The sequence below is a fragment of the Pteronotus mesoamericanus genome, unplaced genomic scaffold, assembly GCF_021234165.1.
Source record: "Pteronotus mesoamericanus isolate MK-2021 breed Mesoamerican mustached bat unplaced genomic scaffold, CSHL_Meso_final contig_203, whole genome shotgun sequence".
Lineage (NCBI taxonomy): Eukaryota > Metazoa > Chordata > Mammalia > Chiroptera > Mormoopidae > Pteronotus > Pteronotus mesoamericanus.
This window is the reverse complement of record NW_026555087.1, coordinates 910,315-977,867: the sequence shown is the minus strand read 5'-3', so window position 1 is coordinate 977,867 and position 67,553 is coordinate 910,315. Positions and strand designations below refer to the sequence as shown.

The 67,553-nt window shown below is 65.0% G+C and overlaps 3 protein-coding genes across 4 annotated transcripts; all 3 read right to left on the bottom strand.

Annotated features, from left to right (window-relative positions):
• Positions 1-16,190: 16,190 nt before the first annotated feature.
• Positions 16,191-33,762, bottom strand: NDUFA10 (NADH:ubiquinone oxidoreductase subunit A10). Of its 2 annotated transcripts, XM_054570386.1 has the most exons (10): positions 33,619-33,762; positions 29,646-29,814; positions 28,835-29,050; positions 27,948-28,034; positions 27,273-27,394; positions 26,463-26,542; positions 24,823-24,877; positions 23,207-23,292; positions 18,464-18,572; positions 16,233-16,628 (listed from the first exon to the last, which is right to left on the bottom strand). In XM_054570386.1, exons 1-10 carry the CDS (start codon positions 33,685-33,687, stop codon positions 16,560-16,562), a joined length of 1,062 nt encoding a protein of 353 aa, XP_054426361.1. In that variant the 5' UTR covers positions 33,688-33,762; the 3' UTR covers positions 16,233-16,559. The 2 variants fall into 2 exon arrangements, with proteins under 2 accessions (XP_054426362.1, XP_054426361.1); XM_054570387.1 differs by lacking the exon at positions 18,464-18,572 and having other exon boundaries at positions 16,191-16,628.
• A 10,694-nt stretch (positions 33,763-44,456) lies between these two features.
• COPS9 (COP9 signalosome subunit 9) lies at positions 44,457-48,278 on the bottom strand. Its single transcript, XM_054570385.1, has 3 exons — positions 48,162-48,278; positions 46,514-46,586; positions 44,457-44,698 (listed from the first exon to the last, which is right to left on the bottom strand). Exons 1-3 carry the CDS (start codon positions 48,222-48,224, stop codon positions 44,661-44,663), a joined length of 174 nt encoding a protein of 57 aa, XP_054426360.1. The 5' UTR covers positions 48,225-48,278; the 3' UTR covers positions 44,457-44,660.
• Positions 48,279-51,260: 2,982 nt separating this feature from the next.
• On the bottom strand, positions 51,261-52,249 carry OTOS (otospiralin). The gene is made up of 3 exons (XM_054570431.1): positions 52,177-52,249; positions 52,072-52,098; positions 51,261-51,502 (listed from the first exon to the last, which is right to left on the bottom strand). The coding sequence occupies exons 1-3, from the start codon at positions 52,247-52,249 to the stop codon at positions 51,318-51,320; spliced, it is 285 nt and encodes a 94-aa protein (XP_054426406.1). The 3' UTR covers positions 51,261-51,317.
• Between the last annotated feature and the right edge of the window lie 15,304 nt (positions 52,250-67,553).

Below are 67,553 nucleotides of genomic sequence, written 5' to 3'. Positions count from 1 at the left end.
GCGCCTTCACCTCCCCGCTCTTCAATTTCAGGCCTTGGCCGCGAGGGCGGGAACACACACAGCCGCACCTCGCGCTTAGGCAGGAACACGTGTGGGTGCTTTTATGAGCCCAGGTCTGACGGAGGCCCGGAAACGCGCACGATCGCAGCGGATGTGCCGGGAGGTGGGGCGACCTCCGCGAGGTGCGTTTCGCCGGCAGGAGCTCACTTCAGGCCCAGCCCCCGGCCCCAGCGCGGGGCGCGGTGAAGGCTGCCCTCCGGGGCCAGCGGCTGGAAGGCGCGGCAGGGGTTGGCCCTTGGCCCTTGACACGGAGCCCCAGCTCAGACCTCGAAGAGGCAGCGCCGACCTTGCGGGGGCGTCCCGGTCGATGCTGTGGCCTGACCTCGGCAGGGCCCGGGGTCCTGTTGAAGCAGCAGGTGGCCCGCCAGCTGGAGCAGGTGGGCCAGCCGCCTTCTGCGTCTCTGCCCGAGGCCGAGGCCCAGGCCCAGCCCAGGCTGCCTCGGTGCCCGCACCCTCCTCTGCGTGGTGGAGGGCGAGGTGGCGCTGGGGCAGCAAGCCCAGTGCCCTCCCCCCCGCCTTCCAGCAGGACACCAGCCGCCTGCTGCCAGTCGGGCCAGGAGGCGGTTGGGCTCCCCTTCTGGACTCCGCCAGCTGGGGGGAGGGCGGCGGTGGAGGCAGGAAGCCCTGGTGGCCCAGGCCGCTGTCTGGGCGAGAAGCAGCCTCCACAGGAGAGGGGGGCCCGGGGCCTGCAGGCTGGGCCGCCTTCCTGGGTGGGGGCTGGGGGTGTGGGGCAAACAGGAGAATCAAAACAGAAACTTGCCCTCTCCCCCAAGCCCTGGCCCTACCTGGGGTGAAATCTGGGGGCCCAGAGCAGACGGCGGGGAGGGGCGGGCAGACGGCAGAAGGTTTGGAGCAGAGACACAGGCGGCAGCCCCTGAAGAGGGCCCGCGTTAGAGGGGGGCTGGTGGCGGGGGCAGACGTGCACTGGGAGGGGTCTGGGAGCCTGGGCCCCATGGGAGGGGAACCTGGGCCCCGTGGGAGGGAGCCTCGGGAGGGACCGGCCTCCGTGGGCCGGAGGGAGGTCCCGGGGCCCAGGGAGGGGACTGAGCCCCGACCCCCACAGGGCAGGAGGAGGGCCGGCCGGGCAGTGGGCACAGGTTAGGCCCGGGGCTGACAGGGAAGCGAGCGGGGGGTCTTGCCTGGCGGCCCATCTGCTCAGGCAGGGGAGGATCCAGGGCACCTGCCCGGAGTGAGGGGCCTGCCGAGGAACGGATGGATGGACGGACGGGGACTCCACTGGGGCCGCTGCCGTGACCGTGACCGTGGCCCCAGCAGGAGGGCCCGAGGGTGCGCGCGCAGGTCCCTCCCGCATGGGGCCGGCGCAAGGAGAGGTCGGGAGGGGTGGGCGGGCGAGCCCACGGAAGTGCCGCTTCATCCCCAGCCTCTGTGCCGCCGCTGTTCTTGTGGGGGAGCAGCACCCCCGCGTCTCCGGGGCCGCTGCCCGGGGTGGCTACGAAGGGACCCAGGGTGGCTTTGACCTTGGGGCTTATCCACTGGGACTTCTCCGAGGCGTTCTGAGCACGGCGAACAGTTTGTGCCGTCCAAGGGCAGACGCTCCGCACAGTTCACAGAGTGATGACGAACTCAAAGGGCCGGAAGGAGCCGCAAAGCAGACCAGGCCGAGAGCGCGTGCCGTTCTCTCGGGACCAGATAAGAAAAAACAAAGTGCTGGATTTTTGTCCCATTCAAAACTCGTATGAGTAGAAATGAGGGACACCCAATAAAACCGCCGAAAATGGAAGCTGCGTAAAGTTGTTCCAGGTGAAAAACTGAATGAAAAGTCGCTGTTAGCGTGGAAGAGTAGCAAACTGAACTAGGAAAGGGGGGTTGGTGGTAATAACCAACAGAAAATGAAACTGGCGGTAGGTAAAAGTACACGTTACATTTGTTAAAATGTGGACTGACATAAGAAGTTAAAATGCGTAAGAAAATTCAGATCCGCGCAAACGTGCCGAGGAAGGCGGCCGCGCAGGGTAGCAGCCCCAGGAGAAAGCTTGTTCGAGTAGAAGGTGCAGTGGCTGACGTTAGACATGGATCAGAAGCAAAAGCCAGAAATCCTACAAAAATGGATGCGTCAAATCATCGTGGAAAGTAAAAGTGGAAACAGTTTGGGTGACTGCGCCGCGTAGAAAATGGATCCAAGAACCAAACTGGCCTGAAGGGATGGGCAACGGAAAACGCTTCCTTGACAAACGCCGACAGCTGCTGGCATGAACCGGGTTCCTGCGGCGGGTCATGACCTGGAGTCCAAGCCCCGCAGCGGACACGTCTCCTGGGCCAACGCAGTGACGCCGGGGCCGCCTGGCTCCAGAGGGACCTGAGGGATGGGCCGGCTGCCCCGCACCCGTGGCCACCGCCGAGTCAGCGCCGCCTCTCGCAGCCGGTCTGTGAGACGGTCGGTCTGGTCCCTGCGACAAAGAAGCCCCTTTCTTCCCTCTTGATCGCGAGCCACAGGAACCCAGACTTGCGGCCGCCGTGGCAGCCGGGAGCCGACCGGAGCTGGGAGCAGACGAGTGGGAGGCGCCGGGGGTGCCCGCTGCCCGAGCCCGTGGCCCCGCCGCGCCGGCAGCCAGCAGCTCGGGGGCTGCCTGCCGGGTGGGCGGTCGCTCACGCCAGGTTTTGCCGCCTGCCACCCAAGGAGTCTGAGTCGTTCACGAGCCCACCTCGGGCCCATGTCCTAGAGCAGGTGTCAGGGAGTCAAGGGCCAGTGGGAGGATCGATGGGAGGCCTTGGTTCTGGACGGGCCCCAGGCAGGGTCCCGGCCGCGAGTGTGTGCGTCGGGCCGAGGAACCACGAAGGTCAGCGTCGCCTAGAAGCTGAAGGGATCTGATGCTAAAGTGGCGGACGTGTGGCCCCTTGGCATGGAACGTCATCTGGGATGGGCCTGGGTGGGAGGACAGGGAGCCAGCGCCCCGCGTTCCCGGGGCGCGTGGGGGAGGGGCGGGCCGGGAGGTCCATAGGTGGCAACCGGGAAGGGTGGAGGGTGGCACTCGGACGGCACGAGCCTCAGAGCCCAGGACGGCCGCTTCCTGAGGAACGGCAGCCAGGGTTTCACAAAGGCCAGGTTCACCTGCTCAGCTGCCACGGCTCAGATGGCGCCCCTGCCTCCCCAGATGCATCCTGTGAAGCCCCGACCCCCGCGGCTCCAGCGCGGGGGCTGGATTGGAAACAGGGTCATGGCAGGTGCGATGAGTTAAGATGGCGTCCTTATTACACAAGGGGACGTTGGGACACAGGCAGACGGAGCGGGGCCCTGCCGCCCAGGAACCGCAGCGCCTGGCAGCAAACCCACAGCCCCGCCGACACCTTAGTTTGGGACCTGCGGCCTCCAGACGGCCAGAGGACACATGGCTGGGGCTGGGGCGGGGGGCCACCCCGGCTGAGGCGCTTCGCGATGGCAGTTGGGAGGCTAAGCACCTAGAACCCACGAGTCCAACCCAAAGTGTTTTCCCGGGAGAGGCGAGCGTGAGTGTCCGTATTAACCCAAATCAGAAACATGCCCGGCGGCCTCCTGCGCACGCGCGGGCGGACAAGTGCTGCCCGTTCCACAGCCCATTCCACTCTGCAATGAAAAGGGCCGATCCGGACGCGGAGGAGGGGCCTGCGCAACCCTCAGGCGGGGCGCGAGGCCAACGCCAGCCAGGAGACGCCGGAGCTTCGGCTGCGATTCCGCGGAGCTCTCCGCTGCCGAGCTGCCCGCGGGGACGGAGGCCCGGCCCGCGGGCTCGTGTGCGCGGGGCCCGGAGAGGCAGGAGCGCCGCTGGCCGACCGGACGCTCCCAGTCACGACTGGATGGCCACACACACATGTTCACGTGTCAAAACTCATCGGACCTACTGTGTGTCACAAATGCCTCACTAAAGGGGGTTTCAGGGTTTAAAAATATTAACCACGGGACAAACGTGGTGGAGGCAGAGGCGGAGCCGGGCCTGGGGCGCGGCTGGCCCCATTCCCTGCCCCGTTTCCTGCCCTGTTTCCAGCCCAGGGCCGGGCCGGGCCGGGCCGGGGACGGGTCGGTTCTGAGGACGTCAGAGGCCGTCAGAGGCCGTTCATCCTCAGCCAGCGGCTGATTGGGCACCAGGCAATTTTCTAGGCGTCAAATTGCAGGGCTCCACAAAACTGCACCTCATATTCCAGGTGGGGGCGGGGGCAGGGAGACAAGAACAAAGAACCAGGTGTCCTGCGTGCCAAGTGGTGACACAGGTTAAGAAGGAAAACACACCAGGTCTGGGAGGGGCCGTGGGGGAGGGGCTGCCGCGGTCGCTGCCCCGGGAGGCCCTGGTGAGGTGGCGCTGGAGGCCAACCCTGAAGGGTGGGGCCCCAAGGGCTGGGCTGCCCGGACGGTGACGGGGAGGGGCCGAGGCGGCGGACGGAGGGCGCTGGCCCGGGGCTCCGGGGGGGACTCCCGGTCAGACAGGAAGGCTTCGGGGGCCGACCGGGCGAGGGGCACGGCGGGGCGCCCAGGCTTCCGGGGCCCTCTGTCCGGGGGGCGGCCTGTCACACTCAGTGGAGCGGGGCCTGAGCACAGGCCACTGCTCTGTGGTCATCACCTGGAGAGTCTCCACAACTTGGTCTCGGGGTCTGTGTCTGCCAAGTGACGTCCGAGGGGACAGGGGGGCGTTGTGGGGAGCAGCCGGCCTCTCCGACCTGGGTCTCAGCCTCGGGCCTCCTCCTGCCCCACAGCCACCACCCAGCACCCGCCCCTGCCAGGGCTCCCTGGGTGGCGGGGGGCAGGGGAGGGGGGAGCGCTGGGGGCCCAGAAGCCCCGGCCTCGCGGGGCAGGACGCGGATGGGTGAGTCCCACGTCCACTTGCCACATCCCCTCTCTCACGTGCCTCCTCAGGAGACCCCACCACTGACCCGTCCTGCTGAATCCTCAACACCACGTGGCCGTGTTTCCCAGGATCCTTCCTCGCGGGGCACACCCCCGTTCACAGCACCAACCCAAACTCCGCCGCCCCTCGGGCCGCACAGACCCAGCCTGTCTCAGGCCCTCCCTTGGGCCTCTGCACCCTCAAGCCCGAGGGCCGCCCCTCGGCCCGGGTCCGGAGGCCCTGTGGCTTCGGCTCTGACGCGGTGTCTTCACAGGTGAACCAGAGCTGGGGGCTCAGCAAGGCCACCTGGGGGAGGTGTCACACAGCCCTGCCTTGAGGAGGTCACGGCGCGCCCCCACCGCCCTGCCCCCAGCCGGCTTTGGTCCTGTCTCACCCTTGGCCAGGGGAGCGGCCGTGGCCAAGATGCAGGGCCTGGGACCTGGAAATGCGTCGGGCCGCTCTTTCCACGCATCCCGGCCGGACACAGCCCCGGGCCCTCGGCCCCGCCCCGCGTGGCCGCCGCAGACGGCAGCGCTCCAGGACTCCTGTGCGCGCCGCCCACGTTGAGCCTGAGCGCACCGCGCTCCGGGCGGGGCCGCCGCATCACTCATCACGCGGGCCGTTCTCATTTTCACTGAATGGGAAACGAAAGCGTCGCAGGGTCACCCGCCCTAACGCGGCTGTGCCGTGCGAGGGAATGTGCGGGGGCGCAGGGCCGGCTCCGGACGGGGTGGGGTGGGCTCAGCCGCAGTCCGTGGGGCGGTCGGCCCGGAGGGGCTGTTGATAGCGTGGCAGGAGGGTGACAACGGACCAGATGTGGCGGCCTCGGGGGGTCGGGGACGACGCCGCTGGCTTCCGGCCACCTGCGGGTCACGGGGCCGCGCTCACCGGGGAGCCGCGCTGCGATGGCGGCCGCAGGCCCGGACTGGACTCGGTCACAGGCCAGACGGGTCCGCCGTCTGGGGCACTCTGCCTCGGAGCGCAGCTGGGGCTCCATGCCAGGGCGGGAGAAGGGCGGGAGATGGGTGTGGGGGCGGAGCCCAGGTGGGGGTCTTCCAGGTCAGGGATGCAGGACACCCAACGTGCTCCCCACTTTGCATTGGCCAGGACTCCTCGCACAGCAATGCCCGAGGGCACTAGACACTGAGCAGCACAGGTCCAAAAACCGCACGGCATGCTGGGAAGTGTAGTCCCTAACAGCACAGGATGCTGGGCAGTGTAGTCCCTAAGAGCGCAGCATGCTGGGGAGTGCAGTCCCTAACAGCACGGGATGATGGGAAATGTAGTCCAGCTCTGCGTTGGGCCCGCAGGCGGCCGCCGGGGACCCCGCAGGGCGCCCCTGGGCCAGGCAGGAAGGAGGCCCAGAAGCTCTGCCACAGGAGGACCGATGGGAGAACGGAGGACACTCATCCTGAGAAAGGAAACTCGGGTGCGTGGGCACCTTCAAGTACTTGGAACTCTTGAGATAATATGCTGGTGACGTCGGGTGCGTGGCGGGGCCTGCACCCGGTAGGGGCTGCGGGGCCCTCAGGGAGGTGGGCAGACCTGCCCGGCGGGCACAGGGCCGAGGACTGGCGAGACCGCTCGGTCCGGTGCGGTGGCTGATCCTGCCGCACAGGACCAGCCTCGCTGGGCGCGGCTGGGACGCAGGAGCGTGCTGAGCAGCACCCCCAGGCCCCGGGATCGGAGCCGGAGGCCCGGACAAGGGCACAGAAGGTCGACAGGGCTGTTCCAAGGAATCGCCGCCATTTCCTGGAATAGCCTGCGTGCCCCACGAGCGGAAGCACAGGAACGTGGAGAAAAGGGCCACGTGCAGACAGGGGCTGGGGGTCTGCACAAGCAGCAGCAGCCGCAGCCAGGGCCTCGCAGAGCGAAGGTGCCGCCCGCATGGCCGGAGCCCCGAGGCTGGGACCTGACCCACACAGCAGGAGCCCAGCCACTCCCCCTGCACAAGGCCGGGGGGGGGGCGGCGCAGGCCGAGAGCCCCGCTGCGCCCGCCGGCCCGCCCTTGGCCTGCTTCCCTTCTTGCTCCCCAGCTCCAGGAATGAGACTGGGCGGCAGGGTTTACAAAAGCTGCCTGCCTACCTGCAGCGTGGACACGAAACATCACAAAGCAGGACCCGCATGCCACCGTGAGCTTGAAAAAAGTACCACATGTTATCACTGCCAAATAGTTCCCCACGATGTTCACGGACGCAAACCAGGTGGGGGGGCTGGGCATGCGGCGCCCCAGCGGGACGGGCACCCGCAGCTGCGGGCACAGGCGTCTGTGCCGGCCGTCCCCTGGGAGGCCCTGGAACTGGGCTCTAAGTGGACAGGGAGGGCGGGCTGAGACCGCAGCCCCAGACTAATCCCCCGCCCTGGAGCCCCCCGGCCTGGAGCTCGGCACGTGGCAGAGGCACCGAGGAGGAAGGGAGCCCCGGGAGCAAGGCGCCCCGTTCCCGCGGGAGCGCAGCCGGAGGCGCGGCTGGGCAGGGAGAGGCCTTCCACGGGAGCAGCCTCCCCAGGGCCGCGCGTGGGCGGATGGGGTGGGCTGGGGAGGGTCCTGGGGGCACAGAGAAAAGGCTGCCCCTCCCCCGCCCGGTCCCCCGGGCTCGTCCCTGCCCGTCCTGTCCCCCGGTGGAGGGAATCCAGCCTGGTCTGCCCCGCCCGGCGGCAGGGCCGGGCCGGGGGCGGGAGCTCCGAGCACGGTTCCGACCCGTCGGCCCCTGTCCCTGGCTGCCCCCCAGTGGGCGCGCGTTGCTGAGCCCGGGCCGCGCCTGGGGCCTGCGGGCCTGCGGGGCTGCGGGGCTTGGTGCAGCTGCTGCGCCGCCCACGTGGCTGCCACAGAGGGGCCTTTGTTAACCTTGAGTGTCTCAGGCTTTCCAACTAACCAATCTCCCCACCGATCTCCCCCCTCGTCCGCAGCAGGCCTGTGCTGGTTCCTCCCCTAACCAACCCGGTCCCCTCCCGGCAGACACTTCCGCTCTATGGGACCACCTGGGCCCCCACTGCACGCGTGCCCCCAGAGGGCTCCACCCCCACCCCCTCCCCGCGTGCTCCCCGGCCAATGCCTGTCTGGAGGGCAGGCTCTCCCCCGGGGAGGTCCCTCATCCCAGCAGGGCGTCCAAGCCTTTGGTGTCTCTGGGCCGCACTGGAAAAAGACTTGTCTAGAGCCACACGATAAATACACAAACACGAACGAAAACACAGGAGCAGAAAAAAGGTTTTAAGTGAATTTACGATTTTGCGCTGGGCGGCCCTCACAGCCGTCCTGGGCCACGGGCGGCCCGCGGGCCGGACGCCCCCGCTTTACGGGGGTGCGGAAGGGTGTCAGCTCCCGTGCGGGGGACGGGGCGACGCTGTGGCCCCCTGGGGTGGGTGAGGCTGGAGCTGCCGGCCTAATGAAGCTCGGCTGGTTCTGCTTCCTCCCCGGATCAATCCCTACCGCCGGCACTGACGCGCCCAAGCAGCCGCCCCTCCTGGGCCGCCACCCTGTCTTGGTCTCAGAGGGGAGGCAGCTGCGAGCCTGGTCCCATCCTGAGGTGCTCACCGAAGGGTCAACATCAACGGCAGGAGCAACGCTTGCATTAAATATATTGCTAATCTGGGGTCACCATCAGCCCCAGCTGAGCAGGCCCCCCTAATTCTCACTGCATGAGAGCCAGCGGACCGATTCCAGGCGCGTGTACTGCTTGGGTAAGCGTATCTTTAACAGCAACTCAAAAATCCCCTAATCCTACAGAAAATCACAGAACCTCCGTCCAAAGGCCCCCCTTCCCCCAGAAAATCCTAGAGCCTGTCAGCAAATAGGCTGCAGAAGCAGACGGGCCACTGTGCGCAGGCCCTCGGCAGCGGGGCACCGCGGGCCCTGCGGGCACCAGACCACGGCCCACCCACCGGAGGGCAGTGGTGCTGCTGAGGCCGCAGGGCGAGACCGCGTTCGAGTGTTTGTTCCAGGGCAGCTGGGGCTCCCCCGCTGCGCAGCCGGCCCCCCGCCCCGCCCCTGCATCCGCCAGCCAGGCCAGCCGGGTGGAAGTGCTGGCCTAGTTGTTTGGAGACTGTTTGCCTCTCAGCTCAGGGCGCGTTCCTGAGTGTGTTTGAATCCGAGACTCCAAAGAGTGGCCAGGCTGTCCGCGCGAAGCCTTCGGCCGCTGTCCCACGTTTCCCAGGCCGCTTCCTGTCTTCCTGCTGATGCCGTGAAAATGGAAATGTCTCCCGAAGCCTGCGAGCACCGGAGGGGCAGACAGCTGGCCCGGGGCTGCGGAGGCCGTCGGAGGAGCGATGGCCCACAGGGCAGCCCTACTGGGCGCCGCGCTGCTGAGCGTGGGCCCGTCCCTGCACACACGTGACACAGAGGGCCGCGCGGCCTTGCGTGGGGCACAGGCTGCATCTCGGCTCTGTAACATCCAGGCGAGGACATTCACAGGCATGACACATCCACGTACAAACTCACCCCCATCCCATGCGGGAGGCTCCACGTCCCAGACCCGGACTCAAACAGCAGATGCCCACCCCGGGCCGGGGCAAGAGGCGGAGTCGGACGCTCCAGGGCTCAGGGCTGGGGACAGGGGGCTCACCCACACGCAGGCTGACCACAGGGAGCGGCGCGGGCCAGGAAGACGGGGAACGCACCTGTGGGCGCAGAGGGCGCCCCTGGGTGTGGGGACAGCATGTCCTGGGCTCCCCCTGAGCACACGGGCCCTGGCTGCCCACTGAGCTTCACCCCAAGTCCCCATTCGGTGGTGCAGACGGGGCCCAGGAATCTGTGTTTGCAGGAGAACGCCAGAGAATTCCCCTGGGCAGGCGACTGGGGAGCTGTGGGCGCTGTCGTGCCCGACGCCGGGAGATCAGCCTCACCCCCAGACCCACTGAAGGGTGCTCCTGGCCCGGGGGTTTCTGAGCTCCCGGGGGCTCCCGAGCGCGCCCAGCCGAGCGTTCGAGCCGTGTGGGGGCAGAGGCGGTGATCCCAGGGAGGGCCGGCTGTGGCCCGCAGCGAAGACGCCTGGCCCTCCGTCCTCGGAGGCTGCGCACAGCCCCCACACCCCCCAGACGCGGCCCCGGGGGCTGCGGCCGGCCTGCGGCAGTGAGCGCCCAGCAGCCCGGCACCCACGGCAGCAACAGACACCGGCGCTTTTCTGCGTTAAGGTGGTCGCCGTGGACACTTCCACTTGGACGTGAGAACCACCGTCGAGTCGCGGGTCCCCCTCCCGCCGCACGTTCGGGCTCTGGGAGACACGCGTGCGCCGGCGGGGTGGGCGGGGAAAGCACACGCCCGCCACAGGGAGCCTCCCTGCCGGCCCCGGCGCCGACTGGTTTCTGCCGGCCAAGGCGCGGGCTCCCTTGCAGGCCCTCCCCAGGCCCGACTCCGCGAGCGTGTTTCGGGGGGATCCTGGACACGGCCTGCTTTCTGTCACCACCTCAGCGGGTCTCCGTGGGGCAGAGACCGTGGGTTTCGTGTGGACGTTTCCTGTCGGCTAAGCTGCTGAGCCGACGGATCCCACACCTGCTGACCCACGTGCTCAAACACCGCTGGAAATAAAGGTAAAATGGAACCCTCAGAACACCGCTTAGAGCGTGAAGCGGGTGTCCGGGCCACCTGGCCGAAGGGCAACAGCTCCCGGCGCGCGGGGCTCCTGCCCGCCGACTGTGGCCGGCGGGCTGGGCTAGCGCACCCCAGGCCCCAGGCCCCAGGCCCCAGGCGGCGGCGCCACGCGGAGGCCCGGGGCAGTCTGGTCAGCGGGCCTGTCCTTCTTTCGCTCTTGTTCTCACCACCGATGTGGTCTCATCGGATTCCACCCAGGCCCCCGGCCCGCCTCCTACGCCACAGTTGCGAGTCCAGGCTGCTCGGACGCCCCCTCGCGGGCAAGAGGTCCCTGTGCACGTGCCTCCCTTCCGGCTCCGGTCACTTTGCCCTCGTCCACGGCTGCCCCTGTTCCGACAACCTCGGGGAAGCCAAGGGGTCCTTCGAGGTCTCTGCGGAGCCAGTCGGACTGGGTGGCGTGGGGCAGGCGGAGCGGCACCTCCCGCTGTGGGAGGCGCACAAACAGCTCCTCTCGCCTCAGGAAGGAGAATCGGCAGCGGGGCCCCGGCCTGGCCGCTCGTCTCCCTCCACTGCCGCAGGGTCCGGTCACCGTCACGTGAGGCCATTTCTGCACCCCCCGCCCCCGCTGACCCACGTGTGCCAGCCAGGGCGTGGGGGCCCCGGGGAGAGTGCGCCAGGCGTGCGGTGCCGGCAACGTGCTGGGAGGTGGCCCTTCCCGCGCACTCAGCTCCGGGCTCAGATCCCACAGCCTCCAGAGACCCGGGTCCCCACCCGAGGGACCCGCTGGGGTCGGGACTCCGTGGCCTGGGCGCGTGGGCTCCGGCCGTGGGGGGCGGGCGGACACGGTGCCGACCACCGGAGGCCTGCGCTGGGGGGTGGGCAGCTCCTAAGTGACCCTCCGGAGGCCCGGCGCCGGGGCTCTGAAGAGGCCAGGAGCCCGAGGCCGGGGCCGGGCTGCAGGGCACTGAGAAGCAGTGCTTCCAGGCGGCGGGACGGACGCGCTGCGCGCGGGAGTCTGAGCGGCTGTCCCAACGGGAAGGCAGTGAGCGCCCGGGCCGCCGCTGTCATTAACGAAGCTGCCAGGACGGCCGATCCCGGGGGCCGCTGCCCGCCTCACAGTGAACGTCCCGGCGCTTCAGGCCCAGGCCAGGCCGCTGGGCTCTCACTCGCAGGCGTGGGACCCTGGCAGCTGCCGGGCGCGGGGGCACCGCCGCCCCCCAAGGGTCTGAGGCTGCTGGGGGGGGGGCGCCAAAGGACACGGGGGGGGGGTGAATGCAGACCCTTCCCGACAGCAGAAGGGACAGAGGGACCCCGGAGGGACCGTGACCAGCCCCTGGGCAGACACCGGGCGGAGGATGGACCAGCCGCCCGAGGGGTCCAAGGGCCGCAGACGTCCCAGACGAGGGCCATTCCTGCTCAGCGCTCCCGACGGAGGGGGACCAGCGAGCCCCAGAGTGAACGAGGCGGGTGGAGGAGCCGATGCGCCTGCCAGCCTGAGGGAAGCCCCCCTTCCCCGCTGGGGCCAGCGGAGAACCTGTCAGAGGGCCAGGCCCTTCTGCCCGACCGACCGAGCCGCTGGCTGGGGCACAGCGCCTCCCGGGAGCCCGGGCTCTGCCCGCCCCGCCCGCCCCGCCTGCCCCAGGGCCCGGCAGCCCCTGGGGAGGACCACCCGCGCCCCAGACACACACGGGGGCAACCCTGTGTGGGAGTCCCGCCCTACCCTGCCCCGAAGGCACCCAGCGGGTGTCTGTACTGCCCACACAGCCCGAGGGCAGACGTGAGTGGCCTCCAAGCTGCCCCACGCCGGGGCGGCTGCTTCCGAGGACCCAGGACCCCGGCCAGAGGCTTCTCTCCCGAAACGCTTCGGGCTTCCCTTCGCGGACGTTGCCCCGGAGCGAGGACCCATCGGCTCGCGTGGAAGCCACTCCAGGCCGCCCGGCGGTGGCGTCCCGTGACCGCAGGACACTCGGGACGCCTCTGTCAGCTGCTTCCATTTGGCCCTATTTGCGAGCAGTGTAATTACACCATCTTTGTTATTGCTGATAAATTCACTCAAATAACCCACAAACAGCCAGAATTTCGTCTTCCGAGATGAATGTGACACATTCCTTTTGGTTTTATTGCTTTTGTGTAAGTGATTACACAGTATCTCAAATGGAGACCTGCTAAGATGACTTTTAGGGCAGCGTTTTATAAACGAGCGCCATGTAAATGTAAATGCGCTCACTGCGTCGCCCCTGGCTGTGAGATTCCCAGACAGACGCTGCTGTCCCTGCGGCCCTCGCAGTGCCTCCCGCCGGGCGGCCGCGCCCGCCCGGCCCTTGCTGGACGTGGCCCTCGCTGGATGTGACCGTGACCTGCCCCGCCCCTGCCCCCGCGGCCTCACTGCTGTGGCTCAGCGACACCGGCCGGACGGCTGGGACCGAGGCCACCCCCGCGATCCCAGGGCCGCGTTCCCACGCGGAGCTCGCGCGCAGGCGGCCCGGGCTGTGGGGCCGGGGCCGTGGCCGGTGGCCGTCCTCGCCTCCGCTGGCTGCGTGTTTCCGACGCACGGTTCTCCTGCAGTCGGTCTCTGCTTCCCCCGAGGGGCTCGAGATTGCACCTCTGTTTTGGTTGACCGAACGTTCTCTTTCCTTGCTCAATGTGTTTCAGGTTTCTGGGGACCGTTCCGCAGCCCTCGACGTCACCCGGGCCCCGGCCGGCAGAACCCCCGCGGCCGAGGGTGTCGGGCGGGAGCGGAGGGCCAAGCCTCCTTAAACCGAGTCCCTCAGGGGCAGAGGCGCCTCTGTCCCTCAGAACCAAGGAGTCTGACTCCCCTAAACCAGCCCCGGCCCAGGCTAGCGCGTCCACCCCAGAGTGAGTCTCCTGGGGGAGGGGGGCGCTGCCCTTCCCCCCCGCACCTGCAGCCGCGGCGACCGGCCAGGCCGAGGGTGCTCCCAGGGCTCCCGGGCAGGAAGCTAGCAGGGCCCGGGACAGGGTGACAGTGGCCGTGTCCGGCCGCGGGGGGGCCAGACACCCTGACCCGTGTCCCGTCCACCGCCCAGCCCTGGAGGTCACGCCCTCAGGGCAGGGACGCTGGCACGGTCACCCCACGCCGGAGGGAAAAGCCAGTCCAGCTCTGAACGCGGCCGGTGCTCTCCCGGGCGGGCCCTGCCCGCCTGCCGGCCTCCCTGCGGCCCCAGGGCTCCGGTGCTCCTGGGCGGGACCGGCACGCGTGCCCAGCCTGGACGGCAAAGGCTTCGGCGTCTCTCCGGCGCCCCGGCTGGGGCGCGACGGGCAGGGCCATGCCGGCCGAGGAGGCTGCCGCCCTGCTCTCCCGCCCCTGGGCGCTGCGGCGGGGGCGTCACACAGCGATGACAGCGGCCCCGCTGCGTGCGTCCCGCGGGAGCCCCGGGCGTGGGGTCGCCGTCCCGGGGAGAGCAGGGCATGTTCCCACGCAGCCACGTCACCAGCGCCCAGCCCCCAGCCCCCACTCACTGTGCCTGGACCTCGTCTCCTCGCTGGGCCCCACGCCCGGCCTGGATGGGCTCCTCCGGGGGGCGGGCAGGACCCCGCAGGTCGTCACGCGGGCCTCCCCGCACTCCGGGGCAGCGGCACAGCCCTCCCCAGCCCCGGGGCCCGCACCCCACAGCCCCGCGCTCCGCAAGCTCGGTCCCCGTGGGTCCCCGTGAGTGACGGATGGCGCCCTGGGGCGGGGGCAGAGCTCCGTCGGGCCCGGGTCTCGCCCGTCACACGCAGTCCTGCCAACCCGGGAGTCGGGGCGTAAAAGCCATAGGACCCCAGAGCGCGGGTACCCGGGGACCTGCACAGCGCCCTGCAGGCCACAGAGCAGGCGGCGGCACCCTCACCCCCATCAGGCGCAGGGGGCCCAGGCTTGTGGCCTCCGGCTCCGCCTCCCTCCGACGGCCCGCCCGCGTCCTGGGCGCGGGTCCCCTTCACTGAGCGCAGCTCAAGCCCGCACGGACGGCAGCCCCTGCACCCTGCCTCTACCCGTGGCTGAGCCCCGACCGCCGCAGACCTGTGCCTGGGGTGGGTGGGGCAGCACGGGCCGCGTTCTCCCGGGGACGCAGCTGCCCTGGCCGCTCTGCCGGCCCAGGCGCCCCCGAGCCCGGCCACCCCGCCCCGGGGAGCTGCCCACGCACGGGACGGCCCAGCCCCCCGCGGGGCCCACGGGCTGTGGCAGGCAAGACACGAGGCTTCCTGCAGTTCTGTTCGTCGGACAGAGGTCGACACTTGAGCTTAAGTGACAGCAGCGTCAGCGGAGCTTTGTGGGCACCTGCTCTTTGCGGGGAGGCGCCTCACCCGCTGTGCTGAGCACACACCCGGTCCGCAGACAGGCCGAGCTCAGAAGCTGCTCCGTCACGCCGGCGGCAATAGGGGGTGAGGCGGGCGAGCCGCAGCCCCCCCGGAGGCCCTGCTTGGCTGAGGTGGACGCAGCTCTCGGTCTGTAACAGCCTCCGAGACGCTGAGCGATCTCACGCTGAGGGCCACAGCACCGGACAGAACAGAAAGCAGCCTTAGAAAACTGAGCGCGCTCTGCTCGGCGCGCAACGCCCGAGAACGACGGAGCGCGGCTGGAGGCGCGACACCGCAGCGTGGCGGCAGGCGGGGCCCGCGCCTCGCGCACCCCCACACGGAATGTTTAAGAATGCGGTTTCCTGAAGGATTGTGGCATCGCCGGAGCCGGGTCTGCCCTGCTCTGGGGGCCTCCTCGGCTCTGGGGCTTCGACTCAGAGGCCCGGACAGCATGTACTTGCTTTCCCCTGCCCACCCCTCGCAGGAAAGAAAACACCAGAGGCCAAAGCGGTGACGCTGCCTCAGCACAAAGTGCAAACCGCACACCGGCCAGGGAAGGGGGCCCCACACCAGGGTCCACACGCCCCCGTCGGGCCCGCTGTCCCTCAAAGGCAGGCCTGGCCCTCAGCTGCCCCCCTTCCCCAGTTGAGCACCTCGAGGCGAGACGTGAGGAGCCGGCTCGCCTCCCCGCACCCGAGGACAGCCCAGACGGCAGACGCTGGTCCTCTCCCTTCCTCCTTAGGGGCTGTGGGTGGCACGTGACCCAGCCACGCCCTGGCCGGCCGGCTGCCCAGGGCTCGCTCACGGAGTCATTAATGCCGCTGTTTCTGAGGGAAACGCAAACCTCTGGCCTCTTAAATCTGAACTCCAACTCAGAACTGCTGGGAAGCTTTATTTTCAATTCCTAAAACCCAGAGAGAGATAGAGAGAGAGAGAGAGGAGGGGCGGCTCCCTTCGGTCTGACAGGCAGCCACGGGCCCTGTGGCCACCGAGCTCCCAGGCCGCAGCCAGGGCAGACGACGACCCGAACCCGGAGCTGCACCTGATGGCAGCTGGCTGAGCCACAGGGTCGCGCGGACGCGGGCGGCTCCGGAGCACAGGCTCACTGCCGTGGGGCCCGCAGCACGGCGCCCCGCTCCCAAGCTGGGCTGGCGGGACAGGCTCGCGTCCTCGGCGCTCGGCAGGCGGCAGTGAGGGAGGAACGGGGTGCTCTCTCCACTCTGCGGCTGACGAGCTGATCTTCAGGTCGCAAAGGCTATCCTTTTGCTCTTGGATTTTGCCCCACTGACTTCTCAGCACGACCCCCCCTTCAGGGGACAGAACTGCGAGCCCAGTGACGATGCCCGTCACACATCACAGCCGCTCTCAGAGCCGACGGGCTGGCTTTGGAATTCCCTCTTTGCTCTTCTCTAACCGTTGTTAAAGCAAACGGAACAAGTGCCTTAACCCTGACGTGCATCTGAGTCACACTGAACTCGTCACCGCGAACACCTGAGCGGACGGCCCACGGACACGGGCACGCGGGGGCTGCGCGAGCCAAGGTCCAGGGGAGACACCGTCGAGGAGCTGCTTTATTTGTCAACGTCCGGGGAAGCGACGTGCAAACCCGCACAACGGGGGCACACGGAGGGGGGCCGAGGGGCTTCCAGCCGCGCCCAGCCTCCCGCAGGCCCGCCCCCCGGCAGCAACCGCCCCGCACCCCACACGAAGCCTGGAGGTTCCAAACCCTCTCAAGGGGAAGGTGCTGCCTTCCACCCGCCGATGCTGCGGGCTCCATCACGGCGCAGTTTCTGACAGTCCCTCCCCCCCGACCCCGAAGCCGGTGGAGCCGCCCATCGCCGCGCAGCAGCTCTGCGGAGGCACCGTCACTTCAGCCAGATCCACTTGTCGCCCACGTCCTCGTTGTAGCCAGGGCTGTACCGGCGGCCGGGCAGCTGCAGAGGGAAGCACCATGGTCACCACAGGCTCACAGGCCTGTCCTGACCCCCGCGCACCCGCCTCTACCCCGGCCGCAGGCTCACGGGAACCAGCCCCGGAGCAGGGCCTGCGCACCAGCGGCCAGGCGCTCCTGGACACCCGGCGGGCGGCGACCTGCGGAGCGAGGGGAGCCAGGGGTGCTTGCGGAGGGGCCCACCCCACCACCACCTGACGCTGCGCCCCGTCCCCAGGCGGCCTGGCGACGCGGTCTGGGCGCCCGCACGCTGGCTCCGCCCCGCAGCCGCCGGGGCACAGAGAGGGCCCGCTGGCAGCGCCACCCTCGCCCCCTCCGCCGCGGGGCCGTCTGCGCCCGCACTCGGGAAGTCAGCGCTTCCAGGAGGCCGTTCCCCACCTGCTCCGCTGCCCACTAAAAATCCAAGTCCACGCAGGAGACAGCCACAGACACAGGCCCTCCAAGCTCTCCCCCACCCGCCCCTCCCCAGCATGGAGCCTCCTGGGGGCTGTCTCTGGGCAGGCACTGCCCTGGGGCCGGAGGAGCTGCTGGTCCCTGGGAGAGGCCAGCAGGAGCCCGCGGCTCAGGGCCACCTCAGGGAGGGCTCTGCTCCCGGGTCTGAGCTGCTAAGGGTGCGCTCGGGCCCCAGCTCCGCCTCCCTGCGTCCGCAGGGCTGGGCCCTGCACGTGGGGGGCTGTCCCGGGCTCTGCCGTGTGTTCTCCAGACACAATGCACAGCGCAGCCTGGCTCCTGGGGTGCCGCCGGGACAGGTGGGCAGGACATGGAAAGGGGGCAAGCGGCTTGCTCCGCGTGACACAGCTGTGAGCGCACAAGCGGGAGCCACAGGCCGTGTCCCCGGCTCCTGGCTGCCCCCGACTGCTGGGCCCGAGGCACGTCCGCCCCTTCCAGGTCCAGCCTGCGGAGCCTCCTGGCTGGGCGGCCGCCCCGCCCGCTTCCTGGCGAGCAGCAGCCCCTGCGCGCCCCCGGACTCCCGTGCACAGGGGGCGCTCCGGGCCACGGACCTGCTTGCTTAAGGGGAAACGGACCCGCCTACCAAGGGCTAGATGCTGACCTGGCAGCCAGGGTGCGCCGTCATTTAACATGCAGAGTCCCGGCCCAGGTGATTCCGCTGCTGCTCACGGGGGTGGGAGGGTGGGGGCCCAGGGCTTCCCTTCCCTTTGGGGCTCAGACCAGGCCTCACACGCGGGTGAGGGTCAGACCCGGCCCCTGACTGCTCTGCACAGGGCCCAGGGGCCCCAGGTCGGGCCGCCGCGGGCGGGCAGCTGTGGCGGCTGTCACGCTCGAGGGCAGAACACAGAGGTCGAGTGGGCCTTGCCAGGGACTCTCCGGCCTCAACAGAAGAGACCTGCTCCCGCCGTCGGAGGCCGTGAGCGCGGCGCCCGCTGCTCGGCCGCGTCCGCGCCGGGAGACGCTCCCTGAGCGCCACCCATGCAGGCCCTGCCCCAGGCGCCCACCTGCCGCCTGGGCCTCCCGCACGGACAGTGTGTCGGACGGGAGCCGTGGGGCTCCAGGGAGAGCCAAGCGACGCCACCAGCCCGGCTGCCCTTGAGGAATCGCCGACAAAGGCTGCGGAGCGCAGGCGTCTGTCCACCGAGGGGGAGGGCGCGCCGACGCGGCCGCACCCCCGCCCCGTGCACGCCCTGAGTGCGGCCGGCCCTCCCCGCTGGGGGAAGGGGACAAAGGAGAACCGCTTCAGTGAAAAGACAGCTCTTTCACGGAGATAAGGCGAAGACAACAGCCGAGCCGCTTTTCAGAGCAGCAACGCCGCCGCCAGGGGCAGCAGACCCCGCGGGACAGCGCTCTGCCCCAGGCGCTCACCTCCGTGAACCTGCAGAAGACACGGTCGCTCTGGTGGGCGCCGATGGTGATCTCGGGGAGGTAGACGGGGATCGTGGTGAAGTTCAGCACCTGCAGCTTGTCCTGGACCCTAGGGAAGCAGACGACAGTGCTCAGCCAAACCGCCGAGGTAAACGGCAGACTAAGCTGCGAGGCTGCTTTCTGAACAGATCGTGTTAATAACCTCGCACGTCAGAGAAAGGCCGCGCGTGCCCAGCAGCCCTCTCCAGTGCGGCTCCTGGCAGCCTCGGCATCCGACCTGGCAAACGGGTGCGGTTTGGACACGCAGAGCAGGAGCCGCAGCTGCTTTAAGCACAGGAGCAGCAGGAACAAAGGGCAAGGACAGACGTCACATGTCACGATGCCACACGTCACAGTGTCCTTGTGGAAACGTGTACCATGACCAAGTCCTGAGGGAAAGAGCCTCGAGCCCAGCCGTCCCTCCAGGTCCACGGTGCGGCACCGTGCCAGCTGCGGCAGCGGGCCGCTCGCAGGCTCAGGGCGTGGGGTGGGCGTGGGCGTGACTCCCACACGGGCGGCTGGCGCGCCGTCAGCTATGGAAGGTCGAGCTCGCTGGCCTTCTCGCCCCGGTCAGTGCAAACCGCAGGGCCCTCTCCCTGCTTCCCCACTTCGTGCTGCTGAACGCCGAAATGTTTACGCTGTCATGATTTGCTTACGTTTAGTCTGAACATAACCACCATACTCGAAGATGAAAAGCATTTTAGGAGCTCTTAGAAAGAAACACTGAGACAAAGTCTCCTTTCTTAAGGGCTCAAAACAAAGAAAACCACGTGTTTAAGCAGCCACTGTCCCGCCACGAGCAGCGGCGGCTCTGCAGGCCACGGCCCGAGGGCAGCCCCGGGACACCTCCGGCCCTCCCTCCGCTGCCTCGCGCCGAGCCCGTCCCCAGAACACGCTGACCCCGAGGCAGGTGAGTGCCGACGGCCGGTGGAGGAACGCCCAGGTGCTGCCAGCGACAGCCACGCCCCTGTGCAGTGGCAATGCCGCCCTGACGCCCTGCGGCCAGACCTCGCTCTGCGCGCTGCCCCAGGGCCTGGTGTGGGTGGGCGCCGGCCCCGCACACGCCCCGACGGGCGCCGTTTCCGGCATCTGTTTCACTAGCCTATGCCAGTAGCATATAAACGCCCCCCTTCTTACTTTTAAACAAATAGAATTATTCTATTCTTACCATATAAGCACAAATTCTTAAAGTGATCTCACCATAAATAATTTCAACTAAGAGTGAAGTTCATATTTTTAAGTGTTAACAAATATCAAGGTGGGTACGATTTGGTTTTCTCTATGGCTTAAAATTCTACAACAATTCTGGAAAACTTGAGGCTCTCACCGGTCACGGAACTGGGGGGAGGGGATGTACACGGAGCCACAGCGCCACCTGTGTTTAGTTTGGCGGAATTACACCCACACACAAACTGCAAAGGATGTAGCCGAACAAGCAAGCTCCAAACTGTCCTTTGAAGACTAAAACATAACCTGCGATCGTTCACAGCCTGCGTGAGGGGCCTGGACTGCCCTTCTGGTGCTCTGCCGCGTGCGGGGGCGGGGACGGGGACTCAGACCGAGCTGCCCGCTCGCTGCCCACGCCTGCCTCTCTCACCCACTGCGGGTGCATCCAGGCTGGAGATGAGGAGGGACAACGGCGACAGGAAGCAGAAAGCCGCGGGGAGGACACCGTGAGGGCAGAGCACGCGCCGCCTTTGGGAGAGTTCAGAAACGGGCCGCGCACAACGCGGCCTCCGGGCACCCCAGCCCGCAGGGCCCCCGCGGGCGATCACACCCGCGTCTGGCTCATACCCGAGGGGCTGCGCCCCACATTTTTAAAAACAAAGAGGGATGCAAGAGAAGACAGAAAAAATAAAACAGTAAGTACGTTTTCTGACTCAGACTGTTCTCCAATCAACAGAATGTCTATTTTCTCCTAAAACTCACCCGGGCACCAGAACCCTCATCAGAGGGACAGCCTCCGGCAGTCGCCAAGCACGGGGGGGGGGGCGCCTGGCTGCAGCCGAGGGCGCGGGCACCGGTCGGCTGCGGGTCACGGCTGCGAGCACCGCGTCCCTCCCAGGTGGGAGACGGCCCCGCTCAGCACCAGCGCACATACACACAATTACACACCGACACGCAGCTGAGCCGGCACAAAAATGCTCCAAACCGGCAATTTGGTCAAGTTCTGGACAAAATGAGTATAGCTGGTAAATGGCATGTTTACAGTAATTATCTTAGAAAATTGATCCTAATTTTCACTTGAGCCCCCAAATTAAGAAATGGGACTGGAGTGAAAATAAACACGATTACCCTGCGCCGCTCGGAAACGCCCTCGGGGCAGGGGAGAGGCCCGGAGGGGAAGGACCGCGTTTGCGGCAGACGAGTCAGAACAAGGGACTGGACGGTGGGAGTGGCCAGAGCCTGGCAGGAGTTTCAGCCTCTGCACGCTCCCATGACCACGCGACTAAGGAACTGCTAAAACTATGACTCCAACAGAATTTTCGACGTGGCCTAGAATCAAACGAACACACGCTTAGGTGTGAAAACGGCAGCGTGTCACCAATGGCAGGGGCCAGGCGGCAACCCCGCGCGGCTGCTCCTCAGCAGGACGCAGGTGGCACTTGGCGTATTTGGCCCCGTGGGGCTGACGGCCACCAACAAGAACCCCATCGAGACCCGCGCAGTCATGGCCTGGAGGAGTCAGGAGGAGGCGGGTTTCCAGGAGAAACAAGGGGACTGCCGCCGGCTGAGAAGAGCGCTCGGGCTTTGAGGGACCCGCGGGGCGCGGGGCGGAGGGGGCTGACAGGGGCCGGGACTCGGCGAGCACTCCGGGCCGTGAGGCTGGCGCCCGTGACTAAACGCAGCTCTGCCGCCGAGGGTCCTGCGTCAGGGGCACAGGGCTCTCGGCCACGATCATGAACCGCCGCCACCTGGTGGGCGTGCGCACAAGGGACAGGCGAGACGGAGCGAGGACCACCCAGGGGAACAGAGGTGGAGGATGAGGGGCTCAGACCCCACAGGCGCAGAAGCAACGAGAGAAAAACACAGGGGAAGGAAGTCGCTGGGGACGGACGCGCCAACCACCGCGTGGGACCCGGGGGACGGCGAGGGGCCCGCGGGGAACGGCGGGCCAGGCGGACGACAGCCACGCAAGGAGGCGGCTGTCTCACCGGGGTTTCGGCCGGAGCCGCCGAGAGGAGGGCGGGCACGGCGGTGGCTGGTGCGTGGCCACAGGCGTACCCTGCAGGCCACAGCCCCGCAGCCGGCCTGTCGCGTTCTCTGGGCCGTTTTCCCCACCGGGCAGCAGTGCTGAGCGACCGAGGACGCTTCTGGGACACCTTCCGGATGCCGGATGCCGTGCGGACCTGCTCGCGTGCCTGACACGGAGGCCTGAGCCGCCCCCCGGGAGGGGGAGCGCTGTCCACACTTAAAGGGAGCACGTGGGTTTCTACAGCCTGGTTCGGAATGGCACCGTGAACACGCCCCTAAGATGAGCGCCCAGGCCACGGAGCCTCAGAAAGCCGAGAGGACTTCCAGCGTCGCTGGCAAGGAAAGGAAGGAAAGCGCCCAGAGGCCGTGATGCCCGCCCTGCGGCCTCCACCGGAAGCCCACCACCCAGACCCCGAGGCCCCACTCAGAGTGAGGATGGGGAAGACAGGCCCCGCCACACCCACCAAAAGCCGGGGCAGGCGCCAGTTCCAGACGAGACAGACGTCAGAGCCGGAAACGTTACCCAGGAAAGAGGCGCATTACACAGCGACACATGAGCTCACTCTCCAGGAAGACGTAACACACCTAACAGCACAGCATCAAGATCCACAAGGCGAAAACGAACAAACCTCAGAAGAGAAACAGATGACCGCCACGTGAGCCGAAGCGCGGAACCCTCTCCGTGGGCATCTGTCACTCCAGCAGACAGGAACATGGGGAGGGGCCTGGGGACTGGCCACCCACCCTGGCCCTGCTCACGGCCCGGCCCCGCGACGGCAGCGGAACCCACCCTCCCCTCTTACTCCACGGGCACACGAGTCAGGACGGAGAAGACCCCGGCACCCACCAGCCTAATCCCCAGCGCGACAGAGCAGAGCTCACACAGAGCACGGCCTCAACCCCAACGGCCGGCACCGGAGAGGAACCCACGGCACTAAGAGCGCACGTTCGGAAAAGGCCGACAATCACCTGGCCAGGGAAGCACGTGAGCGAGCAGCTGACACCAAAGGAAGCAGATTAAAAAAGAATAAAATCTACAAGAGGAAGCCATGACACTGACAACAGAAAAACAGTCAAGAACAGCAACAAAACAAAAAGCTGATTCTTTAAAAGGATCGATGAGCATGAAGAGAACAAATAAACAGCCAATAGAAATACCAGCTCATGCACCAAGCTCAGCCACGAGCTGCCCGGTTACTCGGGGCAGCCGCTCTTCCCAGCCTTGGGCACTGACACAGCCCTACAACTCGGGGGCTCTAGCTCCCCGTAAAGCCTGTTTCTGATGGGGTCCCCTACAGCTGACACAGCACCTGGCAGGTGGTGAAGGTGAAGGATCTGCGGGATCAACACTGCATCCGATCAGCCCCCTCTCAGCCCAGGGAAGGCAGAAACCTGTTTGGAAGGGAAAAGGGAACCCACCCCAGCGCAGGCTGGTGCCGCGAACCCCCGCCTCCCCAGTTCTGCCGGCACCGCCGCCCGCCCCGCCCTTGCCCTGGCGCCCCCACTCACAGCATCCGCAGGTGGTGGAAGGTGCGGTCGTCCTGGCTGAGCCACGGCCCCTTGTCGAACTTGAGGTACTGGATGTCCTCCACCACCTGGACGGAGAGAGTTCCGATTTTAACGGGGAGTCTCCTTTTAGAAGCGTGGACACAGCGCTTTAACACGCCATAAGCTAAAAACCCCTGGCAGCAAGAACGCCACCGTAAGTCGAAAGGCAGGCGGCTGACCCGACGGCCTTCAGCGCGCAGGGACGGAAGGGGGGCCTGGCGGACTGCGGGCGGTGAGGCGCCCCCAGAGAGCCTGGGAGGAAGGAGTCGGTGAGCGGGCAGGCCGACCCGGGAGGAAACCAGCACCTGTGACAGACTCCTCGCTTCCTCCCCGGGGACCTCACTCCAGAAGCAGCAAAAGAGCGAGAAAGTCAGCGCGCTTCCCAGGACGGCCACGGGACCCACGCTCTCGGCCCCCAGGCCTGGGGCAGGGCAGCCTGGCCCGAGGGCCAGCGTGAGGGCCCGCGCTCCCCCCGCCCACCACCTCGGGGGGGTCGCCTACGTTGCCGGGATCTGAAAATACTCAGCTATGAGCTCTACTAACAACAGCCTTAGAGCCCCAGTGCAGTATTCCTCTCCTCCAACACGTGCCTTCTAATCGCCCTGTCAAAGACTGACACGCGACCCACAGCAAGTCAGCACGACCAACACGGCAGGCGGGAAGGGAGCGAAACACGGTGTCACCGCGGGAGAGCACAGGACCTGGCCCCGTGACTCCGCGGCCGCAGGCGGCCCCGCCCAGGACGCCCCGGCACCGCCTACCTCTCACCCCCAGGCCCCAAAACCTGGGTTTTCTTCTAAAACTCTCACACTTGTTTTTTTTTAGTCATTTGTGCTTAGTATAAAAGATATGGGGTGTTTTCTGTTTTTTGACCGAATGAATAGTCAATTGCCTCAAGAAATGACCAGTTTTCCACTACTTTTTTGTTATTCTTTAAAATACTGACTTCACCAAACCAAGATTCTCACACACATGTACATGCACACTCACAGGTGAGCACACACACAGGTGAGCACACACGCAGGTGCGCACGCTCGCAGGTGACCACCCCCCCGCCCCAGTTCTGGAATGTTCTGTTCCACTCATCTATTTATTAATTCCGCTGTTCCGACCGACCGCAGGTGCTCCCTCTGCCATCGCTTTCTGACAGACCCCTTTTTTGGGAGGACAAGGGTTCCTGTGCTGCTCTTTAAAGAAGGGGCTTTTTGACTGTCACCAAGTACAGTGAGGTTGACCTGAGTTTTTACAAAACACCCCTACTCAAGTGGAGAAGGCTGACACCTCGAGGTACTAAACCTCCCTCGTTGACTAAGTCACTTCCATTGTCACCATCTGTGCCACGCAAGCGCTGGAGCAGGCAGCCCGGGGTCTACCGCGTCCCCACCGCCCTGCGCCTTTCCGGTCACAGACACGGGGTCACGTAAAGGTGGACCACGGCCGCCCAACACGGGGAGCTCCTCTCAGACGGTGAACACAGGCGCTCCCCAGGCCATGGGCCCGGGCCGACGAGCCGAGCTGCAAGGCCCTTACACGGGAACTGAATTTAATAACCGCACGCTTTCCGGCCATTCCCTTACCTTCTCCGCGTCCTGGGCTTCCCGCGCGCTGTACTGTAACACCTCGGACTTCTCGCTGGGAGACAAGAGGAAAGTCCGGGTCAGCCTCGGGCTTGTGTCGCTGCACAAAGGCCACGGAACTGAGAGGCCGCTACACACCCTGACTCGTCACCTCCGCCCTGGGCCCGGCTCCCAGCGCCTGGCTGGCCAGCGGAGGAGGTACGGTAGGAGCAGGGGTGTGCCCGTGGTGACGCGCAGGTCGGCCCCCAGCTTCCCTGCCGCCCCCGCCCCCGGGCGGGAGAAGCCAGAGCACCCGGGCCTGCAGGGGCAGACGGCCCCGCTGCGGCGCCCGTCACAGGGAGTGCGAAGGCGCCTCTGAGACGCGCACGGACGGCGGCCCGGGGCTGCGGTGGGTGCGCACGGCGCGCACAGAGCGCCCGAGCTGCTGGAGCGTCGCGCTTCAAAGACGAACGGGATCAGCCGTGCCGGTCGCCCTGTGCCACAGGTCAGCAGCAGCTCCTTCCCTTAGTCCCCAGTGAAGGGACACTGGGCAGTCACAGTGGGGTCCAGAAAGAAGGGACAGTGGAGTGCCACTCCCACACTTGTGCCCATGTCCTGACCACATTTAGAAACCTAGCAACCCAGCCAGGCTGGTAAGTCGGTGCCTTAGCAGCTGCTGGGCCACCACCTCCGCACCAATCAGACGGAGGCCGGAGGCCACCGCGGCCCGAGCCCGCGCGGCCGCCCAGCCCAGAAGCCCGTGGCAGCGCCGTCCCTGCAGGACCACTGGGACCCTCCCAGCACGCAGGCGGCAGAGTGGCCCCCGGCAACACGGACACTCTCCTTGGACGTCTCTGTCCCAGAGCACCTGCCTAGCGACAGGACCCAACCTTCCAGAGTAACACCCGAGAAGCCACGAGCTGGACGCACTCTGAGCTCCACACGCCACCTGCTACCGCGGGGCGAACATCGCCGCCCCCGCACACCGCGGGCAGCGGGCGGCTGGCTTCGTGCCCAGGCCCCCTCCGCCCGCCCGCCCGGGCGCCCGCTGCCAGAACTGGACGGAGCACGCGTGTGTGCGTGTAACACCGGTCTCCCACAGCCGCTCATGCTCCTCCCGCAGTGGCTCGCGCCCCGGCCACGCCTTCTGCACAGACACAGTCTGCACGCGGCCGAAGGCCATGCCGCCCAGAGGCTCATGCGCTGCAGGTTTTCAAGAGCTACCCGAATGACAGGTCGTGGGGTCACAGCTCCGTTTCAATAAGGGGGGGAGGAGAAAAGACTTCATTTCAGGGCCCACAGAGCCTGCGCCTCCCCTGAGCACACCGAGCCATCCTTCTAGGTCAGCATGCGCGGTCGGTGGCCACCAGAAGCAAAAACACTCGCATTCTCTGGCGCTGAAACCCGTGGCACAATGCGGCTTCAGTCTACTTCTGGCATCGAAAGACTATAACCAGACAAAGAAAAGTGTCGTCGAAATAAGCAAGCAGACCAACTCAACGACCGACCAAAAACGCACCCAATCACCGCAGAATGCCAGCTGCCGCCCTTGCTCAGCACCAGCAGATTTGAACACCCAGGTGGCACTCGACGGCGAGCCAGGCAGCTCCGGGCCGGCGGTGCCGGGTGCACGGGAGGGCGTGCCACCCCCGAGGGCTCACCTCATCTCCGGGAGGAAGGCCTTCTTATAGGCGTCCTCGATGGCTTGCAGGTAGGCAGCGGTGACTTTCATCTCGTGCGGCTGCACAAAGCAGGAGCAGAGGGTCAGCCCCCGGGCCAGCCCCTTAGCCGCGCACACGCGAGCCACGATGACAATCGCGGACGGCGTTTTCTCCTGACGGCGCAGGACTCGTGCTGGGTGCTGGGGTCGAGGGGGGCGGGGGGATCGGAAGGGACCTTGGGGCCACCAAAGATTTCTCTCATCTTCGCCCCAGTGTCAAAGAGCAGGTCCCCCTTCCCCCGGAAAACGTGCATGGGGGACGGACGTTTCCCCATGGCAGCAGGCGCGGGGCCGGGGTCCTCACCGGGGCTCCTGCATCCCCCACCGTGCCCACGGAGCAGCACCGCCAGACCCGGCCTCAGCCAAGGCCACGGCTGTAACTGGACGTGTGTGGGGGTGGCCGCTCCACTGTCCCCCGGGCAGCAAGCAGGGAGGGGCGAGGTGCTCCGAGTTACAGGGACAGAGGAGCCCTCAGAGGTCGGCTCTGAGTCACAGGGGAGCGAGAGGCACAGGAGCCTCAGCAGAGGGCCAACGGTCCGCGGCCAAGGGCAGGCTGGCCGGCAGACGGCCCTGTCCGTCTGGACGGGGCAGGGGACGTAGGCACGGGGGACGAGCACGGACTGGCGTAGGCACCCCTCCCTGCGGTGCCAGCGTCTTCCCGGCCTCCCACCGCAGACACTGCCAAGGAGTGCCGGCCCGCGCGCAGAACGGGCGGTCCCGGGGGCGGCGGCCACGGGGGAAGCTGACTCACGTCTCCCTTCTTCTGGATCCGGCTCTGGACCTCCGGCACGGGCACGTCGATGTAAATCGCCACGTGGGGCGGCAGGAGCTGGGAGATGGTCACCTTCTTCACCTCGTTGTAGTGGTCCACGCCTGGCACACGCGAGAGGCGCCGCCGGTCAGCCCAGCCTGAGCCCAGGCTCCGACAACGCGCTCTGTGTCCAGACACGAGGGGCGAGGGCACACGCAGCTCTCAGAACCCGGCGTCACTCTGCGAGCTGCAGGCCTGGCCCTCGCGCACAGCGCCTGCTGCCCTCCCCCCAGCTGCGGCCTAGTCCTGCCCGCGTGCCACTCGCTGGACTCTGAGCGACGCCCAGTGCTGGGCACTGGGCCCAAGGGAGGGAGACGGGGAGGTGACAACACTGGCCACAACCGGGGCGGGCACCAGAGAAAAAACGCCTCTAGTGACACAAAGCAGCACACCGGAGATGGCACAGGGCAGGGAATCAGATCTACTGGCCAAAGTGGAGCAGCCCAGGCGTCCTGCCAGGCAGGACAGAGGGCAGGAGGTCTCCCGGGGAGGCTGTGTGGGAGCTGGGGGCTGCGCTGTGTGCCGGCGCCGCCCCCGTGGGGGCGGCTCAGCGGGCGCTCAGAGATGGCGTGTGCGCTGGAGGCAACAGCCTGGCCAGCGGGCGGCAGGACTCACACTGCTTCCGGATGAAGCCCTGCTGGTACATGGCCTCCAGGAACACGAAGTCGCTGTAGACTGAGCGCTCCAGCACGACCCCCTGCCCTGTGCAAGGGGGGCAGGAACCGCAGTCAGACAAGGCAAGGCGAGCACCCGGAGCGGCCACCCCACCCGAGGACGGGGAACCCCGGCTGTCCGCAGGCCTGGCAGCCTCAGAGTGTGGGGCGCTGAGGGCGGGGCGGCTCCCACACACTGCGCTGCTCTTCTGGTCAGGCCGGAGAACGTCCCGCTTCCTCCTGCCAGTGCCACCCACGCAGGCGCCCGACCCAGAGGAGAAGGGTGGCTGTTCTCGGCCCCAGGGCCCCGCCCCATGCCCACCACGGCCCTGCGCCTGCCCAACGTGGCATCCGTTCCACGCTCACCCCGATCTCCCCGGCTTCACTTCCCGGGCACCCCCTGCCTGCCATCGCCCGAGGGCTAACCCCCGCCCTGGGGTGCGGTGCAGGGTTCCGGCCCCCCTCGGAGCCTCGGTGGCAGCCTTCACTGTCCAGAACACGTGCCTGTCCTCACGGCTCCGATTCCAGCGCCACCCCCACCCCCACCCCGGTCATTGGGAGGATCTTTCCTCCTCCACTGTGGGGACACGTGTGCCACAGACACTGAAATCTCTAAGTCTCACGCCAGGACCCAAAAGTGGGATCATGCCAAAGTCCTTTTCTTCTGCAGCAACGACCCCCTGGGTCTTGGGGAATTCATGGCCTTATGGGACGAGAGCATGGCCCCCTCAGATGCCCCAAGGCAAAGCTCCCTGGTGGCGACCTGAAGTGGCTGAGCTCCGGAGCAGGGTTCACGCACGGACCACGCGCAGACCACGCCCACCCGCCACCTGGCCGCGGGCATGGCACCTGTGCTCAGCAGGTGCTCCAAGGCATCCGCGTACTGCAGGAGGCGATTGGCGTACAGCCAGGACTGCAGGCGGTAGCTGTTGCCGTCATTACTCTTCGGGTCATCGTAGAACTTCTCCAGGCTGCAGCTGCCGCTGAGCTCCGGGTCCAGCAGCCGGCCGTCCCCCGTCGTGCTGTCTACGTAGTGGATGCCGGCCTCGGGGAAGTGCCTCATGCCTGCAGGGAGACCGGCGGGGAAGCGCGCTGCAGCCGTCCCCCGCCCCTCCCCTCCTCGGGGAACCAAGCCTGTGGGCACCCCGGCTCACGCCAGCTCAGGGCTGGCCAGGGAGGGCCTGGGGACCACGCCCCATCTGAGCCCCTCCCACCCCCGTGGGAGCCCGCGAGCAGGTGTGCGAGAGCAGGCGGGTGAGTGAGTGCCAGTCAAGGGCCCCAGGGAGGCACGGCGCCCGCACACCCGCCCCAGAGCGGGGAACAAGCCCGCACGGGACGTCGGCCTCACACTGAGTCCGCCCATCTGGTGACGGCGCAGACGCTGTGTCAGCGGTGGCACAAAGCGCGAGCGCGATGGCCGGGCCCCGTGCTCCGCGTCCACCGCCAAGGCGAGCACAGCTCCCACCAAACCGAGGATGGCGAGGGCTTTCTAATTCCCCGAATGTAAACGACTAGAAATGACTTTTAAATGCATATTTTAAAAATGCGAAATACCTGCCTTAGCCCAATTCCACCCGGGCAAAATCACAGTAAACCCACACTCAGAGACGCGGCCACACGTCCGTGGAAACGCTGCCACTCGGCGTGACCAGGCTCCTACCTAGTTTCTCAGCCACCGCCTTCGCGATCTTGCTTTTGCCGGAACACAGGTTGCCGTCGACCGTTATCACCTTGCTGGATTCCGTCAGCTTTTTGGTTGTCCTCTCACCCAGCACGAATGCCCACGGGCCGTAGAGCCGCTGATGCTGCACGCTCGTGTGGACCCCGGCCTGAGACAAGAAGGCACTGTGTGGGTGCGCTGGCCGTGGCGGCGTCTGCCGCAACTCGGGGAAACGCCAACACCTGCAACCTCGCCACCTGTCTATTTAATTACAGGTCTCCCGCCCACCCTCAACGCAAGCTCATAAGGTCGCAGGTTCACTGCTGAATCCTCAGGGCCTGGAACAGGGCCCAGAACAGAAGACCCCCTTCCTCCAGCTCCACCACCACGCACGTCCTGCTGGTCTGAGCCTCCCGTCCCCACAGAGCTCCAGGCGCGCCGCTGGTGGCGGAGCACGGCGGGACAGCTGCTCTGGGAGACGGCTCCACAGCTTCTTATGAAACCAAATGTGGTCTTACCACATGATCCAGCAATTTCCACAAAGAAACCTGCACACATCTGACTACAGCAGCTTCGTTCACAATCACCACGGACTGAAAGCAACCCCGGTGTCTGTCAAGGGTTGAAAAGACAGCTGTGTCGCAGCTCTGCCTGTGGCTATTCCACGGCAAGGAAAAGGGAGATGCCACCAAGCCACGGGCAGAGTTGTTTCTCTAAGTGCACGTCTCTAAGTAATAAGAGGTGGTGTGCAAAGCCAACAGAATGTAGGCTTCCGATATATGACATGGTAGCAGAGGCAAAACTAGAGAAACGGGACGGATCAGAGGGTGCCGGCATTTGGGGAGTAGAAAAACGGGGAATGTGTAGGGCAGAAAAACGACTCTGCGAGACGCTGAATGGTGGGTACGGGACACCACGCCCGCGTCAAAACCCACACTTCACAGCACGAAGAGTGAACCTCGGCGCATGCAGATTTTAAAAACCCCTTTTAGGTAGAGACATCCCAGAATTGAAGGCAGAATGTGGCCAAACCAACTGAGTTACAAATGTAGGAAACCACCCCACTGCAGGGGATGGGGGGAAAGGTGCTGACCTCGGGGAACAGTGGCGTCTGCGAGACTGAAGGGGCAGGTGCACTCTTTCAGGTAAAGACATTTCCCACGGGGCAGAGGCGGCGGTTCTGACACGGGCACACCCTAGCCCTGAGCAGTTAGGTACAGCAGATGGCAGGAGCCAGGGCCCGCCCCCCCCCGGAGCAGGCTGGGGCGCAGCCAGCCAGGGAGGCCGGAGCAGGGTCCTCCACGTGGCGCTGGTCAGGGCAGACACATCCGTGATCTCCTGCTCAGCGGAATGCAGGTGGTCACACGCAGACGTTTACCGATTCGGGTGCACACACGGCGCAGCCTATGTCCTTGCTCCGTCTGCTGAGAGGACCTGGCAGCAAGGACACCCCAGGAGCGGTGACACCTGGTGCCCAGACCTTGGCTGCTGACACTGCCCTCCAATAAAAGGGGTCACAGCTCCTTGGAGAAGGGGCTGATGCCAGGACAAGGCAGGAAATGCAGAGGTGAGCTGGATGACCTCACGGGGCAAGACGGGCAGCAAGTATGCCCGGGCGCGCACACAGCCAACCGAGCGAGTTCCTCGCGGCCACAGCCAGAGCACCCTGGGCAACAGTACTGAGCGTAACGCGTGGCAGCCCAATGCGCAACACGCGCACCCATCGGTGAGCCCGCCCAGGTGGGACAAACAACGTGGAGGACACGGCTCTCCCGCGCCTGACGATCCCGAACGATTCATGCAGGTCTCCCACCGGCGAGAGCGAGCGTGACCCTCCTCCGCAGGCATGAGCGGCACACAGGGACGTCCCCCCAGAGCTCAGGGGAAGCAGGGGAGGGAGTAACCGTATGGCAGAGGCACTGCCTCGCCCGGTGACGAGAGGCCACATCCACAGTGGTCAGTCACGGCCACAGTGGGCACCCTGGATAGCGTGTGACAAGAAGGGCAGGCCACCCCTGGGGTCTTCCTCCCAACCGCGCACAGCCCCAGCCTCGTCACGGGAGAGACACCGGACGAGCCCCAGGGAGGCACCCAGCGCTGCTCAGAACCGTCAAGACCGTCAGAACCAAGAAAATCTGGAAACCCAAAAGCACCAGAAGGAGCCTAAAGATAAACGGCAACCACCTGCAGTGCGGCCTCCTGCAGGGGACCCTGGGACAGAAGGATGTCAGGGGAAAACTGAGGAAACCCGAGTGAAGCCTGGCGGCAGTTACTTCCAGGAGAAGGAGAGAAGGCACTGCGTGATCCCAACGGTGTCAACCCCCCCCCCCCCACACACACACAGGAAAACTTACAGCAGGAAAAAAACCCGAGAGGAAGCACAGCAACAAGCTTGCGGAGTCCCGTCTGCAGCAGCCGGTGACGAGACCACCCACAGCCCCGAGGCGGCAGAGGCTGGTGAGCGGCAGCGTATCCCCCACGTCCCCACGCCTCGGGCCCCCACCGTTCGCGGGGGCCTCACCCGTCTCCCCTCCCAGGCGGCTGCGCCACTCATCCGCTTACCCCACCTAACAGGTGCTGACTAGGAGCCTGCACTATGCAGAGCGCTTTTTCTAGACAATGGGACTCACGACTGAGCGAACCAAAGGATTCCATGACAAAACAAAAAAGTAACTCATGATAGAGCATGTCACCTAAGCGCTGGGGAGGGAAGCGTGGCCTCAGGATGGGCTGCCACGGGTGGCCCGGGGGCCCCTGCAGAAAGAGGCGTCCGAGCAAAGGCTGGAAGGCAATGAGGGAAGTGGCCCAGAGGCCACTGGGAAGAGGGTCTCCCAAGCAGAGGGGGCAGTAGTCATTCTGGCGGCCTGCACCCCACAAATTAACCCCCTCTCCTCTAGGCCCCCCAGGCGCCAGGCACCAACGGTTTCCCGTCTGCGTCCACCACTGGAACGGCCACAGACGTGGCACCAAGCCCCTGCAGCTGCGTCTGAACCAGCCGACCGTTTCTGGCCTTTGGAAGCTTTAGAAAGGGCACCTTCCTGGTTATGGTGGTCCCGCCCCCCGCCCCCGCCCCGGTCTCATCCCTCCGCGCTCTGGGATCCCGCAGAACGAGTCACACACGTCCAGCTCCTCCGGTCCCTGGTCGGGTCCCACGGCGGGCACCCTGGTCATCCACACGCTTCCCCCAACTCGGGAAGCGCGTCCTTATGCGCCACAGAGGGTAGAACCCCTGGCGGGTCAGGCCGGGCCAGAGAAGACACTTCAGGTCATCACCCCGCTGCTCTGGGCCCTCGCTTCCACCCCAACAGGTCCCCGCACCCTGAGTAGTAAAAAGACAACCACTTTTCTCGCTTTCTTCTCTTTTGAAGCCTATTACCTCTTACACATACGTCTATGAGTTTTTAATAAGACTAATTCAGTGTACTGCTCAAAAACCTGAGCACGGAGTCACATCCCTTTACGGATGACGCCAAGGTCGCCCGCCCCTGCCAGCCAGTCACAGTGACTTTCCCTCAGCTTTCCAGCCACAGCTTCTCCGGACCCTCCGCGGGCAGGGGCATCCGGGGCATCCTGTTTGCTGCCACAGGAGTCCCTCATCCTTCCAAGTGCAACCCAGACGCCTTCCCCCGTTCCTGCCCCGCGACGCCCGCCCGCGCCCCGGCCGTCAGAGCTGCTGCCCGACACCGGGAAGCCACGAGCGCGGCTGGCACGTCGGCCGCACCTGCCCGGCGAGCGGGGTCTGCGCGCCGGTCTCCCACACCAGGGAGCCCGGCGGCCTGTTCGCCTCATGCCCTGGGCTCTGCGTGGAGCCGAGAATAAGAGGCCGGGAGAGGCTCGCGGGCCCCTGAGGTCTGCCCGCCACTCGGGACCCGGGGCAGGAGCGTCTGTCCCCCCGCCCCCGACAGTGACCCTGGGAGCCGCCGCCCAGAGGCCCGGCGCCGCAAGGACAGGCGGACCCCGCCCTCCGCCTCACCAAGCGCTGGGCCCCCGCCACGAGGCCCCGCGCGGACGCCGGCGCCAGTCTCAGCAGCGTCAAGGCCATGGCTCCCCCGTCGGCAACGGCTCAAGGACCCGAGGGGACGCGGTCGCGCCGGGGTCCTTTCTCGCAACCGGCGCGCGTCCGTGACGTCACGGCCGAGGTGCCCGTGCGGCGCCTGTAGGGAACTTCCCGCAGGACGGCGGGCGCAGGCGCGAAGAGCGGGGTGGGGGCTCCCGGCGGTGGCCCTCGCACGGGTTTCACCTCGCCGAGGCTCGGGCGCTGGCAGCGCTGGCCGCCCCGCCCTCCCCGGCCCCCGCAGAGCGCTGCCGACTTCGTCCTCGCCTCCGCGAAAATGTTCGTAGCGCCAAGATCGCTGCGGCTGGGACGGGTGCTCGGGGCCGCGGGGAACGGGGCGCGGTGGACACACCGGAGGCCCTGTCGACGGAGGCTCCTCCAACGTCAGAATTCCTGCTCGTCCAAAACAGGGGTGGGTGCCCCCGACTTAGGAGGGGCTTGCAACCCTGTGTCAAAAGTGCGTTCAACCTACCCAGCCCAGTGGAGCCTGACGGCTTCGCCGGGAGCGCGCTCGGAACACACCTGCACGGCCCAGGGCTCGGTGTTTGCTCTCTGGGTCTCAGCGTCTCACACACCCGCGGCCGGGCACGCCGGGCCAGGGAGAGACCCGAACTCCAAGCCCAGCGTCGGCGGAATCGGGCAGCTCACCGACTCCCAGCCTGAGGGCCGGGAGGGCCCTTGGCGTGAGACAAGTGTCGAGTAGCTCGGTGTTGCCGGACTTGCTGGTCCTAAACGAATAGGGGGCGTGCCTTGTCCTCAGAAGTGCAAAGATGACTGTTATCTCCCAAGTCGTCTACGGATTCAATTCAGTCTCAAAAACCCAACTTATTTTTCTTTTATTGAAGTTGACCAGCTGATTCTATAACGCATACCCCACCCTAACTTGGGAAGGGCTGAATTAAGGCGATGGTGAACAAAAAGAACAATGAGGGGGAACTTAGGACCAGCTATCAAGACGTAGGAAAAAGCTGTAGGAATGACAACAGCATGGCATTGCTGCAGGCACGCAGACAGATGGGGCTGAATGAGCGACCAGGTCGGCTGGCTGGCTCGTCGTCGGTTACAAAAGCGGGACATTGCAGAGGGAGAACTTGGTCTTTCAGTAATTGGTGGGTGCTGGTCAATCTGATATCCATACAGACAAGAACGAATTTTAACTGGGATTTCATACCATAAATAAAAATCAATGTCAGACTGATTGTAAATCTACACACGGAAAGTAAAACAATAAAACTGGAAAATATTTTCACGACCTTGGTTTAGGCAAACATTTCTTTGAAAGTAAAAAAACTAAAAGGGGGGAAACAGACAAATTGGATATCAAAACAAAGAACTTCTCTTCCTCAAGACACCATTAAGAGAATAAAAAGGCAGGCCCAGAAACTAGGATGTTTTTTACAATAAATACAGCCAACAGAGGGCATGTGTCCAGAATATGTAAGAACTCCTGCATGTTAAAAAGGAAAAAAAGTGACTCAATATAAAAATAGGCAAAAGACTTGATTGAACTGGCATGTCAATAGGGCATAGCCAAAAGAATGAACCACTAAACGTTACAAAGGTGCACATTAAAGTTACAATGCGGTACCGTTAGGACCCGGAAGGATGGCTAAATTGAAAAACACACCACCAAGCGCTGGTGAGGATTTGGAGCCGCTGCCGGGCGGGGCGAGAACTGGCCTGCCCACTGGGGGAAACGGTTTTGTAATTCGTGTGCACACACCTGCTTTCCACTTACTAACCTCGATGGAGGTGTCTATCCTGTCCCCACCCAGTCCCTGGGACTTGGGGCGAGTGACCTGTTCCTGGCACCTGGGGAGAGAATGGATTAATCTGAGCCTCTACGGTGAGTGTGGTTTCCACATCCACTTGCCCTTAATAGATCCACAGGAATGCAGACTTAAGGAAAACAGCCCACGGCATGGCCCTGGGGACAGGTGAGGGCTCCGTGCTTACAGGGAGATGTTACTAATGGAGAGGTGCTCCTCTGTGAGTGAGTGCTCTCCTCCATTCACTTTTCCTTTAGGCTGGCGCTGTTTACTTTCCTGTTTAAGAGCCGTGTGCCTTCCCGCATGTCACAAAAACATCCCTGTCCCGTCTCAGTGGCCATCGGCATTTCCTTTTGTGCACCCCGGTTTCCCACGGGCATTGTTTCTGTTCCTCTGAATGAGGCGTTGATTTTAGCCCAAACGCTTCCACCTCTGAGACGTTCGGCTTGGCCAGTGCTGGTCCGGGTGGAGGGCAGCAGCGTCGGCCCAGCCAGTGTCCTCCCTGTGGGTCCACAGCCTGCACGCAGGGTGGGGCCGCCAGAGGGCCAGGGGGCCACGTTGCCCAGAGAGGATGAAGGCACCGTCTGCTCTGCCCACCCTAGAAATTCCGACACAAAGGTTTAGAGCTACAGCTTCTCGTCCCTGAGCGCTGTCTCTGCTTCCAGCACGCACAGCTGCAGCCTTGGCCCCAGGACCACCGTTCGGGTGGGGAAAGGCAAGCTGCGGTCGGCTCTTCCCCGTCCGCTCTCCCCAGGACCCCCGGCAGAGGAGGCTCCATCTAGTGGGGCCCCCCGGCCACCCCCGTGGTGACTGTGAGCGCGCTTGTGAAGGCGCGTGGGCCAGCCCACAGCACCAAGGGCCCTTACCCGCCACCCTTGTAAACAAGTCTCTACCGCATCTCTGCTCGGGGGACGAAACGCATCGGGACACGTGCACTCGACGTGGTGTCCTCGTGCCCACGGTCTGACGCTGTGGGCTGCAGAGCACACACCCTGCTTTCAAGAAACCTGTGTCCCAAATCAGAACAGGATCTTCTTCCCAGTCCTTTCGTGGCACTTTAAGCATTTCTCCCAACATCGGGTATGCAAAGGCCGGCTCGGGGTAGGCGTCAGGACGCACCTGCAGCCTCCGGGGCGACCTGCGGTGGGCTGATGCTGTCCACACGCGTGCGGGCCGGGCCCCAGAGAACCGCCCTCCTCCGCCCTTAGCCAGTTGCACGCTTCCTCTCCGCCCCCCCCCCCCCCCCCGCGCAGCCTGGTTGGCATATTGTGCCTCTGAGGGAGCAAGAGAGACGCCACCGACACTCCCCATCTGCGCCGCTGCAGCCCTGGAGCCCACTCCTTCCAGGGGCCCCGGGGGCCGCTGCCAGTCAGCACCCGGGATTCCCATGTGCTGTTTCCCACCCGTCCTGGAAGGGGGTCACTTCCATGGGCCCCAGGTCCCCAGGGTGACTTCCGTAGGACCGTGCCCTACGCCTGCATCCCCCTAAGAGTCCGTTTTTCCGTTGCTCAGCTGCCTGGTCCCAGCGCGGGGCCGCCGGCCACTGCGCCTGAGTGCACGGCACGCCCACACGAGGCCTTCAGTGCTGTTTAGTTCTTCCAGCTCCGCCAGGAAGCCAGCACCCAGCCCGGCCCCCGAGCGGGCCCTCTCCTTCCTCAGTCAGCCTTGTCCACCAGCTGGTTAGAGAGCGGCTGACCCTCCACACACAGTGCTGTCCCTCTCCCTGGAACTGAGATCTCGCTGGTCGGTCAAGAGTGGCTCACAGCACACTGCCCACGTGGCAGCGGGACCCGGCAGCCCCACAGGTGGCTCTGAGGTTGGCTGTAGAGGACAGCCCCCCGCCACGTGCCCCGCAACAGCACACTCCTAAGTCATTTCCACTTTGTCATGGAGCTTTCTGTTCCCCTCGTCCGAATGTCTCTCTGGTGTCCCCCAAGGCCTCATGGGTACTTTGGGTTTCAAGATGACTTTCTGCCCTCAGTCTTAGGGGCAGTTTCGGTCAATCCCCAAGAGCCAGCTAGCAGTCTCAAATGGCAACCACCACATCCCCGCGTCTGGCAACGTTCTGGTCCGAAATCCCCCCATTTGCCGCTGGGTGGCACTCACGGGCTGCGGGAACCGCCAGCTCTCACTTGCAGGGGCCGCACCAGGGCCCTGGCGCCCACAGAGCCGCTGCGCTCGCTCGGCAGGTCAGACGCAGCCTCCGATCGCTCAGGCCCGCGCTCACGCCCGGCCTTCTCGGGGATGGGTAGGAGCTGGCTATTCCCCCAGACGTGGGGCCTGCATCCCCTCAAAGCCAGACCACCCCGCCATGCGCTGTGTCCTCCTCTGTGCGGGGGCAGGCGGTGGCCGCGGTTCATTCCCAGCGGCCGGCGGGACGTCCAGGGCGGCCTCTGCCAGCGTCACTGCGCAGAATGGCACCTGTGGGCAGGCCCTTGGATCTTGGCAGGTTTGTCAAGCGGTTTCTGTCCCGTGGGTCACAACAGCCCCAGTGACTTCACTTCCGTGCAAGCCCTGGCCCCCACCCACTGCTGGGTGACAGTCCCCGAGAGGGCAGGCGCGGCAACAGGCCCCCAGAACCGGCTATGGGAACACGGCCTCCCCTCCTTCGTGGGCTGGGGCCCCTGGCCCTGGCCTGCCCTCATTTGATCGTTTAATCCTTACGACCATGCCACGAGGCAGGCGTATTCTTTTAGTCTTTCTTATAGACTGAATTGTGTTCCCCAAAATTCGTATGTTGAAACCCCAATCCCCAGTGAAACCGAGCGTATGGGGAGAGGGGGCCTTACAAGGCGGGAATTAGGGGTAAGTGATATCATTCAGGTAGGATCCTCCTCCAAAGGGACAGGTGTCCTCCCAAGAAGCGGAAGAGACGCCAGGAGCACACCGGCACACGGATGGCCCGCGAGGACGCAGTACGAAGACGGCCGTCGGCACTCGGGGGAGCGAGGCCTCGGCGGGAAGCTTGACCTGGGCTTCCAGCCTCCAGGCTGTGCTGTGGGACGTGAAGTTCACTGTTTAAGCCGCCCAGTGTTTGGTACTTCGGGACGGCAGCCCAAGCTAAGACGCTTTTCAAATAACTGCTGGCGTACAACGTACATACACACAAATGCACAGATCTGGAGTGATCCATGGGATGAGTATCGACAGTTAAACGCAACCGTGTAACCAGCCCCCACGTTCCCAGTCCACCCCCGGCCGCTCCGCCAACCCCGAGGCGGCCCTGAACCGCGGCCCTGGATGAGCCTCGTCTGCGCCAGGACGTCGCGCGAGCGGGCAGTGGGCCGGCTCCGGCTCCTTCCGTGGGCACCTGCCCTGCGCTGTGATGGTCCCCCGCTGGCAGCTGCAGGGCTCCTCAAGGGCACCGCTAGCTGCACAGAAATTCTTCATCTCTTCTTGAGCTAAGAATAACTTTCATTAGTGTAGACAGAAAAACAGAGGCAGGAAGCTCAGTAACTCCCTCCCGTCTCAGGGGGCAGAACTGACGTGGGCCCGCGTGCCCCGCTCGGCCCGTCCGCGGTCAACTGCTTGCTCATCTGCGAACCCGCGCATCGTCCACCCCCCGCCCCCGCCGACCGTTCTGTGGACGGGAGGCTGGACGCCAAAGGGGCTTGCGGCGGGCGGCCCTGTGGGATTAGTGCGATCGCCGGCAGGACACTCGGTGGAGGAGACGCTCGGCTCCCTGCTCCAAACCTTGTTTCCAGGGCAGGGGCGGTGGTTTCCTGTCTCAGCAAAAGCTCCAACAGGTTATTTCAACATTTGCTTAACTTCACGGGGCACAGCTGGGGACAGGATGAGCCTTCCAAGTGACAGGATAAATTAAGTCTCAGCAAAATAAGGTTTTAAATTGATTCCAAAGGAAAAAAGAAAAACAAACAGCCAAATCAACAGCACCATCCAAGGACAGCAGCGGGAACAAATCGTCCTGTGTCCCCACACAGGTCTCCTCCTGTGGGAAGCTTCCAGCCACCGACCCACCGGTGACTGTGGAACCACACCAACTCCCCCCAGAGCCACGGCCCCGCTGGCAGAGCCCCGCTGAGGGGGCGCCCCCCGCCCCCGCCATCCTCGGGCAAACCTGAGCCCCTCCCAGCTCGGGGCCTCGGCCTGGAGCCAGTCCCTCCTCAGAGTTCACGCGAGTTAGTGGCCCTTGGTCTTGAAGGCCAGGCCTGCCTTCTCTGCTTCAGCTGCAAACCAGGAACCATAGAAAATGGCAAGGGACCCTATTTGGGGACAGACCCAGAGAGAGGAAGAAAAGCCATCCCCCAACCCCTGCGCCCCTCACACCGCTGGGGACCCCCACGGCCACCCGCCCCCGCCCCGGCCCTGGTGCACGCACCTGGGCTGCTCTCGCCTCCTGCTCCCGCTGCCTGGGGCTCACCTCCTAGGGGCGGGGCCTCCCGACCGCCCACCCGCGCACCTTCCACACTGCGTTTGCCTGGGCTCCTCACCTACTGTCCTGCCTACGGGGCCGTGAGCCCCAGTGTTTGTGAAACACACACGCCCACACACATGCGTGTGTCATCCTGGCCGTGGGGTCTGGGAGGCGGCGTGTGGAGCTGCACACACACGTGCACGCACCACACGTCCGGCGCTGCATGCCAGACGGACCGAGAGAGGCCGGCCGGTGCCGGCCTGTGCTCCACCTGTCCCGGCCGGCCCGGCTGCAGCCCGCTTGGGCGGGGGCAGCACACACGGCCTTCATTGTGCTCCCAGGTTTGTGCCAGAAGGGACGGAACTGCAACAGACCCTGGCAGAGCCACAGTAAGTCAAAGGGCGCGGGGGTCCTGCTGCGGCCACTGTGGCTGCCAAGAGGACCAGGCACTCCCACTTCCTGGACGCGGGGAGCACCCCCACCGGCCACAGGCCCTGCCCCGCCCTCCCGAAACCTTGGCCCCTCTACTGAGTCAGGTCAGGTGGGGCCGGGGTGCTTTATCAAGGGCGTGAGTCTGGGGACCCTCGACCGCAGGGCGGGGCGAGAGCAGGCCGCCGTGTGCAGGTGGATGGAGGGCCGCCGCCTCAGCGTAGGCTGCAGACCTGCCCGCACCCCGCACCCCCGCGGGGCTGCGCCTCCCGGTCTCGGCCGTGTCCTGGGCCCAGCGTTTCTGGCAGCCGCTTTGCTGACCCTGCCGAGCACGAGGTCCCCAGCCCCTCGCCTGCGACGTGCCCCAGGTCCCTCCCAGACCTGCCGTCGGCCTGCTGGCCACACGATCTCCGGGGTGTGGCAGGCGGCCCCCACAGCGCTGGGGTCCCAAGGCAGACCTGAGGCAGTCAAGTGGGGCGCACGTGAGAGCCCCGCTCTCTCGGGGGCCTGGGAACCCTCGGGCATGGAGGACCCGCCGCGGCCCGTCTGCGCAGGGGCCCTGTGCCCGTTTCGCTGGCCCCTCCCACACGCGGCCGGGTGGCCCTGCCAGCACCCGAGGCCCCAGGACCGTCTGGCGCAGCCCTGGGCTGGGCCCCCACCCCAAGCTCATGAGCTGCGTGGGGACGGGGCATGGGGGTGGGGCTAGGACAGGCACCAGGGCAGGAGCAGGAACCCCTGGGAAGGGCAGGCCTGCGCCCCAGCCCTGGGGCCCGGAGGGTGGGCCTGACCTTGCTCGGGGCCCTTGTGGCTTCCACCCCATCCCCCGGCGGGGTCAGCGCAGCCTGGACATTTGAGGGCAGGGGGCTGGGCCTGCTCAGGCCAGCGGAGGCCTGGCCGGGGCCTCTCAGGGCAGCTTCCGCAGCCCGCCGTGACTTGCAGAGAACGGCCGTAGAACGGAGACAGGCGAGCCCGAGGACCCGGCCCCACTCCGCCCGCCAGCCTCCTGGTGGTGTGAGCTGCCGGTGCCCCCGCGCAGGCCCGGGGACCCCGGAGGCGCCTGTGGGGGGAGCCCTGGCAGGACCCAGGCCGTGGTTATCCTCGGGCCCTCACGCGGCAGGGGCTGTCCTTGGTTTCCCCTGGGGCATTTCCTGGGCGCCTGCTGGGGCCCCTCTGCTCGGCTCTGGGGGCGGAGGGGCAGCTGCCCCTCTGGTACGGTCGCCCTGCAGTCAGGGACTCGCGTGGCTCCTGGGCCCCCCGCCCCCAACCCCTGCCCGCCCGCCATCTGCACAGTCGTCCCCCGGCCCCGCACAGTCCTGATCAGAGCCGGTGACGCCGCAGTACGGCTGGCTCACTCTGTGACTCAGGTGACGTTCCTGACCCACACGGGCCGAGAGACCTCTGAGGGGCGGCTACCGCCCAGCGCTAGGCATGACGCAGGGGGCGAGGCGGCAAGTGCTCAGTTTCCCGCGAGCCCGTCCAGGGCGGGGGGTCTGGGGGAGCACAGGCCCTGCAGGGACTCGGTCCCCTTCGCCCCTTGGAGGCCTGAACTCGGAGCGTCCCGTCCCCAGGCCCCGCGTCAGGGACAGGCCCGGCTCCTGAGGGACAAAGGGGCTTTTTTGTGAGCGCCTTTCTCAGCACTTTCTCCTCTTGGCTCCAAGCAGGACTCACAGCAGAGATTTCTGAACTCGGTGCCGCAGCCTCTTTAAAAGCGCAGCTTGTGCTGGGAAGGCCCTAGCCCAGCGGCTGTTTGTCCAGCGCTCAGCGGCCAGGGCCTCCGCAGCGGGCTCGCGAGCCCGGCCCCGTCCCGCAGGCGTGGAGGCCGCCGCCAAGGGGCACGCGAGGTGCGCGCTCCCCGCCCGGCACAGGGAGGCCGGGCTCCTCTGAAGGCCTTGGCAGACGTCCCCCAACGAGCGGCAACGCCAGAGCCGTCACCTCCCCAGCCCTCGCGCAGCCGCTGCGGCTTAGGACAGGGTAGCCCTCCCTCCCTGCGATCTCGCGTCTGAGCGCCGGAGGGAACTAGGTGTCCGGGAGCACTTGCCGTGGACAGAACGGACTCACTGAAGAACCGCCGCAGCCTCCAGGGGGCGCCGTCCGCACAGAGAAGCCCTTGCGCAGCCCTGGGAGGCTAACTGGGCGGACGGGCAGGCAGGTGCGGGCGCCACGGAGGGCGGGCCCGCCAGAGGCCTCCCAGGTGCCCACATGGACACCTGCCCCCTGAAGGGGAGATGGGGAGGCAGGGGCCCTGCTACGTGGGCCAGAGGAGGGGCCTGGGGCCACTGTCCTCCGCTGGCCCGTCCACCAGACACTCCCGCTCTTCCCCTTCCAAGGAGTTGAACGCACGCGCCTGCGTCTCTCAAGCCCCGGAGTCTGCCTGCCCCCACCCCCGCCGACTGCCCCGAGGAGCTGTGCTTGGCCCTCCTGAGGCCCGCTGCCCAGCGGCGCGGCCAACAGCGCAGGACTCCCCCCGGCGGGCTCCCTGGGGGTGGCGGAGGTTGGACGCAGGTCTGAGATGGAGGCGGTTAGGGATAAACAGTGAGAGTTTAGTCAGAGTAAGTGATGGCCTGAGCTTTGCCAAAGGGCTGAGCAGACAAAATCAGCTAAAGCTGCTGTGTCCTAAGGGAGTCACGGCTGCCCAATGGTGACAGCCAGGGCCCAGGAGACAAGGGACAGTCTGTCTCCTGGCCCAGGGGCACCGAGCGAGCTGCCAGAGCTCTGTGAAGGCCAAGGGAGGCCCGGGGCTCGAAGGCGTGAATGTCTAGAATGTGCAGGGCACACGCGCGTGGGGCTGCCGACACTCAAGCCCTGCGGCCTCGGTCCAGAAGGGACACGCCAATGGGCCGCCGGGCCACTGCGCCTGCTCCCCTTCCTTCACCTCGCTCGCCCCTTCCTGCCGAAGCCAAAGACGTGGGCGTAGAGGGGCCCCCAGGGACCAAGAGCCTCGTTACCAACGGGGAAGCGGAGGCCCGAGAAAGAAGGGAGTTGATCCGGCAGGACCGCAGGGACAAACGGGGGCCCGGGCTGGCCTGGACCCTCGTGACCCTCCTGGCAGTGACTGCGGGCCACACGGCTTCTTTCCGTCAAACTAAAAAAAATGACAACAGCCAACACAACTGTCCAGGGTGAATGAATCAAAGTTACAGCTTTTTCCTGTTAAATCAGTTAAACTTCCTGGCAGGCTGCAGGATTTTCGCAGTTTGTGAGACAGGAAACAGAACCACGGCTGCAGGGCAATCAGGGGTTGCCCGAGAATTCGCCCTGACCCCTGCCTGCTCCCCCACAGAACCCCCTAGGCCTGTCTGGGGACCCACTCAGGCACCTATAACAGCTGCTCGTGGATTCGCCTCAAAAACTCCGTGCCGCGACACCAGGCCTTGGGCGCCCTGGCCCACAGCCTGCGCCTCCACCCGGGGCCCAGGGACTGCACGCGAGGGTCTTCCGACACGACCGCCCGCGCCTCTCCCGCCTTGGCCCTTCGGGGACCTCGTCTCAGCGGCTGAAGCTCTCGGGACGGGGCCGTCACAGCGACAGACTGGCAAAGCCTGCCCGGGCCTGCAGCGAACACAGCGCCCTGGCAGGCGCCGCCAGGGCAGCGCCCCCCGCGAAGGCCTCTGCTCGCCCCAGGCAGGGGGGCTGCGGGGCCCTAGGGCGGGGTGCCCTGGTGAAGGGACGCCTTCCCCCCGAGGGGGGTTAGAACACCGACCTGAATTTGACGGCCGTTATGAATTGCTGAGCTGGGCCAATACGGAGCTCAAAAAAAAACCAAAAAAACAAAACTCCTTTAGAACCGAATCCTCTCTGACGTCGCTCTGCTCTGTAACAGGCCCGTGTCCGCACGTCCCACGCAGAAGGCGGCTCTTCCATGGGGCTGCCTTCCCCAGCCCCGCTTTCTCAGGCCTCAGGTCTGGGGACAGCGGCTGCTCTGACGGGAAGGCGGGTGAACACGAGGTCCCGCTCTGGCGGGGAGCCGGCAGCAGGGCCCCAGTGTCGGGTCCAGAGGGTGCGGCCCCTGCAGGCCTGCCCGACCCGGGGGTCTCGCGGGCCCTGGCTGTCACCTCAGGGCCCCGTGGCGCCGCGCACAGGAGGACGGCGCCCTGACGCCTCCCCGCAGGCCGGCACGCACACGTGCACACAGGACCTTGAGGGACTGGGGCACTCGGACACAAAAACGAGAGTCACCCTGCGAGTGACGGCATCGTCTCCTTTAATCGCAGTGGAGGCAGCGGCAGCCACGCTCGGAGAGGAGTGGGCCTCACCCGTGCGGCTGGCGCCGTCCCCCTCGGCGGCCGCCGCTCCGGCCCAGAGTCCCGCAGGTCCTCCCGCCGCGGCCGTCCCGGGGGCTGCGCCGCGTGCCACACGCCACGGCGCACAGGCCGGGCCGCCACCACGCGTCACTGGATGTCGTCGTCATCAAACAGGTCTTCAAAGTCTGCATGAGGGAACAAGACCACACGTTCACGGGGCGAGCAAGGTGAGCAAATGGGAAAAAACCAACTTCAGAATGAATCGCGTGGTCGTTTAGAATACGGAGAAAGCACCGAACCACCTGATCGGGCAAAGGGCTTCTCCCAGGACAGACTCCCGCCGTCCCCCAACGGGGCTCAGGGGCCTCCCGGCCCCACGGACGGTCAGCCCCACCAGCGCTGACCTCGCACCACCTGGCCTGGCCGTGGCCCTGCAGCTACTTGGGTCCCCAACCCCGGCCAACGCCCCACTCCCTTCAAACCTCTGCTTGGGTGTTGCCTCCTGGAACCATCAGGGCCCTCGTCAAGGGACGGTCCCTGCTGGCGCCCTGACACCACGCTGCTCTGCCAAACGGCGAGTGAAGAGGGTGAGCCTTGGTCCCGGCCAGACCCCACTGCCTGTGGGACGCGGGCCGTCGGGGCCTCGGTCAGCGGGCAGGGGAGACTCAGGAGAGGCCCCATCAGAAGCCCACATGGCCTCACAGTGGCGGCTCCTCGACATGGGACACTTGCCAGCTGACGGACAGGGGGACCTGTCGAGGGGCCCTCTGGCACGGCCCAGAGCCCTTCTGCGTCCCCCGCCCGTCTGACTCAGGGAGAAAGGGCCCGGAGCGGCCCCTGCAGCTCCACGCTCCCCTGACAGCTCTGCCTGGGCCCCTCAGACGCAGTCCGGTCGGGACCATGTCTGGAAACCCCGTGAACACTACCTCAATGAGTTTAAAGCCGCGAGCTGGCCAATCACGAGCCGGGCTCCAAAGAGGGTGTCAGAAGGTGCGAGAGGGCCGTGCGGGGTGGGGTGTCAAGGTCGCAGTCCTGCAGGGCCAAGCAGGAACAGCCCCGCACCCCCTCGGCTTGTTCCCCGCACCCTCTTGCTTAGAGTCAGGAGACATGCCGTTCAGTTCTCCAGGCTGGCTCAAGTGTCACTCCCCTGGTTCCCAAAGGCGCTGGTGACAGCCAGGGCGCCACCCCAGGGCTCCCTGGGAAGTCTGTCCTAATTAGGCAGCCTGGCTCTCCTTTCAGGAAACAACGGGCCAAAAAGGAGCCAGAAAACATACCCTGGACTCAGGCTTCCGAGGGTCTTTGGAGCACTGAAAACCAACCTGGCGAGGCGACACCCTAGCTGCCACTAACCAGTGACAGAAGTTCTTTGTAGTGGCAGCCACCCTGGATTAAAGGGGGTGATGAAGAGAGAAAACACCACTCAATTCCCCTAAGAAAACTGTCTTTCTAGTGATCATTCGAAACCTTGGTAAGAGTTAATGTAACGTGTAGAAGAAACCAGGCCTGAGAGACGTGAAGACTAAGAAAAGCAGCCTTGCTGAGGTGTGTGCGGGTCCCGGGAAAGCGTCCGCTGGCGTGGGGTGAGACCGCTCACACGCCCTTGTGCCCGGCACAGGGGTCCACGCGCCGAGGGGCCGTCTCAGGGCCGCAGAGCAGGGCCCGGGCCCAGGGCCAACCGGGAAAGGCGCAACGAGAAAGCCAGGTGGGTCCCCGCGCCCGGCACTGCAGGCCTCGGCCCAGACCCCCGTGCCTGAGGCTCAGACACAGCGGCTGGAATGCAAAGCTGGGAACAATTTCGTGCTATTTTTCCTTCCTGGATAACAGGGCCAACGGCCAATGCTGGCAGCCGCGCTGTCACGTCACACAAGCCGCCCTGTGTTCTGACTGTGGCACGGGGTCTGGGCTCCCCTGCCCCCCAATCCAAATCACATGCCGCCGACGCGCTGCGCAGCCTGCGGACAGACGCCCTAATTGAGGCCGGCGCCCGGCCGCACCCTCACCGTTGAAGAAGTCTGCGTGGACCGCCTTCTCGTTGGCTGCCAAGTCCATCAGGAGCCCCGTGCTGCCTCCGGCCTGCGGAAGGGGAGGTTGGGAGGTTCAGCCGCGGCTTCAGGGAGGACGGCCCTGCAGGGCCTGCGCCACTGCCCGCGGCAAGGTCGTCAGGGACAGGGACACGCAGAGCGGCGGTGAGGGAGTGCGTGTGGATGGAGGGGGACGTTTTCTGAATGTCGCTCAGGTCCGATGTTCCTAAATCCTTCCCCGCCTCTCGGAGAGAGCCCTCCACCGCCCTCAACGGCACTCCACCAGCCTCCAGCGCAGGGTCCGGAATCCCACTGGGCGCCGCCGGGGCCACAACGCTGAGCCCAAGGGCTGCCCGGCTCCATCCTCGGCTTCTGCTGAGAGCTACACCTCACCCGTGGGGATCGACCTGCGGATGGTGGCTGGGGCCTGCCCCTGCCACAACTCTGTCGTGGCAGCAACACCAAGCCGGGCCAGAGCCAGACACTGTGGTGAGCACAGCACCTGGAGGCTCCTCCTGCGTCGCAGGTCGGTTAGAGCAGAGCCCGGAGGCAGCGCCCCGCTCCACCCTGCCCTGCTGGCCCCGGGCCCCGCAGCACCCCAGCCACAGACACCCCCAGTTCTGCTGTGCCTTTCCTGGCTCATGTCTCCGAAGGCCAGGGTCCTCTGTCTCCTCCCTTCCCCATCACCGCAAGCCACGCAAGCTCCCCGCTCACGGACTGTGTGGCACTTGTCCCTACCTCCACCTCCAGGTGTTGTCTTCCCTCAGACCCCTTGCAGTCTCCCGTTCTCCAAACTCTCTGGGTCGGAGCCTATCAGTTCCCCCCAGTGGGTCCACGCAGCGCAGGGCAGTGACCTGAACACAGGCCCGAGCAGCCTGCGTCAGTGGAAGTCCCCTGAGTGGGTGTAGGGAGCCCAGCCACCCGCAGGGCTACCAGCCCCTGGAAGGGGCCAGCCACCTTCCCCAGCTCCCTTCCCTGGCCGCCCCCGCAGGCCCGATGGCGTTCCCGCCGGGCCTCCTGTCCGCACCCCGGTCCACCTGGCCCACGGCCCGCGCAGCGCGTGATTGCAGGCCGGCTCTCCGCCTCTGCTGGGCCGCCCGGAGCCCCGAGGGCGCCGCAGTCAGGGCCCCTCCACCTCTCCACTCGCGCGGGTGTGCAGCCGGCGCTCCGCCTGCCGGGGCCTGCGGGCGCGGGCTGCGGCCGCCCGCGCTTATGGAAAATGAAACTCTGACCTTGGGCAGCGGGCCCAGCGTTGGGAGCTGAGCCGGGCGGCAGACCAGGCCACCGCGATGCGGTGCCACGCGCGCGAGACCGCCTCGTACCCCGTATGATCGCACAACAGGGTCCCTGAGCAAAGCGTCCTGTCCACGGGCGGGATTACGTGCTGCCAAACACCTCCCCACCCCTCGCGGCTCCTGGTGCGGCGTGCGGCCTCGCTCCCGTCTCCCCGCCAGCCCACGGGACACGTGTCCGCACCACTGGCTGCCAGCGGAGCCCCGGCCTCCGTCACCCCGACGCCTGCTCGCGCGCCCTGCGGCCCCCGGCCCGCACCTCTCACCGGCCCGTCGCTGCTCTCACCCCAGAACCCCGGTCTCCGCTCCGCCCGGCCCGCAGCCGCCCGCCTCACCTCGTCCAGGTCCACGTAGGGCCCGGCGCCCTCGGGGAACATCTCGTCCACCGCAGGTTTCATTTCGCCCCACGGCGCTCGGGGCGTCCCTGGCCCACTTCCGGCCCGCCGGCCGCCTCTTCCGGTGCGCGCGCCGCCGCGGCAGGTCTAGACGCCGGAGGACCGCCGACTCTATGATTTTTCCCTGGCCGGCAGTGGGGACTCACCGGACTGGCCCTGGTCCTCGCTGAAGTGGCACGAGGGACGCTGCTCCGTGACACCGCGTGGCCCACGGCCACAGACAGGCCGGCCCAAACGGTCTTGCCCAGAGAGGTGCCCGAGAAATACTCACTGAAGAATGTGTAGGGACAACTGTAATAGCACAGTCAATAAAATATAACTTTAAAAAACAAAGAGAGACATTTAGGAAAAAAAAAGAAAGGGAATGGTCAACAGAGTGGAAAGGCAGCCCCAGAATGGGAGAAAAGATTTGCCAACCATGTGTCTGATTTTAGAAGTGATGGCTGGAATGTACAGAGAACTCAAATTCAACAACCACCCCATTCAGACGCGGGCCTAGGACGGGACAGACATTTCTCCACAGCGGACACCCGAACGACCCGCGACAAGATGCCCCACAGCGCTGACCACCAGGGAAGCGCAAACCTCGCCCGGTGAGGCCGCCTCCCCGTCGGGGCGGCTGCTGCCAGCACCCCAGAAAACAGCCCCCCCCCCCCCGGGTCGGCGAGGACGCGGGGACCCTGCGCACTGCTGGCGGGAGTGGAAGACAGGGCAGCTTCTGTGGGAGCTCCTCCAAAATTTAACATAGTCACCGTGCGATCCAGCAACCCCACTTCTGGGCCCACACCCCAGAGAGCGAAAAGCCAGGTCCTGAGACAATTTGTTCACCGTGTTCACAGCAGCATCAGACACAACAGCTTGAACACGGGAGCAACCCAGGTGTCCCTCGACATGGACGGTGGTCCCCCAGGCCATGGGACCTTCGGGGACAGTGACCAGGCTAGTGATTTTCCTGCAAGTACAATAGCTCCCCAGTGGAGTGTCAAGGGGTATAGGGGCTGAGGGCGTGGGGCCGGATGTGGAGGGGCCCCCCATGTGGTCTGACCGAGGGGAAACCAAGAGGGGTGCATAGAAGAGGACTGAGCCCGCAGTGTGCTGGGGTGCCCCGGGGGTGTGGGGAGTCCCAGCCACATCTGAGGCCTGAATCCTGGAGTGAGGCATCCCCGGGGCTGCGAGTGGGCAGCCTGCTACTTACTGGGGGTGAGGGGGGTCTGCTGAGGGTGACTTCTGGGGGGCCGTTTCTTCCTCTGAGAAAAGAGAGAGGGTCAGCTGGGCCCTTTGTGGCCCATACATGGAGCCCAGCTGTGTGTCCCAGGGCAGCTGTGAGTGCTGCTGACATCTGAGGGGGGCGTAGTTCTGGCCAGAGCACCGAGGGGTCTGCCCAGAAGGCACCCAGGGTTGCAATTCCTCTGGGCAGCCTGTGGAGAGCACAGTGCTTGTCCTAACGGGGGACGTGGGAACCCGATGGAAGGTAACTGTTCACACGGACACACACACACACACACACACACACACACACATACACGAATTGACAGGCAAGTCACTGTCATGGAGATTCTGCTGTCAGGGTGTCTTGTCTGGTATGTATGGTTGAGGCCCTGTTGTCCCCAGTGGGAACTTCAGACGAATGCCCATGTCCAGCTCTTGCAGGAACCAGGACTTTAAAGAAAATGGCAGTTAATATACAGAAACCAAATTCAAATTAGCTCAAAGGAGGGAAAGAGAGAGACAAAGAATATATTGGCTTTTCCCAAAAGGATCGGCTAGGCCAACCGAGTTTTCCTCTTGAGAGTTTAACCCAGGCCACGGGGAGAAAAGCCGCCAGTTGGTGCAGGCAGACCTGGGAGGGCCGGAGTGCGGGGTGCCCTCGGAGGCACCAGGCCCATGCTCGGGGCTCCGTGCCCCCCCCTTCCAGGTCCCTCACATCCCGGCCAGTGTCCGTGCTGGGCCTGGGGAGGCCCCCACCACCCCGCCTATCGCTGGGAGAGCTCTCACAATAGCCTCCTTTGAGATACTTTGTGTGAGGCTCCGAGCAGCAGCAGCCATTTGGTGGCCTGAAAGGGCCACCGGCCAAGCCTCTCAGACTGCACGTGGGACAGACCCCTGTCCCATCTCCGCCCCCCCAAATCGAACAGGTGACGCGCGTTTCAGCAAGCCCTGCGTATTTCTGATCGTGTGTAACCATTTCTGTAATTAGATGTTGGCCTGAACGCAGTATCTACCATTAAAGAGAGAGTACTTTCTACTATTTTATTTCAATCGAAACGCTGGTTAGATCAGTTTCCGATGGGGTGTGACCCGCAGGGTCACCGGCTCGCGCAGGGTCACACCTGCCGGGGAGGCCTTGCCGCCTGCACAGTGCCAACGCCTGTGCCCGAGGCTGGTGCCCAGATGCTGTCCTTCCCCTGCCCCTGGGGCGTGCAGGGCCGGCAGTCCGGGAAGCCAGCAGACAGCACACCCGGTCCCGGGCCCTCCTCCCTCCCGGGTGGCGCTCTGGCTGCCCTGGTGCAGACGGCCCTCGGGGGGAGGCCGCACGTGGGGGGCCGTCCGGGCAGAGCCTCCAGCCCAGAGCAGCTGCTGCGGGTCTGGCTGCTGCCCAGCTTAGCGGCCGGGGGCAAGGGCTCTGGGAGCGGCTGAGAAAAGAGAGAGGGTCAGCTGGGCCCTTTGTGGCCCATAGATGGAGCCCGGCTGTGTGTCTCGGGGCAGCTGTGGGTGCTTCTGAGGTCTGAGGGGGGACGTAGTTGTCATACCAGACAAGACACCCTGACACCTGTCTGGGGGCGCTCTGGATGGGACCCGGGTCCCGCCCACGAGCCGGGCAGTTACCTGCTGTCTCTGCCTCAGTTTCCCCACTGACACTCCGGGGGCCCCGCGAGGCCCCTCCCAGGGGCATCGTGAGGACCAGACGGGAGGGTGGCACAGAGCAGTGGGTCCTGACCAGCCGCCACTGTCTGATGGCACGTGTCCCCCCACAGGGACAAACGAGAGGGTCCATGCGTCCTGAGTGCAGCTGTGTCTTGAAAGAAAACCGCACGCACGTTGTTGTGCATTTTAAGTCAGGAGTTTATTGGTGGCCAGGGCACCGGGCGGGGACGCTCACTCCTCCTGATAGGGGACGTGGAAGCCCAGGGTGGTGCCCAGGGGGAAGTGAGCGAAGAAGGTGCGGGCCATGTCCTCGATCTGGGGGTAGGCGCCCAGCGTCTGGAAGTACTGCACGTAGTTCCAGAAGTCAGAAGTGGAGAAGGGCCAGTAGGGCATGGCCGGCGGCTCGGCGTACGGGTCTGAAAGACACGTGCGGCCTTGCTCGGGGCTGCTCACGGGGCGCCCCGGGCCCCCTCCACGGAGGCCCCCGCCCGCAGCGCCAGCGCAGCCGAGGGGCCCTCCCAGCTGGGGGCACAGCCCGGGTCGCCCGGGTCCTCCAAGGAGCGGCGGGGTGTGCCCTAGGGGGACACAGGAGGGGGACTGGGACAGGGGACGTCGGGCCACTCTCCTGGACCTACCGAGCAGGGAGGGGTCCCTGTGGGGGAGCGTGGGGGGTCCTGCTGGGATTTCACAGGAGGACACATGCCCCCAGCCCTGGAGTGTGGACGTCACGGTGCCCCACTGGGACCCGGCTGTGAGGGTGGGAACGCCGGTGTCCCCGAGCTCGGAGGGTCCCGCCACCACGCGGGGTCCGGCTCCCTCCTGCCTGGTGGGTCCCCAGGGGCCTGCGGTGCGTGGCCTGGGAAGGGGCTCCCCTCATCCTCTTGGAATAACAAGCAGCACCCACCCGTCCCTCTTCTCCCCCTGGACTCCCCCCTGCGCCCCCCCCCCCCCCCCCCCGGCAAGAGAAGAGCCGGGGCTGCAATACCTCCCTCGTCCTGCACTGGCCTGGCACCTGCAAGGGAAGAGGACAGCAGTCACCTGGGAGCAACCGGCCGGACCTGCCAGGCCCGGCCGCCCCCAGGCTGCTCACCGGTCAGAGGCCCCAGCAGCAGGCAGAGGGCCACCCCAGGCAGCAGGCAGGTCTTCCCCTTCCCCAGGGCCATCGCACCGACGGACCGACCCCTCGCTCAGGTCCACCTGCGGCGGGAGGAACCAGGAAAGTGAGGCCGCCTGCGCCTCGGGGCCCCAGCTCCTCCGGCCGCCCCCGAAGCAGCGGGCGGCTCCTGGAACACAGCCCCCGCGAGAAGACAAGCACGTTCGCAGCGACTTCCGTGTCGCAGCTGCGAGCCGCTGCTCCGAGGCCAAGCCTCATGCTCCGTCGGCCTGTTTGATTTTAACGGTTTAAGGAACTGCACCCCTCAGTCGCGGCCCCGTCCGGGGTTACCTGCAGCTCCCCCTCCGCCTCAGCCGCAGCCCCAGCCTGAAGGGCGTCTGCCGCCGGCACGCGGACTCCTCCTTTTAAACCAGGCCGGAGCCGTCACCTACGGCCACTGTCACACGGCCGCACTTCATCCCCTGCCAGAGCGCCGCGGGCTTCCGGGCCCCTGCTGGCAGCTCGGCCCCACGCGTCCACGCTTGGAATTTGATCCGAAGGTCAAATTGGGAGAAAAACATCTTTGCTCGGGCCGCTCAGGAGGGCTTCTGGGAGGAACTCAACATCGCCGCTCGTAGTGACTCCCTCTCCACAGCGGGGGAAGGCGCCCGAGTCTGCTATGGGGCTGAGGTCCCCCTTCCAGGAGCAGGGCGGTCACGGAGCCGCCCCCCCAGGGACAGAGAGGCCGGACGGGCCCCACAGGCCCAGCCGCGTGGCGCCGTGGGCAGGAAATGTGGGTGTCGGCTGACACTGTGCCTGCCGACCGGCACCTTCCGGCTTATGTGCCCACGGACTGAGCGTGGCGCTGGGAAGGCAGCCGTCCCAGGCAGCACCAGTGGCTCTGACTACACCCTGGGACGGCCCTGCCCCCAGGGTCCAAGTGCCCACTGGTCCGGGGCGCGTCCAGGGCGACCGTCCCACCGCCAGCGCGAGCCACCAGGGACGGCTTCCCGGGAGCCGGCACCTCTTCGCCCTGTGCTCCCCGCAGCCCTGTGGCCGGGGGCCGTGGTGAGGGGTGGCCAGCAGGCCTCAGCTGACAGGTCCGTCCCGCACACACCCTGGGCTCCCCAAGCTTCCAGGGACAGGACATGGCGTCTCAGCCCCCTTCTGCGTCGGCGGCCTTGTCAACGAGCCCCTTCCGGCCTCCGTGAACCCAGAGCGCCGGCCAGAGGGTCCAAGCCGACCCTTCGGGCTGACCCGATGCCCTGTCATCACCCGACCCCCGCATCTGCTCTCTGGGTTTCTGACGACGTAAATGGTCACACGGGTGACCCCAGGGGGTCCTATTTTTGTCCCTCGCCGTCTAAGTCACGTCTGAATTTCAGGATCTGATCGAGCAGCAGAGACCCGGCAGGCTTGGCTCTGAGGGGAGGCAGCAACCCCTGCGAAGCACTTTGGGGGAGACCATGCTGGCCCCCCAGACGGGGAGGAAGGACGGCTTCTCCTGGCAAAGGAGGCTCCGCAGAACTTAGGGGTTCAGGCCCCCAGCTTTATCAGAACAGCCCACATGTCCCCCTCCAAGTGAAAATAAAATGCCACGTACTGTATCTTTGTAACTGTTTATTCAGTGAAAAACTACAGCTGGAGAAATGAGCCACGAGCGGGGACCGGGTGAGGGGTGGCGCACTGGGAGCGTGAATGCTGTTTCTTCTTTCTGTATCTATTATCCTTCATTTAATACTTCGGCGCAGGGAAACACGCTTCTACAAAACGGCCACCGGTAGCCCCCCTGCGGTTTGGCACGCTGACCTGCTGCCCGGGGCCAAGCGCTCCGCTGTTGCACAGCCGCCGCCGCCCCCACGCCCACCCCACGCCCACCCCTCTTCTTGAGCCCGTCAAGCCGCTCCCAGTGGCCTGCACGCTACCCTCCGCCGCGCCACCTGGAGGTCTGCCCCGCCCCCGCCCCCGCCCGCGCCCGCGCCCCCGCCCGCGCCCCCGCCCCGCCCCGCCCCCCGCGGGACGGCCCCGCCCCCTCACGCGGCCGCCTGCCGCAGTGCGCCTGCCGCCTGCCGGGCTCCCCCTACCCAGCCTCCTCTTGTTCAGGTCCGGTGGGGACCTTGGAGCCGCGGGTCGCCCAGGGGTCCTGCGAACAGGCGGCTTCTGCTTCAGCAGGCTGGGGGGAGAGCGGGGACGCCGTGTCCCTAACGCGACCCAGCCCAGGCGACCCCTGAGCCCGCCGGGGCACACTCAGGAGAGAGACACGGGCAGAATCACCTCGGGGCCCCCCACCTCTCAGGGCCGAGTGCAGGGCAAGCCTGGGACTCTGCACTAGGGTGCTGACCTGCTGGCTGATTTTTCTTAACATTCTTTTAGAGATTTTATCTATTTAGAGAAAGAGGAAGGGAGAGAGAGAGGTAGAAACAGCAAGGAGGGGTTGCCTCTTGTGTGCCCCACAATGGGGGACCTGGCCCACAACCCAGGTGTGTGCCCCGACTGGGAATCAAACCGGCGCCCCTTTGCTTCGCAGGCCAGCGCTCAATCTGCTGAGCCACACCCGCCAGGGCTGAAGCCGAGGTTCTCGGCCCTGGCTGTATGTCGGGACCACATGCCGAGCGTTTAAACAGCGGGGATTTCCAGCCCGCAGCCTCCGAGGGTGAGATCCTGCTGCCCTGGGTCCAGGTGGGGTCTGGGTTGCTGGCGGTGAGATCTCCCAGGCGGTACTGCTCAGAAGCCTGCTTGTCTCCTGCTGCCTGGAGGCGAGTTTGGTGCTTCCCCCAGCCCCTGCCCCAGCCATCCCCTGCGCCCCCCACAGGACCCGCCCCGTGGACGCCCGGAGGCCTCTGAAGGTCCCACCTGCCTGGGTGGAAACAAGGTCTGCTCTTGGTGAACCGAGTGGACAAAGGCCACGCTATCTGCTTCCCTCCCGAGCTCACTGGGCAGAGAGAAGGGCAGGCAGCGGGCTTGGCCAGCAGTGGGGAAGGGAGCGAGCCAGGGCAGCTGCTGGGGACCCTTCCCTGCTCCGCTGCCCCACCTGCCCCACCTGCCCCATCTGCCGCATCTGCCCCAGGTGAGGCCTGGGGTGGGTGCTCCGCGGCCAGCGCGGCCGCGCTCCCATCGCGCGGTCTGGGGCGCCCCCTGCCGCCCGGCTCAGGAACACCGAGCGCAGCCTCCGGCTGGGGCCTCAGAGCACCCGCGCTGCTCCCAGCCTCACGTCTTCGGTCCCAGCAGGTGACTCCGCCCTCCTGCTCAACTCTGTGCCTGGCCGCTGCCTTTCCCAGTCTGTGGCTCCTTGAGTGTCTCGCAAAGCCCAGGTCGGAAACATCGCCCAAGCGGGGTGCACGGAACTGGGGTCAGGCCGCCCCGTGGGCATGAAAGCGAGGTCTCTGGCCGCTCAGGCCGCTGTCCCCGGGCCTCTGGGCAAGGCCTGGCTGAGCTGTCCTCGCCGCCGCCCCCCCGCCAGAACCTGCGGCCGACCCAGGTCTGCCCCTTGCCTCCCGCCAGTGAGGGACGCCTCTTACGGTCACCTGTTTTGTCCCCAAAGCCACAGCTTCCGATCGCACTTGTCATTTTAAGAAAAGGATTCGATTAAATGTCATGAAATCTAATGAACAGGAGCAGCGTTTTGGGATGAAAATCAAGTTACCTTGGAGAGGCTCACTTGAGGGGGACGTTGCTAGAAACTGTCATGTTCGGTGCGGGTGGAACAGCTCTGGAGGACTGGAACCAACATCGCAAGAGCCTGGGCTTCAGATCCTTCAGATCCGATCAATCCCCGCTTGGAAACCCACCCTGAGATCAAGGAGGGCCGGCCTCCCAGGAGTGGGCTCCAGGGGGCGCCATGCCCCCGACTCCACGAGGCTGGGCTGGCAGGTGCACCGAGCCGGCCGCAAAGGTGCAATGCAGGTTTCAAAGCTACGATGCCCGAACCCCATTGGATGCTTCTTTAAAATCATTCCTTTCTTCAGCCGATTTGTGAGAATTTCTGACCATCTCAGCCCACAAGAAGGCTTCCTGGAGCCGCCGAGATCCTGGCCCCGGGTGCAGTGGGGCTGGGCAGCGGGGGCCCCTCGGGGGTCTAGGGTGGACAGATAAAGTGCAGTGCACCCCATACTGAAAAGAACTCATTGATTACTTGAAATCCTAGTGAACTGGGCGCCTGCGTGTTAGTGTGGCGGGCCCAGCCGTTGTGTGCGGTCAGCGGGCCGGGCTGCAGTGCGAAGCGGCTCCCGCCCTGGGCGTGGCGCGGGTATGGGGGCTCCCCAAGGCGCTTCCTCCTGGGGCTGCAGGGCCGCGGTCGTCACGCGGGGCGGGCGGGAGAAGCGTTGGCGTTGGTGTGAGCTGTGACAGGGACTGGGAGCCTGCGATGCCCACGCTGGACGGGCTGTGCCCTCAGCCCCAAGGCTCCTGTGCACGGGGCCTTCCTTCTGCAGACGCCCCCTGAGCTGCCTGTCTCGCTTCCAGGAAGCGGCCCCCGGGGGTCCGGGCGGGAGGGTTAGTCCTCACAGGTGTGTGTTTCCACTGAATTCCCCAGGCCTCTGAGCGTCCCTATTGGACGCCTCTCTTCCGCACCCAGGGGCTGGGGCGCGGGGTCCAACCTCAGCAAGGCTGCCGGGGAAAAGCTTTCTCCTGGGAACTCCGGGGGCGGCCCGGGCTGGCTCGGAGCGGATGTGTTGAGGGGCGGCTGGGAGGGGGGCTGGCTGGGCGGGTGGGAAGGAGGGTCCTCTGAGGCGGACTTGGGGGTGCGTGTGCGGAGCTGGGGAAAGGGGGGCAGGGGACACGGCAGGACAGCCCCGGGACCACTTCAGAGGCTGGTCATCACAGTGTGTTAGTCAGCAATCCCCGGGGGAACAGAACCCGTGGGGCGCGTGCGTCCCCGGGAGGCAGGGAGAGTTGCCTGAGGACCTGGTCCGCGGGCCTGGGGAGGCCGGCAGGTTCGCGGTCGGCAGAGCAGGCTGGCGTCGACCCAGGAGCAGCCGAGGTGCGGGCGGGCGCCCCGAGAGCGCCGGGAGGCGGGGCTCCCTCTCCTGTGAGGCCTCAGCCTTTTCTCCCAACGCTGCAGCTGATTGGACAAGGCCCACTCACATTATGGCGGCGCATCCGCGTTCACCCAAGATACCTTCACAGTGACATCTAACGTGGTGTCTCCCCAAGCCACGGCCGCCGGGGCCTGGCCACGGCCGCACATCGGAGCAGCCATCACGGAGCACCCCCTACCCTTCGGGGCCGTCACACGTGGGGTGAACCTGGCTGCTTCTGGGGGGAGGCTTCGAGTCGGGGGTCAGGCTGGCAGCCTTTCTGTCCACGGTGCAAGCGAACCGGGGCCCCTGGCGCTGACGGAGGGCGGCAGGTGCTGAGGTCCCTGCTCAAGGGCCCCGTCCCCTCTGGAGGAGGGCGGGGACAGGGTGAAGACAGTCTGGGGAACGCGAGTCTACAGGGACACCTACCGGAGGGGTGGCCCCCCCTCGGACCGCGGTGCGCGCTGCAGGGCAGGAGTGCCGTACAGGAGACGTGGCCGCACCCGTGTCCGCCCAGGCAGAGCGAGGCCATGACGGTGGCTGCTGGGAGCAGGGGTCCCCTCCGAGGGGTCTGCAGGGTGGGCTTCAGCAGAAGTGGAGAGCTTGGCAGAGGCTGGCCGCCGAGGGTCAGGGGTCCGTGGAGGGGGCTCCCATCCTGGGGAAAGTTGGGAGACACCATCCAAGGCCAAGGACCAAGTCTGTGCCCATCACGATGGGACAAGGGGGCAGCGGCCACCAGCCGGGGCTGCAGGCAGCCGGGCCTGCCCACAGCAGGTCCTCTGGTGGTGGCGGGCAGGGGGGAGGCTGGGCCAGCCCCAGGGGACGGGGCTGTCCTCGCTGACACCCAGACAGGCCTCTGTCTGCATGAGGCTTGCAGGCCCCAAGGCCCCAGCACCCGCCCTGTTAGGCCTCTAACTGTGGGAGGGGCCCAGGCTGGGCCTGCTCCTCCGCCGCCTGAGACAGATCCATTGTCCAGCCCTATTCATCGCCACATAAAAGCTGGATTTATGGGAACCGGGGCTCAGCGTGCTTCTCAGCCCGGCGGAGGCATCCGGGAGGCAGGCCTGTCCCACCGGCCTGGGGGCCCCCTGAGGGTCCCTGTGGGGAGTCAGGCCCCAGCCACCTGGCTCCCCGGGCGGCCACCCGCCCCTCCCTCCGCCTTCCTGGCTCTTCCTTCGCTGATGCTGATAAACAGCAGGCTGCCTGTGTCACTTGTAGCTGGATGTCCTAGATTTGTGACTCATCCAAGAGCAGGTATTGTGAGCCCGGAACTGGGGAGCCGGGAGGCAGAGAATGGATCCCGGAGTTAAAGGCTGGAAATGCCTTTTGAACGCGCGCTAAATCTGTCTCCTTGGATGTCAGAGGCAGCTGCCGCCTTGAAAGCAGAAGTTCAGCTCCGGCCGCTCCCGGGGAGATGCCGCCTCTCTCCCCATGAGCAGGCCAGATAGGCTCACGTCGCAGGTACAGAAATAGTTTTAAAGTGAAAAGAAGAAAAAAGAAGACACCCTCGCCCGCTGCCCTGTGTCCCTCTGTGATGAGTCCTCCGTGTCAGGGCCGGCGCGGGCAGCCCTCTGCAGTTCCCACCGGGCCCAGCGGAGCGCCTGGAGCTCCGGGCTGTGGGGGCGGGGGGTGCTCCTGCTGCAGAAATGGGCCAGAGCCCAGGCGTCCGCCACAGCATCTTCTCACTGAGGGCTACCCTCCAGACACCGGCCAGGCCTCCACGTCAGAGCCCACCGTTCTCTCCCACAGCCGGTAAGACAGCCGCTTGGAGAGGGTCAGTTGGTGCTGCCACTGTGCCCCCCACCTCCCACCGCCCAGGGGCGGAGGAACGCATGGTGAGAGGGTCAGCAGCCGCCCTGGCCCCCGCCACCTCGATGTCAGTGGCACCCAAATCAAGATGACCCAAAATGACTCCAGACAACACTGCATGCCCCCTGGGAGGTTTTCTGCTGCGCGCACAGGGCCACGCTCCCTCAGCAACCCCCGCCGGCGAGCGCCCAGCTGCTTCTGGGACCTCGTCTCCCTGAGCAACATGCAGCTGGCACCCAGGCCGTCTCCTGTAACCGTAGTCTGACTTTGTTTGGTCGGCTCCCCAAACGGGAGTCCCCAAAAGGCGAACGACGCGCGCTCCGCAGCCGAAGCGTCAGCACTTGTGTGAGCCGGTCCCCAAGCCCCGGAGGCCCCCGCGCGGTGTGCCTGCAGTCCCAGCGTTCTGTGGTGTTTGCAAAAAACAAAACCGAACCCTGTTATCTTCCTGGCAGCCGGCCGAGCCCCGTGTCTTGGCTGGGCTGCCCGGTCCAGCACCGAGGGCACCTGCAGCCTCTCGGAACATGCTGGCGAGGTCGGCAGTCACTTCTGGGCAGAGGCCAGGCGTCGCTGGCAGTCCTGGGGCGGGGATGAGCATGGAGGGACGGTCCTGCCAGCACCGTGCTCGCCTGGGCCAGGGGCAGGGGCGGAGGTCACGGGGCCTGCGCCCAAGCTGTGTGCGCGCCGAGGGAGGCGGGTCCCGACCCGCGGAAAGCCCCAGGCTGCTCGGAAGCGGAGGCCGCGGGCCTCAGCACGACATAGGCACGTCCCCTTCCGCCACAGCCGGGCGCGTTCCGTGTCACCCTGAAGGGGCTGACATGTTAAGTAACGGCTGTATCAGCATGTGTCTCCGAGGTGCCTCCCGAGGAGGGCAGCCTCTGAGTGAAGAAGGTGGAGTCGGCCTCACCTGCCAGCGGCGGGCCCGGGGGCCTGCGGCCGTGGGAGCAGGGCGCGCACGTCTGGGTGGCACGCGCAGGCCACACCAGCCCCCGGCTCACAGCACGCTCGCCCTCCGGCCGTGGCGGGATCCTTTTCTGAGGAGCCACTGGCCCGGTTACTCTGTCAGCCCCGCCCCTGAACGTGCTGTCTCCCAGCTCCAGGCACAGCGACCCGCCGGTGTCTGGGGCCCGCTGCCTCCCGCCTTCTCCCTGTATCACAGACCCCGGCGCCCCCGGATCCGCACGCCCCAGCCTTGAAGACAACAGAGATGTTACTTGCACGTTTGTTTCTTCCTCTCTGGCAGGAAAAATGAGCTCCCAGAAACCCAGCAGAGGGGACCAGCACTCAGATAGGCCCTTGGGTATGAGAGCAGGGCCACGCACTCAGTATCAAGCAAGGTGTCCTCCGATGATGGAATCTTCCAGAACAGGAGAGGTGCTCACTGCTCCCTGCCGCTCTGCTGCAGGGAGTCAGCCTGCCCCTCAGTGGCCTTGCCTGGAGTGTTTTTGTGTGAGCACATACACGCGCGTGCACGCACGCGCACACACACACACACACTCCCCCGTCCCGAATGCCCCTCAAGAAGAGCTGAACATTTTCCTGCATCTGTCGGTTTATTGCTTTTTAAAAAAAAATTAAGTTTCTCTGGGTAACATCGGTTAATAAGATTATACAAGTTTCAGGTGGACAGGTCTCTAGTACATGGCCTGTATGTTGCATTGTGTGCTCGCCACCCACAGCCTAGTCTCCTGTCACCATATATGACCCCCGGCACCCTCTTCATCCCCCACCCCAGCCCCGCCGGTGGCCACCACACTGCTGTGTCTATGACTTTGTTCGGTTCATTTGTTACTTTCTGTCTTATAACCCACATACGAGTGGAATCCTGTAAGTGACGTAGTTCTTGCCCTTTTCCGTCCGACTTAGTTCACTGAGCGTGATACTCTCAAAGTCCATCCGTACTGTCACAAACGGTAATGTTCCACCCTTGCGGGGACTGGGGCGTGCTCCAACGCACCGCCTCTTCTCTGCCTCGTCGTCGGTCGCTTCTATGCCTTGGCCACCGTGACTGATGCTGCAGTGCACAAGGGGGTTCATGTAGCTTCACAAATTAGTGTTTCCACGTTTTTTGAGCAGATGCCCAGAAGAGGGATTGCTGGCGTATATGGTAGCTCTATTCTTAACTTTTTACCTCTGATAAGGGGCTAATATCCAAAATATATATAGTACTCATACCACTAGGAACAAAAACAAACAATCCAATTTAAAAACGAGCAAAGGACCTGAACAGACACTTCTCCTAAGGAGACATATATATGACCAACAGATACATGAAAAGATGCTCAACTTCATTAGCTGTCAGGGAAATGCACATCAGAACTATGGTGAGCTACCACCTCCCAGCTGCTAGAAGGGCTGTTATCAACGGGACAGGTGATAAGGAGCGTTGGAGAGGTCGGGAGAAAAGGGAACCCTCGTTCACTGCTGGTGGGGATGTAAGCTGGTGCAGCCACGTGGGAACAGTCTGGGTCCCCCTCGTTGCCTCTTCCCGTTCCTGGAAGACCCTGTGTTCCTGCGTCGTGGGCTTCTGAGCGAGGGTCAGAGTCCTAAGAGTTAAGGTCAGAGGGCAAACGGAGGACAGATCACCTAGGGTCTTAAAGGTGACTTCTGACGTACAATAAACTGCACCTATTTTAAAGAGTACAATGCATAACTTCGACACGTGTATAGCTTGTAAAATCATCACTGCCATCCTGACAATGGACATACCCGTCGCCACTAAGTCTCCTGCGCCTGTGGCAACCCTTCCCCCGCCGCCCGCGTGGCACAGATCTTTTTTCAGACGGACAGCCAATCGTTGCAGGACTGGCTCTGAACCTCTCCTTTCACCACTGAACCCTCTTTGCGCCTCTGTCACAGGTCAGTTGTTCATACATCTGGGTCCACAGATTGTTGTCACATTCGGTCGAAAGCATCAGTGAGTCCCCCTAGACCTGGAGTTTTACTGGTGGGAGGGCTTTTAACTACAAATTCAATTTGTTTACTTGACAGAAGGTTCTTAAGTGAGATACATGTTTGCACTTGAGCAAGCTTTGCTGATTTCAAGAAATGTGTCCATTTCATCGGTCAGATTCGCACAAAGTTGCTCATAATATTCCCTTATTATCCTTTTAATATTGGCAGAATCTGTCACAATGTCACCTCCTCGTTCCTGATATTGGTTATTTGTCTTCTCCCTTTTCTCCTGGTCAGTCCGACCAGAGATTTATCACTTTCATTGATCCACTCTCAGGCCCGGCTTTGCTTGCACAGAGTTCCTCTGTTTATTTTTCTCCTATGTCATTGATTGTCCTTGTAATCTTTAGTCTTGCCCTTCTATTTGCGCGGGGTTAGCTCAGTCTTCTTTTCCTAGTTTTTTGAGGCAGATGCTGTGGTTGGGGACGTGGGACCTGGCTGCTTTTCAAGGACAAGCATTCTGGGCCACGTAAGTGCCGCTTTGACAGATCCTCACTTCTTTTGATATGCTTTACTTTCGTTTTCGTTCAGTTCAAATTTTTTTCTTTCTCTTTGATTTCTTCTTTACACCATGAGGTCTTTATAAGTTATTTAGTTCCCAAATACTTGTGAATTTCCTGGATATCCTTCTGCTACTGATTTCTATTTTCAGTTCTGCTTTTGTTAGGCAACACGCTTTGTATTCCTGGAATCTCTTTTAATGTGCTGCGCCTCGTCCTGCAACCCAGAGCGCCTCTCCTGGTTGGAAAGTGCACCCGGAGAGAACGGGCGCCCAGCTGCCCTCGCGCGGCGTGTTCCGTGAGCGCCTGTGAACTCGTGCGAGAGCGGCACCCGCGCCCGCTCGGCCCTCGCTGATCGGCGTTCTGCTTGTTGGTTCCTCTCGTAACTGAGAGATGGGAGCAGTAAAGTGCGCGCTAGAAACCCCCACTTTTCCAGGATTACAAATGACGCTTCATCGAACATCTCCAGCGGCTGCGGGCGGCCTGGCGTCTGTCCGGGTCACCCACGTGCGCGGCTGAAGGGCTCTGCGTTTCGTGGGGGCGCTTCTTCCGGAAAGCTCGTCACGTCACGTTCCTGCCAACACGTGTGCGCATGCCCGCTCCCGAGCGCTCTCGACTCTGAGGTCACATTGGGAAGGCTCACGGCCCCGCACCGCGAGGTCCCTGGTCAACCCCCTCTGGTTTGGAGTTGCTAAATCTCTGGGCCGAGTACCCCGGCCTTTGCCTCTTTAGGGACTGCCTCGCCGGAAACGGAAGCGTGCACCGGAAACAGAAATTGGAGCACGCGCAGAAATGGAACCGCAGTGGCGGCAGGTTTTCTCTGGTGCCACATGCAGCCCAAGATAAGCCAGTGCAGGACACAGACTGTTAACTGACGCCTGGCGGATACACGACGTGTGGTCCACGTGTGCGGCCCACGTGTGTGCGCCATGGGGGTGCTCCCGCCGCGCTCAGCCTGGTCGCGCGCCCAGACCGGGATCGATGAGAACCGCGTAGATGCCGGATCCATAAATGATTGAGTGGGAAAAAAAAATCGCAGACAGAAGGTAAATGACATCGCCGTCACCCCAGTCTCCGCGGGACTCTGCTCACTGCGGGCTGTCTCTGCCCGGGACCAGCCTGCCGCACCGCGCACCGCTGCGCTCTGGCGCCGCCTGAGCCGCAACTCCGCTTTAAGGGGCAGGCGAGGGCCACCCGCACCCCAGGCGCGAGCGCTGGGGCTCGGCGGAGACCCGACTGGACAGTTTCCAAACTAAGAGGATGTGATGGGAAGCAGGGGGTGACAGCCCAAAGTGGGGTTGGGGCAGGAAGGGCGGGTCAGCGGATCAGCCAGGGCAGTGGGGTGGGGGATGGGGGGGCAGAGAAGAGGGGAAGGGAGGACAGGAAGGCAGGTGTGGCGCGCGCGGGCCCTGTCTGCACCCGCAGTGAGGTTCTCTGGGCTGCGGCTGCTGTGGCTGATGCGTTGGCCGTGCCAGGTTCCCTGTCGCTGGTATGGTCCCTGCCCTGTTTTCACGGCTTTAATTAAGTCTCTCCAGAACGTGGAACTTGTCAAACTCTCTTCCGAGTGACCTGGCAGGTTTTCCCCAGCGGATGACGCCCTGATCAAAATGAAAATTGAAAATCTTCACACCTTCTGCCTCCCCATAATGAGGAAGGTTAGCCCTGGAATACTTCAGCTTGAATTTTGCAAAAACCTCGCGTCAAACAGCCTTTCCCCCCGCGGCACCTGCAGCAAGCAGGTTCTGACACCTAACGGTGAGGGAAGATGTGGGGGCCACCCTTGGCGAGAGTCTGGGTGCGGGTGGGGTGAAGGGCCTGAGCCAGCATCTGCCTTTCCAGCAGAAGCCCCTCAAACGCTCCCGGGAACATTGGGGTCACTGCTGAGGCGGGTCCGCTCCCCGGGGAGGAGTTTCCTGCCACAGAGGCGGTTTTAGGGTGGCCCCCGTGACCCCGACGTCTTCTCAACCTGGGCAGCAGCCCCCGCCTTGAAGAGTGCACGTGGCACCTGCGAGCTGCTTCTCACCGCGCGAGGACGGCACACGTGTCTGGGACCCCTTCTGAGAGCGAGTGCGGGGGGCTCCTGCCTCGCTGGCCCCCTCCGGCTCTGATGCCTGAGTTTTTGTGTTTTCATATTGTGTAGTTACGTCCTCCACATTTTTTGTAACAGGCGTTCTTTCCTCTTAGGATATATTACAAGCAGCTTCCAAAGTCAGTGAAGCCACATTTGCGCCCTGATTTTTACAGTCGGTCAGTACCACCTGTGTGGGCGTGTGAGGATTTATCTTGTCTCTCACGTGGCTCCTCTCCAAGCTTTCCTTGCTGCGAACGTTACATAAACCGCTGGCCACTGTCTGGTTGGCTCTTGGTTCTGAGCTACTGAAGACACCTGGCTGAGAAAAGCCACTTTCCTCACGGGCTGCCGGGGACCCTCCAGAAAGCACGCACTGCTGCCTGCCTGTCCCACGCCCCTGACAAGCCATAGACAGGTACGCGCCTGTCGTCTTAAAAACAGTTGTTCGCATCTGCTTTTTCCGTTACTTCTCAGGTTTCTGTCTGGAGAGCTCGTGTTTTCCCGCTGCTCTGGAACCCTCCTCTCCCCGGCGCCGCCCGCGCCAGCAGGGAGCCTGCCGCTGGCCTGGACGCTGACGGCTGCCTGGAGCCGCGCCCGCCACCTGGACGTGGCTCCGCTTCATGCCGATGGCAGTTGTGAACCTTCACAGCACTGTGTTGGGGACATTCTTTGTGATACTGATGAAAACAGCAACATCTGAGAATCTCTCTGATAACCTTGGACACGCCATATTGGATGAACCTCTGACAGGGGACTGTTGAGGACTTTTGATCCACGGGCATGATGTCAAGCCAGTTACCCCACCCCCCAGCCCCTACGCCCCTTGCCCCCCCCACCCCCACCAGAATCAGGGCAGTCGTGTGGTGGGTTATGCCTGGGTGGGCTCAGGCCCTCTCCCTCCACTCGGGGGGGTCTCCAAGGGGTTTGAGGTGGACACACATTGAGTCCTTCTGCTGACAAGTGCTTGCCACCGACTCACTGGTGTTAGGACAGAAGGGACAGAACCCAGGAAGGTCGGGTTGGCTTTGGAGGGAAGACAGGAATAAGGGCGCCATGTTCGGGCGCTGCGGGGGCTCGCCCAGACGCGAAGAACGGAGAGCACCTTGCAAGGAGCCGAGAGCAGGAGTACACCAGGGCAGGGCTGGGGGAGGGGTCCCAGAGGCAGCTTCCCATCTCTGCCTCTGCCCCGGGTGTCCCCGCCCTTTCCACCGCAGGGGACTTTGGGGAAGTGCTCTGTCTCCCCCACCCCTCCCCTCCCCTCTGTGTGTGTCCTCAGCAGCAAGGCCAGAACGGGCCGCCGGCCCACGCGGCACCAGGACCACCTCCCAGCGTCGTTCCGTCGGCAGCATAGATGCAACATAAAACTCGCCTTTTTACCATATTTAAGTGTGCAGGTCAGCAGTGTTGAGTGCACTCACGTTACTGTGCAACCACTTCCTCCACCGTCTGCAGAGCTTTTCTGTCTTCCCGAACTGAACCTCTGTCCCCCGTAAACCCTCCCCCTCCCAGGCCACCTCCATCCTGCCCCGTCTCTAGGAGCCTGGCCACCTACACGCCTCATGTTCACGGGGTCACGCAGAGCTCGTCCTTCTGTCCCTGCCCCATGTCGCTCAGCGTGCTGCCTGTCCTCCGCGTCCGTCCCCGCCGGGGCCAGCGGCTGACGCCCTTCCTTTTCAAGGCAGAGCCGTGTTGCCTCGCGTGGACAGACCACGCTTTGATTGCTCGTCCATCCCTGAGCGGGCGCCTGCCTCGCTGCCACAGCGTGTGTGTCCCCACCATCAGTGCCTGGGGCGCCCGCTTAATTGAGTGGCAGCTGGAACGGAGGCCGGGGGACTTCTGTGGCCTGCGGGCTCCCAGCTCAGGTGTGGCCGGGGCCTCCGGCGCTCACGGCTGAGGACTCCCGGCCCCTGGTGTGGGTGGGGGGCTGAGGCTCCTCCGCATGGCAAGGTGGGTCAGACGCCCTCCAGCTGAGGGCGCAGCCCTTCCTCACCCGGCCCCCGCAGGCTCAGTGGAGCCAGGCCTCTGGGGCGCCTGCGTGGTGGCCAGACTTTTGATACGAACAACTAAACAAAATACCAAGAAGCTGGATTTATGAGTGCATTGGAAACATGGCGCCCTGCCTCGCTGCCTTACCCCAAGAAGGCAAGGACGGCTCAATGCTCAGAAATCAATCAGCCTCACACGTCACGGGAAGGGGAGCTAGGGGCGCGATGGCGGCAGCGCGGGTGCCCCGGGGAAACGGGACGTGCCCCGAGGCCCTGGCGAAGGGGGCGAGGGAATCCCTGGCCGCCGCTCGGAGGCCTGCCCTGCGCCCGCTGAAGGTTCCGGCAGGGCTGCCGGCCCACCCGGCCTGCAGGGAGAGGGTTGCCACGTTAATTATTAAGTGAAAATAGAAAGCAGAAAAGCAGAGTGTTATATATAAACGCATGAAACATAAATATGGGTACCATGCCTTACATGTCTATATATAACTACGATGTATAATTTATAGGTAGATTGTGCATGCATAATTCACAGCCGATGGATACCTGCTGCGAGATGGTATTTACATGCATAATTTATGCGGGTGCGTGTCTGCATCCCAGGCATCAACGGCTGTGATGCAGAAGAAGGCTCCCCTCGCTGCCACCCTCCGTAGCCCTCCGGCCCCGCCCCACGCCGGACGAGCCCCCTGACGGGGGCCACCTCTTTCTCTGCAGTCCCAGGCCCCCTGGCAGGTGCTGCTCGGGTTCCTTCCCCCTGGTTGGTTGCCTGATGTGGCGACCCCCAGCGGGTCAGTCCCGCCCCAGGGCTGCTTTGCGGGGCCCCGCCCCGCCGGCTCCAGGCCCCGCCCCGTTCCGGCTCCAGGGAGCGGCGCCCCGCCCCCACAGGGCGGCCCCGCCTTCGCTCGGCTGCTTGGGGTCCAGCCCAAGTCGCTGTGGGCGCAGAGAGGAGGCAGTTCCTCTGCGGTCAGAAGGACGCCTGGGCCACTGATGCTGTCGTTCGGGGCCTGCACCCTGTCGCCCACGTCTGGGGGGACCCCTCTGC

Coding starts and splice junctions, on each gene's coding strand:
- COPS9 (XM_054570385.1), bottom strand. CDS start 48,224: ATGAAACCTGCGGTGGACGAGATGTTCCCCGAGGGCGCCGGGCCCTAC. Junction 46,587..48,161: donor CCTACGTGGACCTGGACGAG/GTGAGGCGGGCG, acceptor CCCCTTCCGCAG/GCCGGAGGCAGCACGGGGCT. Junction 44,699..46,513: donor CCACGCAGACTTCTTCAACG/GTGAGGGTGCGG, acceptor TCCCTCATGCAG/ACTTTGAAGACCTGTTTGAT.
- NDUFA10 (XM_054570386.1), bottom strand. CDS start 33,687: ATGGCCTTGACGCTGCTGAGACTGGCGCCGGCGTCCGCGCGGGGCCTC. Junction 28,035..28,834: donor GGAGCACCTGCTGAGCACAG/GTGCCATGCCCG, acceptor CCCCTTGCACAG/GGCAGGGGGTCGTGCTGGAG. Junction 27,395..27,947: donor GGGCTTCATCCGGAAGCAGT/GTGAGTCCTGCC, acceptor CGCGTGTGCCAG/GCGTGGACCACTACAACGAG.
- OTOS (XM_054570431.1), bottom strand. CDS start 52,249: ATGGCCCTGGGGAAGGGGAAGACCTGCCTGCTGCCTGGGGTGGCCCTC. Junction 52,099..52,176: donor GCTGCTGGGGCCTCTGACCG/GTGAGCAGCCTG, acceptor CTTCCCTTGCAG/GTGCCAGGCCAGTGCAGGAC. Junction 51,503..52,071: donor GCCAGTGCAGGACGAGGGAG/GTATTGCAGCCC, acceptor CGTGTCTTTCAG/ACCCGTACGCCGAGCCGCCG.